General features: G+C 52.6%; 1 long non-coding RNA gene across 1 annotated transcript; it reads left to right on the top strand.

Annotated features, from left to right (window-relative positions):
* The first annotated feature begins 8,623 nt into the window (after positions 1 to 8,623).
* On the top strand, positions 8,624 to 41,538 carry LOC131514273 (uncharacterized). Its single transcript, XR_009263003.1, has 3 exons — positions 8,624 to 8,773; positions 40,521 to 40,578; positions 41,193 to 41,538. It is a non-coding gene; the product is annotated as an uncharacterized LOC131514273 (long non-coding RNA).
* Positions 41,539 to 68,628: the final 27,090 nt, after the last annotated feature.

Here is a 68,628-nt window from a genome sequence, read left to right as displayed (position 1 = left end):
TGGCCAAGCCCTCTCGGTGTGTCTCCTTGATCCCAAACCTCGACCTCCACCTTTCCCAGATTTACTCCTACTTTCCCTTCTGCCTCCCCCCTCCACCTCCGCCCCCTTCCCTGCTAGAGCCTTGTCAGCCCTTCCAGGCCTCTCTTTGTTACTCTGCATCTCCCTGGAGTGTGCCCACGAGCTGGGTGCCTGCACGGAGCCTGGCGGGGGGTGTCCCTGAGGCTCCTCATTAGACCCCAGCCCTGCAGCACCTGCTGGCCCTGAGGAGGGGCCGGTGGGGCCTCTGGACCTCACATCCCGTGGGGTCACGCCCCTTCCTGAGGTCGAACAGGGTGAGCCATGGTCACGCTCTAGGGCCCAGCAGGGCTGGTGATCTGGGCCCTGGCAGCTGGCCTGGCATGTGCCCGAGGTGACCAGCCTGGAGGTACGTGCGTGTCCTGCTAGAAGCTGCTGGGTTATCAGAGGGGAGTGAATGGGCCGGGACAGCCCGTCTCCTAGGACGTGCAGGGACTCATGCCACCTGGGTGTGTCTGTGCGCGTATGCATGTGCCAGCTGTGCGGGTCCCTGTTGCGGGCCCGGTCCCAGAGGCCAGGTGGTGGGAGTTCCGGGGTCAGCACTGGACTCCCCTGCCGCTAACAGATTCGGCACAGTGTCTGGGACCCAGCGGGAGTCTGACTCTTCCGCACTATTATTTTTATAGCTAGGAGCCCTCTTCTCCCCTGGGCAAAGCCTGTCTCCCACATGGGAACCCCAGCTGGCAGAGGGCCGGCAGTGGGTGCGTGAAGGGAGCGCTGGGCCGGAAGCGCAGCTGTGCAGGCTGTGTCCTGAGGCCACCCCTCTCCCAGCTGCAAAGACATGCCCCCTCGGAGTCTCAGCTGCTGCCAGTGAGCAGGACCAACACCACCCAGGATGGTTGCTTGGGGTCTGAAAGGAATACTGGGGTGTGCAAACCGTAAGTGCCACAGCGCAACATGAACACGGGGGTGTGTTGCCAGCCAGGATCTTTTATTTCCACTTAGCACTGTGCTTGGCCCAGGAAGGGTGATCGACAGATACCACCCCCGCAACGACCTTGAAAACAATTTGCCTCGGCCCCTGAAGTGTGGAAGATGATTGGGTGAGGAGCATTGCGTGAATGAATGAGTGAACGGATCCGTGAAGGGACATCCATCTCTGCAGGTGTTGAGACAGAAGGCTATCCCACAACTGCAAGGTCACGGGGTGTGGGGGGTGGGGGCTGAACCAGAACCGGATGCCTTTTGAGGTGATTTCCCACTGCAGGTCCTTTCCAGGTTCTGTGACTGCAGCTGAGTTTGTCCCCTTTCTTTCTTTCCTTCTTTCTTTCTTCTTTTTTTAAATTTTTTTAACGTTTATTTATTTTTGAGAGAGAGAGAGTGAGAATGGGAGAGGAGCAGAGAGAGAGAGGGAGACACAGAATCTGAAGCAAGCACCAAGCTCTGAGCTGTCAGCACAGAGCCCGATGTGGGGCTCGAACCCATGAATAGTGAGATCATGACCTGAGCCGAAGTCAGACACTCAACCGACTGAGCACCCAGGGGCCCCAAGTTTGGCCCCTTTCTAAGAGACTCTTGTTCCCCAGTCTCCCTGCTGCTGGTGCTGGGCTGGGCACAGTACCTTGTGCCCACACAGTCCTGCCCTCAGGGGTTCTTGGGAGAACCTAGAGCTAGCAGAACGGGGGCCTATGTAGGACCTCTGTGATGGGCCAGGGGAAGTCAAGGGAGGGGAAAACATCCTTTGGGAGGTCAAGGCTGAGTGTGTGCGTGTTGGCACCACCAGCCCTTTGTGGAACAGCCTGGAAGGCTTCCTGGAGGATAAGTTTTGAATCTCAATGAGGGAGCCAGTGGGCTGGCCCCTGGTCCCAGCCATCATGGCCTGTGGACTGGTATGTACCTGACCCCTGCTTGCTCAGCCATGCCCAGCCCATGACCCCGATGGCAGGGGGGAGGGGTGCCCAGCTTGGGGGCAGAGGGACTCTGGCCCAGGTAAGTGTGGGAGCAGGTTTTGGTTCTTGCTGGCTCACTTGGGTAGTCTCTTGGGAAGCTGGAGCTTCTGGGTGTGGTTCTGATGCTACGTGACTTGGCTGGTTCTAATCTCTTAGACCCCATTTCTTCCCTCACAAATGCCCGGTTAGCAAAGGTGATCACCCAGGCCCCCTGGGACTCTGGGTGGGGGTCTGTTGGGAGCTACCTGGCCAGCCCAGCCCAAGACCTTGTGCCCTGGGGTGATCTGGGGGTGGTGGGGATTTCTCTTTGTAGCTGCCACCATTCGGGGGCTGGCAAGAACCTCCAGCAAAGTTTATTCCCTGGAATCTGCTCCCTCCACCCCCTCCCCCTTCTGCCCCATTTTGTCCCCTCACTGTTAGATTCCACAGAAGAAAGCGATCCTTCACTCAAGGCCTGAGGATTATGGGCCAGAGAGAAGCCTGTGTTGCCCTGGGAACACTCACGTAGCCCTTTCCCACCAGTACCCTCCTCCTCCTCCTCCTCCTCCTCCCACCAAAGGCTGGGGTTGGGAGTTGATCCTGGCACACCCCAGCCCGAAGGAGCAGCAGGGCATTTGGGGTTCGGGGGCTGGTCAGTCTTTTCCTGTCTCCCTTGGGGTCAGCGACCCAGGGTGGGGTGAACTGGGTTGAGCTTCTAGTGGGCCTTCCCAGGAGGTGGCTAGGGGCTAGGTCCTGGGGTCTCCACGTGCCTGGGCTCCCCTGCCCCCTCACTTCTGCTCTGACCCCCTCCCCTCCCAGGCTGAAGCCCCCCTATCCCTACTAAGCTGGGGATTTCCGCAGGCTGAGCCAACCACCTGACCCTAATTATGGCGCCTTCATCCTGTTGGGGTTAAGCTCTCAGTGGCCTTCCCTGCCCCCATCACAGTGGCCAGGCCTGGGGTCAGAGATTCAGGAGGCTCAAGCCTGCTGGGCCCCCTCTGGGAAGAGCTGAGGGACAGTATTCCCCCCTGGGGCCACAGAAGGGTGAGGAGGCAGCTTGCCCTGGGGGTCTGGGTGGACACGTTAAGACGTCCAGAGAACACTGGGGAAGGAAGGCGTGGTTTCTCTGGAGAGCCCTCAGGACAGGGGAAGCCCTGGGGAGCTGACCTCTGGAGGGCAGGGAGGTCTAAAGATGGAAAACTCCCAGAGGCCACAATCTCAACCCTAACTTCATTTAGAATCACCTAGAAAGATTTTTAAAAATACCCATACCTCAGCCCCACATGTACTGACACTGATTTCATCAGCCAGGGCTGGGGCAATCATTGGTATTTAAAAAATTCTCCGGGGCACCCGGGTGGCTCCGTCAGTTGAGTGTCTGACTTCAGCTCAGGTCATGATCTCATGGTTCGTGGGTTTGAGCCCCGCGTCGGGCTCTGTGCTGACAGCTCAGAGCTTGGAGCCTGCTTCAGATTCTGTCTCTGGCTCTCTCTGCCCCTCCCCCACTTGTGCTCTGTCTCTCTTGTCTCTAAAATAAATAAACATTAATTTTTTTTTTAATTCTCCCCAGATAATTCTCATGGAGGGAGGGCCAGTTTGAGAATCACTGCTCTATCCAACACCCCACTGCCCTCGAGCCAGCAGAAGGCCCTTGAGGGAGGTCACTCCACTAGTTGGGCAAGGCTGGGTTGGAACTTGGTGTTTCTAACCCTCTGGCAGGCCACTTCCTCTTGGCCTCCTCTGTCACCTGGAGGCTTACCAGGTGTCCCATTCATTTCATCATTTAGATCCTTAGGAGCTGTGTGACCCTGAGCAAGTTGCTTAACTTTGCTGTACCTGCTTTCCCTGCTGTGATAATAGGCCCTAGTGATAAGAATTGAATGAGATGATGCCTATAAGGCCCTGAATGCACATGGGGGAAGAGTAACCTTCATCTTTCTGCTTTCTGCCTAGGGCCAGGGCAGGGTCTGGGCAGAGGCCTCCTTGATCATCACACCCCTCAGGCAGGTACGAGTGTCAGAGCTCTCTCAGGTGGAGTGAGGGGTGGTTTTCTAGAGGTTCCTTGGGCCCTGGAAGGGAGGTGTGAAGTGGAAGTAAAGTGCTGGAAAGAATGGCTCCCTCTCCCACCAGACCTCTTGCCTTTCTTATTGTGGTGTCATTGGTATGGGTCCTGCAGCTACAGGAATGGCCGTCAGGTGTCACCCTCAGCTCATGCTTGAAGTGAAGGCAGCACAGGAAGAGGAAAAGGAGCTGGCTGGAGAAAGGGAGGAGGACCCATCCCTCCCCTCCCACACCCCCTCTGGGAGTGGGTGAGCTTGGAGAGGGCCTGGGATGGTGGGATGGCTGTTAATTTCTGCAGGAAGGTGTTGTACAAAGCCTCATTTGTCTGCCTTCAGAATTCTCCCTCCCATGCTGATAGCAAATCCCAATTCAACAGGTTCTTTATGGGGCACCTGCTGCACACATAGGGTAATTTTACTGAACACCTACTATGTGCAGACTCTGTACACACAGTTGGCCATTCAGTATTGACAACAACCCTCTGGGTTAGTACGATTATTAGTCCCATGTTATAGACAAGGAAACCGAGGCTCATACTGGTTATGTGTTGGGCCTGAGGTTACCCAGCGGGACAAGGATTGAGGGCTTTCTGGAGCCTAAATTCTTTCTCCTACACCATATTTACTTCCAGAGAGTCCTAGGATGGGTAACTTGCAGCAGGCTTCCCATTGGGTTTGGAGTGGATGTGGCCGGTGGCCCTGCTGTCTGGCTAGAGAGGAGCTCAGACAGGTCATGCTGCCAGCAGGCAGAGGAAGGAACCACTTCCACATCCACTGGGGTGGCTGGGAGTGGAGTCTGGATTCGTTGTGGGTATTGGACATGCGCAGGCTGCACACACAGCAGCAATGAGACGTACTCTGTCTGCCCATGTGCTTCTCTGAGCAAACTCCCCCACCCAGAGTTATTTCAATTTCTTTACCTGTCAATTCCAGGGGCAGACTTTGTTCATCCAATACACTGTCCCGGCTTCCTGCCTCCTGCTGGCCTCTGTACTGACCACTTCTCAAGGACAGATACTAAGAGGGACAAGACAAGCCACCCCCCCCCCCCCACCTGCAGTCACAAGTCTAGACTTGAAGTCTAGACCAGTGGTCTCCAAAGAGTGTTTGGCCATGCTCCCTAACAATAAAAAAACATTATTGAGAGACACTAGTAATATAAGCATATTTTTATGTTTACCTTATAAACCACACTCAACCTAAGTGAAAAGAGGAGATTAAAAAAAAAATAGATGCCCTACTATTTTCCTCCTGTACCTCTGTACTCATATACACACAATACTTTAGCCCCAACTGTTCTAGGAGATGAGAGGAGAGTGTTGGTCCAACTCTGCTCAAGATGAATGTGTGGTCAGCGTTCCAGAACACCCTTGCCCACCCCTTCCAGGCCCTAGCAATGGAAGGGAGAAACTTCAGGGACAGCAGGTGGGAGTGTGGGCAGACAGGAAGCAGAAGAAGCAGGGCCATGTCTGAGGAGAGATCCAGATAATCCAGACAAGAGGGAGGTTTTAATTTTCGATCCTGATGCTGAAAATTTTGTGATTGCTTTTTACACTGTCTCAGGACATACAGGACCAGGGCACTGTGCCCCAGGTAGTACCTGATTTCATGTACTTCAGGTAGTTCTGTTCCATTTCCAACAGTTTAAACCATGCCATTCCCCCCTTCCCAGAGGTTGGGGAACATTCCACCTACTACAGGAAGGAGAGAGCCCATCTGGGGAAGCACTTAGGTGCCCCCTTCTCTGGGGCTGCCACCTCCACTGTCCCTCCTGGGTTAGAGGCCCCTGTGTCCCCCTCAGCCGGGTAGATCCTCATGTAGGGCCCAGCACTTGGGGGACCTCCATGAATATGGGTTGTGGGAGAAGAAGGGCATGAGGCCGCATTTGGGGTACAGAAGGGAGCCCCTCTATGAGGCTTAAGAGAAGCCTTAGGAGAGAAGTGTTAAGAGAAGTCTTAAAAGAAGCCCCTTCCCCCCAACCCTGTCTGGGTGCTGGAGAAGAACCAAACGGCCTGTGAAGGCATCTGTCTGCCCTTGAGGGTAGCTGCCAAGACGGCAGCCATTATGGCTGGCCTGGTGTGGGTGCCTTTGTGAGCAGAGGCTGGGTGTCTGTTTCTGTAGTCACTGGGCGCTTGTTCTGTGGGGTGAGGGGTGTGGGGGTGGGGGCACGTACGTGAGGCTGGGCACGAACAGCCTCACCTACCAACCGTACTCCTGCCAGGTACAACCAGCTACTGCGGCTGCCCGCCGTCCGCCTCCTCCCTTCCCTGGGCATGGCCAAGCCGGGGGGCAAATGACTTGGCGGGTACCTCCCCTTGCTTGGACCCACTGGTGCAGGGCGGGCTCACCTAGGGCACAGGCAGGACTCCCAGCTAGGTGGGTGCTCTGCCAACACCGCTCCCCGGCTCCCGGCTCCCGGCCAGGAGGATGGGGGAAATGAGGCATGGGAGGGGGCTCAGGGCAGAGATAATGCCCCCCCCCCCCCCCACCTCCTCTCACAGGCTGTATGCGTAGAGCAGGGCAGAGGGGTCTGAAAAGAAGGGGGAGTTGCTCTGTTTAGGGCCAGGAAATGATTTCCATGCAAATTAGATGCAAACTCCTTAATGAGTTTGCAATTAGGAGAGGAGGCTGCCAGGCCCGGGCAATGCCTGCGGGTTTTATGAATGGGCCTGCGTGGGGTGGGGGTGGCGGCGCGCCGGCCCGCCCCCACATTTCCCTGCCGCTGCGGCCGCGACATGCCGCGCCGCACGTTGCTGCCTCCCGGCCCCGCCGCGACCTGGCCCGCCACCAGCGGGTCAGCTGCTTCAGACGGGGCTCCGGAGGCTGTCGCCCAGAGTCCCCGCCACGCCGTCCCGGCCTCCCTCCTGCCGCCGACGACGCGTCGGGCCCGACGACACGCCCCCCTGGGGCCCGGCAGGGACTCTCCCCTCTGGCGCCCCTTTCCCGGGTTATTGGTTATTGGAATGGCTTCCCGAAGCAGGAGGCAGTGAGGTTAGCCTTCAGGCCCTGCTGCCCTTAGGGTGGGCAGCTCTGGGAGGTCACTGACCATAGGAGGGGGGTGGGCCCCCAACTTGGGAGGGCAATGACCTTGGGAGGGATGGAAGTATAGGTGAGAGGAGAGGAACCAGTTCCAATTCCCGATTGCACCTCCCCAATCATGCCAGTTCCCCCCTGCCTAACCTCAAAAGGCCTGTTCCCACCACCCCAAGGCACCTGCTTTTTTTCTGCAGCTCCACTGCAGGTCTGCTCTGGGCCTTGCTCTGACCTGGGGCCAAAGAGTGGGTCTCCTGGGTGGGTGGTCAGCTCTATTCAGAAAGAGACTCAGCAGAGTTTGAGCCCTATTAGGACACAGACCCATCCCCTCCCCCTACTGCTTTCAGAGTAAATTAACTAATTACCTCCAATTAAAGCGCCGTGCTGTCTGTTCCCTCCTGGGCCTCAATCCCCGCCCCTGGGAGTCCCCTTCACCCAGGCTAGGTCTGGAAGGAGGCCTGGCCATTAGGGTGGAAGTCTGGGAATCAGTGAGTGGAGCAGGGGAGGAGAGAAACCCACAGAACCATTTACTTTTGCGGAGTGGTCTGGGTAGCCAGAGCCTCCGCCTTTCTTGGGGTCTGGGGTACATAGACCCATGTGGGGCCTGATGGTTGAAAGCAGTGGGCCACCTTTGGAGGTTAAGACCTGGCCCAAGGGCCTGTGCAGATACTGAGGCCCTGAGGGTGACCCTCCTTAGAAAAAGCAACTTCAGGGACAGATTCTAGGAGCTGCCAGTTCTTGGTGGCACCTGTTGCCTCCCTTACCCGACATACCAGGAGGCACTCCAGATGCCCAGGCGTCCATCCAGTCTCTCCTCCCTCTAACCCAAACTCCTCCAGCTACAGCAGTGAGAAGCCCTTCATTCTTTTTCTCCTGCCCATTTGTGGCCCTGAAGCACAGGCCCTAGCACTAACATGGCCCACACTACCCTGACACTGCCCTGACACCCCCCTGGCCCCACGTGTGAGACGTGACGAGGAGGATGTCTGGCGGCCAGAGGCAGAGTGATGGGTTGTTGACCTGGCCTTTCCCGAGACAGGGCAGTACCACACCAGGCTGTGACTCAGGCCCCTACCCTACCTTGAGCCCCACCATGCCACAGACCTGGGCTTGGGCCATCCTTGTGTTTGGGGGGTGGGGATGGACACAGAGATTTGTCAGTTGCGGACTTCTTTTGGGGGCCACTTCTCCCAGTCCTGGCGGGGCACCACACACATCAGTGGGTGTGTGAGCCATTTAGGGCAGGGGCAGGGTTCCACACACAGAAAAGGCTGCTTCTGGTATGTCCTGAGCCCCCATCTGCCAGCGTGGCTTCCCCTCCTCTGTCTACTGAAAGCCAGCTTAAAACTCCCCACCTCCAGAAAGGCTTCAGCATGCCTCTCTTATCTGTGGTCAGTATGCCACTCTCAGCTGGCTCCTGGTTTTCACTTGTTTCTGTGACTCTTGTCCCCTTCTCCAGACCCTCCGACAGTTCATCTGCAGAAGTCTGCTCTTTCCTGCACTTCCCAGTGGCCAGCAGAGGGCGCCCCCCAAAGACTGAGGCACCAGGGAAGGAACAGACAATCCGCTTCCCTGGATCCAGCTCTGTACAAAGTCCAGGCTCATGGGTCCGTTTGTGTAAAATGAAACTGACCCAAGACGCCTTACTTCCTGAGGATCTGGACTTAACTTGTCAGCAGAGTGCCAGAGGTTAGACTGCAGGCTGAACCTAGGTGGCTGTCTTGGAGATGAACCCAGGTGGGCCCCCCTGGGGCCAGGAAGGAAAGGATGAGGGAGCTGCCCCCTCCCAGCAGCCCTAATGGGGAAGGGGCACTGGACAATGGCACGTTTCCTCCCCTGTCCCTGGGAGAAGGGTTGGGAGGTGCCACAGAAAATAGCTGTTATCCCACCCGGTGGGAGGGGCTGCTGTGGATATCTGGGCCACATTTGGATTCCTGGCAGGAGGCAGAGCTGGTCAATTTGGGATCCACCAGGGATCTAAGATCCATCCCTTGGTGGCCTCTCACCATTACATTTCTGGAGAGTTCTCTACAAACAGGTGTCTAGGGCACAAACTGGTAATACAGGTGAATTCATGCCAGTCTAGGAGGGGCCCTGACACTCATTTCTGTGAATGTGGCCCTAGGGCCCTGGGCAGCAGCCTGCTCTTCTGGGCCATCAGACCTTTCTGCCATCCTGTCAGGGTGTGCATGGTGAGATTCTGGCCTTCCCATTTTGGAAATACTGGGAAATAGGCTCTGTATTCATCCTGAACATTCCACTTCCTCCAGGGACATAATAGAGAGGAGAAGGGGAGTGGGGCTACAGTATCTTTTAGGTACCCCACCCTATGAAAGGTGGGGAAAGGCTTACTGTTGGGTCATCTCACACAAAAGCCTGGGAATGTTACTGGGACTGCGACGGGGCGGCGGGGGGGGGGGGGGGCGCGAGGGGGGGAAGGGCGACGGGACACCAGGAGTGTTTCTTTCTTGGGTTTGGGGTTTGGGGAGGGGACAACACGGAGAAAAACCCGATCGGCTAGGTTCCAGGACGCCCAAGCTGGGAACAGGGGGATGGCCATAATGGTCTAGCAGCAGCGGACGATGGCAAAGGAGGGAGGTGAAAGGGGTTAGCGATGTGCCCACCCGGGCTCTCCCCCAGCCCCTCTCCGCCAGCCCCTCTCCCCCAGCTCTCCCCAGCCTGGCCCGCCGCGGCCCCTCCTCCAGACCTGGGCGCCGCCTCCCCCTCCCCTCCTCCTCCCCCTCCCACCCGGCGCTGCAGCTGCTGCCGACGGACCATTCTGCACGTAGCGAATGGAGGAGACGCACAAGGGAGGCCTCAAGTGCGCGCGCGCGGGAGCCGGAGCCGCGCGGGCGGGGGAGCGGCTGCGAGCGCGCGTGCGCGTGCGGCGCGGGCCCTGAGCGCGCGCGCGCCGGGCTCCGGAGCGAGCGGCTCCTCTGTGTGCCGAGGTTGAGGATGCTCAGGGAGTAGGGCCTCCGCTGCTCCAGGCCTTCCCACCGCCCTCCGTCCCCACTCCAGCGAACCTCACCTCTACCCAGTCCCCTTTTCATCTTCCACCCCAATAGCACGGTCCTTTGCTCATAGTAGGCGCTTCGCGATTAGTGGGTGCTGGAATGAATTGATTTGCTTGCCCTCCTCACCCTCGGGGTCACTGCTCTACAGTCAGCAGGTTCCTAGGCTGGGGCAGGGGGTTGTGGAGGGCTGAAAACTCTGGTTCCTTGGGGACTAGATTCAGGAGCCTATAGCCCTGCCTTTGCCCCAGTAGCTTTCAGCCTGGAGGCCCTCACCCTCCCACTTCTCTGTACCTGAATCCAGGGCAGGCCGGTAAGGCCTCTAGAGGGCCTTCAAAACCGGCTGTCAAGGAAAAATGCTTTGACCTCTATCTTTTCTGAGATGGGGAACTCCCAAGGGTGTGCCTTTCCCTGTCACCTCCTCCCACTGTCTGTCACCTGCAGACTCCCACTCCCTGGGGTGTCCTGCATGGGACTGGGCTCAGCCCACACCGCTGGCAGAGGTGTGGTATGGTGAACACAGAGTCTATGCCTTGACATAACCAGTGAGTGCCGGGAGGCCACGCCAGGCTGTGGCAGGCGGTGCTGGTCTTGGAAGTGTGTGCCAAGTCCCAGGAGCACCCTCCTGGGACTTCCTGAGTCCCTGATCTCAAGGGGCTGGTAAGTGGGTGGCTTGGGAGCTGTCCCTTTCTTCCTTACTTAGTATCCTCACTCCACCCTCCCCATGGCTGAGACATGGGATGAGGCCTCTTTAAGCTGTGCAGGCTTTGGGTAAGGCAGGGACCGGCTTTGTGAAGGGGTGTGTGGATAGGATTGGTTCCCTTTTGGACCTCCTGTAGTGGTAGTGGGAATGAGTAGAAGGGGGCTGGTGAGCGGCATGTGGGTGACGGTGGCTGAGGGTTCTTTGTCACACACATTAACTTGAACTTGCCCAAGTTTGAGCTCTCTGAGCTACATTTTCCTGTCTAATGGGAATATGGCATTCATCTCGGGGGGCTGTTGGGAATTAAAATGTAGTCTGCATCTCACATGCCTCACGTGTTGGGAGACAGATGCTCAGTAAGAGCTAAATCTTTTTGTATTATTGTGTGTAAACTGGCTGAGAGGCTGGGGACGTTTCCCTCAGCTGCATCTCCACGGATGGAATAAATTCAAATCCCAGAGCTGGCAGCTCCCTGGAATTTAGAGGTGGGTTTTGAGAAAACTGTAGTGGAACCAGTAACATTGTCATACTTCTGTCATCATCCAAGAATGAACCATTGCACATTAGTTTTCCAAACATTAATATCTGAGCCCTTAAAAAGGTATTTTGGAATGGAAATCACTAGTGGGTATTACACACTTTCCTGCCTTCTTAATCAGAGGTTACAGACCATGTGAGTCTTTATGACTCAGAGTTGTGGTTACAAGTGGCCATCACTATCCTGGTTGTAATATAGTCTTGTTGGGCCCCCCACTAAAGGCCCATTCCATGATGGCTACGTTTCACGGTTCTTGTGTCTCCTTTTTCTATTCCCTTCACTTCATCAACTCTCTCCCGATCAGCGGTCGCTTGCCCTATCAATCACCGTCACTTTGCCTGCAGACCACAACCCCACCTCATTCTTCACTGGTTTCTCTTCTGCTCTGGGTTGAGAAATTAGAAAATCACATCTGTTCATGGATGTGAAAAACAGCAAGATCTTTTGAACTTGACAAATTATATTAAAGTTCATCTGGAAAAGTAAACATACAAAAGGAGCTCGGAAAATTCTGAAAAACAGGCATTATGAGGGGCGGCCAGTGCTACTAAAATGTTGTATAAAGCTCCAGTAATAAAACAGTTGGGTACTGGCACGAGAACAGACAGACAGATCAAAGGAACAGAATAGAGTCCAGACACACACTCATGAACAAATGGAAATTGAATATGTGATAAAGGAACATGTTAGAGAAAAAAAAATGAATTATAATCAAATTAGACAACTTGCTAGCTGTTTAGGAAAAAAAAAGCCCAGTTTTCTATTCATTATTTTGAAATAAATCCCAGATGGACCAAATATTTAAATGTAAAAAGGAAATCATAAAATTACTAGAAGAAAATGTTAACATGATTAAAAAATACATATTTTTGGATTGGGGAAAGTATGACATAAAACATAGGAGTCACAAAAGGAAAGACTTAAAAAAATGGGCTGCATAAAAATGTAATATCTTGGTGCACCTGGGTGGCTCAGTTGGTTAAGCATCTGACTTTGGTTCAGATCATGGTCTCGTGGTTCTTGACTTTGAGCCCCGCGTAGGGTGAGCTCAAGCCCTGCTTCGGCTGAACCCCTCTTCTCTCTCTCTTCCCCCCACTCTCTCTCCCTCTCTCTTTTTGCCCCTTGTGGGATTCTCTCCCTCTCTCTCTCTGCCCCTTGCTCACTTGCTCTGTCTCTCTCTCTCTCTCTCTCAAAAAGTAGTATCTTAAAGTCTAAAGGCAAATAAACCAGAAAAAAGTACTTTCAATATATATGACAGATGAGTTCATACAGTCAACAAGGAAAAGAAAAGCAAATAGAAAATTGGGCAAAACACATGAACAGAAAAGGGAGTACTAATTGCCAATAAACAGGTGCAAATGCCCACCCTCCATCACAATACAAGAAATCAAAATTAAGAAACAGTAAGATTTTTTTTCCCCAATCTGACTGTGGATACAGGCATCCTCTGAGTTGGTGGGAAGGCAACAGCACCTGTGAAGGAGGTTGGCCATACACATGAGAAGAATTAATTCACAAACCATTGGCTTAGGGGTTCCACATCTAGGAATTTATCAGATACACTGTCACAAAAGTCACAAGTGTTCAAAGTATATGTATAACTGTGTTCACTGCAATTTTATTTCCAGATCTAAAAAAACAGGAAGCAATGTCAAGCCCATCCATAAGGCACTGATTAGCTATGTTATAGGGCATTCAAAGACCAGAGTAGTATGCGGTGGTTAAAATGAATGAGCTCCAGGGGTGCCTGGCTGGCTCAGCCAGAAGAACATATGACTCTTGATCTCAGGGTTGTCAGTTCGAGCTCCACATTGGGTGTAGAGATTACTTAAAGATCAAATCTTTTTTTAAAAAAGAATGAGGTTCAGCTTTCAGTGTCAGTATTCACTAAGTGTAAAAGCAAGTGACAGGACACTGCTTAGATGGTGGAAGTCAGCGAAGTGTACCCCCTTGGGCTGCACCAGCATTCCGCAGACCCCAAATCTTGGGTGGCCTCAGAACAACTAGGTCAGGAACCCTGGGGCTGGGGCACAGAGGTCTGTTTTAGCACACGCTCAAGGGGATTCTGATGAATTTTGCATTTGAGAAGTACCGGCGAGGAGTGTGTCACTATTTGTGTGAAAAACGCTATTTGTGTATAAATCTATCTGCCCTCTGCTTCAAAAACTTCAGGGGTTTGCTCTGAGCAGATTGGGGTGAACTTTCCCTCCCTTCCCCCCCCCCCCCTTTTTTTTTTTTTTTGCTTCTGAACTCTTCAGACATTTTCTTCTGAGAATATAGTGGCTTAACTTTCTAAAAAAGTAGTTAATTGGGGCGCCTGGGTGGCTCAGTTGGTTAAGCATCTGACTTTGGCTCAGGTCATGATCTCGCAGTTCATTAGTTCAAGCCCCGCTTCGGGTTCTGTGCTGACAGCTCGGAGCCTGGAGCCTGTTTTTGATTCTGTCTGTCTGTCTGTCTCTCTCTCTCTGCTCCTCCCCCACTCATGTGCTGTCTCTCTCTCTCTCTCAAAAATGAATAAACATTAAAAAAATTTAAAAAGATAAAAAAGTAGTTAATAAACAGGCTACCCAAGAGGAGAGACAAAATGTGGTCTATACGTACAATAGAATATTATTCAGCCTTAAAAAGGAAGGAAATTCTGACCCACGCTACTAACAAGAACAAACCTTGAAGACATGATGCGAAGTGAAATCAGCCAGCCACAAAAGGACAAATACCGTATGACTCCACTTTAATGAGGTACTAAACACATAGAAACAGAAAGTAGAATGATGGTTGCGGGGGCTGTGGGGAGGGAAGAATGAGGAGTTAGAGTTTAATGGGTAGAGTTTCGGTTGGGGAATGATAAAAAGACTTCTGGAGAAGGATGGCGGTAATGTTGCACAACAATGTGAATCACTTAATGCCACCGAACTTGCACTTTAGAATGGTAAAGAGGGTGAATGTTGTGTTCCCGTGTAATTTAAGAGATGTACAAAGAAGAAAGCTACCTGACCAAGAGGTTGGATAACGTAGGAATAGTGACTGAAGCCAGAAGGTTCTGTGAGAGCCTCCCTCTAGATTACAGTGTGAATTTGAGGGTTGGGCTTGACGACAACTCTTTCTGCTGCCGAGTCGGGTTGCAGCAAGTCTTGGCATCCGATAAGAGAGAGACCATGTCCTCGCCCACACAATGGGAAGTACACCTAGCGAACTTGCTGCCTTGAGAGCAGGCATAGGCTGAGAACAGGTAGAGATAGGAGAGCGGGCTGGGTGAAGACAGAGGCATGCTAGCTATTGGGGAAGCTGGGTCGTTTTTCCTTTCCTTCGGTCTCTGCTGAGACCCTTCTGTTGTTCCTTGGCTGTGGGGCGGGGCATGGCTGGCTCTCCACGTGGGTCAGGGCTCTGCAGAGAGTGTGGTGAGCACAGTGGCCCGGAGGGAGATGGCTCGCGTGGGGAAAGGAGGGAGGGAGGGCAGGATGTGCAGAAACTGGCAGGGCGGGGGATGGGTTTCTTGGGGACAAGCCTGTGCCCAGACATCCGGTTGCAGCAAGGCCTGTACTTGAAAGAGGGGTGATGCTAGGGGAAGGGGTGAGAGGACGGGACACTGGTCGAGCTGGACCTAGCACAGCCACCTGTCTGGGGCCCAGGGACAGAGGTTGGCACAACGGCTTCTGCCAGCCCTCCTGCCAGCATGGGGGAGAGGGTTCCTGCATCAGGCTCGGGAACTTCAGAGATGGTCCGTTCTGGCAGGTCTGCCTGTATACCCTCGACCCTCCCTCCCCAGGCACCAGGAACCTGGGGCTTCCAGGAACGGAGAAGGGGAACTTGTGGGCAAAGATGGGCCCAGAGATAAGGAGGCCTTGCAGCCAGCCTGGTCAGGTTGGGGGGCAATACAAAGTGAAGGAAAGGAGGAGAGGATCTGGAGAATCCTACGAGCTTCTGTGTGCTCTCTAGGACTAGGGCCGGAGACACCAATAAGGCAACCACAACACTGAGGTCGGAGGCTTCCTGCCTGAATCCCCCACTCCTACCCCAGGGCTGGCCCACATTTATCAAGCTCCTTTCAGGAAGCCGGAGACCAGTCCCTGACCTCAGGGAGCTCACAGCCTGACTGGGAGAGGGACCACCCTAACTTAGGCAGAGTGGCCGGCTCACTCCAGGGCTGGACCCACCCTGGCTCTGCCGTAGTCCCAGGACATCTGTACAGTGGGGTTGGCATCTTGGGGCAGTCTCAGCCACGGCAATGCCCAATTCTCAGTACCAGGTGGGGAGGCACAGACTCTCTGATCCCACCAGCCTGAAGGTGGGGTGGCCAGTGGGACAAGGAGGGCCAGAAGTTGTTGCTTCCTCTGGACCACGCCAACCCCAGCGCTGCGTGACCTCCTGGTTCATTTCCCTGAAAGAGATGTAGGAGGTAAGGAGTGGGATAGAAGATTGGGGCGAGCCTTGCTACGGGTATGGGAAGGTGACTAAGGGTCTCGAGAGAGATTCCAGGCCTGTCCGTCCTGCTTCCTGCTTCCTTCACTACTGAACGTACCCACTATAGGATGGGGTGGCCCTCTTGCAGTGACCCGCTGGGATAGGAGGCCTCTTCTCTCTGATCCAGGGGCCACCATGCTGGAAAAGGACTAGCTGAGGGGGCTGGGACCCACTTCTTGTGCTGATTTGGACTCATGGAAGCCGGAGCCTGCCCAGCCTGGCCTTCCCAGGCCACAGATACCCAGGCTTGTCTATTGCTCCCCAAGCTTGGCTTCGGGACTAAGGGGAGCTGGATCTACCCCCCTGCCACTGAGCCAGATATGAGACGGTGACCCCAGAGAGTGCCGGCTCTTTCATCAGGACTCCCACGTCCAGCTGGGCCCTGCACACACGTCCTCTGGGGCCACCCTACCCTGCAGATGATTTAGTGTGAGCTACTGGGGCTAGACTGCAGGAGGGACCACTCAGAAGGGTGGGTGGGTTGCTGGGAACAGGTTGCTCACTGAGGGAGCCCCTGCCAGCGAGGATAATTGTCATCCTTCAGGATGGGAGTTTGTTGGGAAGTTGATCCCTTCTACCTCCAACCGGCCTGAAAAACCCAAATGATATGGTTGGTCTATGCATCACCCGTTCTAAAGCTAAAAGAGATCCAGTTCCGATCCCGTTTGATGGGAAAGACACAGCCTTTGCCTTCATGGAAATCACAGCTGAGGGGGAGACACAGCACTGTCTTCAGGGAGACGTGGTCTGAGGGGGAGACACAGCCCTGCCCTCAGCAAACTCCAGTCTGACGGGGGAGACACAACCCTGCCCTCAGGGAGCCTCAGTCTGAGGGGGGAGACACAGCCCTGCCCTCAGGGAGCATCAGTCTGAGAGGGGAGACACAGCCTTGCCCTCAGAGACCCCAGTCTGAGGGGAGACACAGCCCTGTCCTCAGGGAGCCCCAGTCTGAGAGGGGGAGACACAGCCCTGCCCTCAGGGACCCCAGTCTGAGGGGAGAGACAGAGCCCTACCTCAGGGGCGCCAGTCTGAGGAGAGATACAGCCCTGTCCTCAGGGAACCCCAGTGTGTGAGGGGGGAATGCCATATGTTTCTTACTTTTCCCCTCCTTGGCATGTTATTTTCTCTCCCTGGCCCCATCCCCTGCTCTCACGGAGGTTTCCTTGCCTAGGAAAGGTTGGGTGAGGGGCATCAGGAGTTCCTGTCTGGCTCTGCCCCCTCCTTCCTGCTGACTCCAAGCCTGCTCACCGTCCCCGTGTAAAGCCCACGAAGCCTGAGTGTGAGGGTTCCAGGCGGGAGACTGAGTCATGGTGACTCAAGGGCGAACTGAACCCCCATCCCCATGGCAGCAGCGCTCATGTGAGAGGTGACACCGGGGCCAGGGGTAGGAAAAGAAGGGGCGCCTGCCGACTCCCAGCCCCAGGCACCCTCTCCTGGGAATGCCGGGGCTGCGCATGCGTGCGGGACAACATGTGCAGCTTGAAGCCCTTGCCTTCTGCATCTCGGCAGACATGTGAGGCTGGAGTGAATCATGGAGCAAGAGTGGATGTCTGGAAGCCAGATGTGGCCCAGCTGTTTGGGGCAGCGCGCCCGGCCACCCCCAGACCAGATGTGGCAGCACTTCTGTGTCCCTCCACCCTCTATCTTCCAGGCTCTCAGAGCATTTCTGGGGAAGATCCCCAACCCGGGGCTCAACCAAGGATCCTCCCTCCCTCCTGTGAGGAGTTACCCGCCTCCCCCCGCCCCCATCAGGAAGGCATCCCCTAGTAAGAACAGGGCCTCCACAGAGTCACGTGTACCCCACTCCCCTTCACTTCAGCCTGCGTGCTCGTGGGCACACATGCCCTCAGACAGAGAGCTCTCCCGGGGTGGGGGTCATGTCTCCCCCATCAGAGTAGGGGGTCTGAAGGAAGACAGGAAAGGTGCCAGCACCCAAATGCACAGCACTCACTCAAGCATGTGTTCCTGCAGACATGGATGCCTAAGCTGGGGCTTCTTGAGAGCAGAGCTCAGCCTCCTCTTCATAGGGTAATTTCCCTTAGGCAGACGTCAGTACAACTTCCTCATCGCATTGGAAGTTCCCTGAAGGCAGACCTCCTATCTCTTCTGGTCAGACTGGGCTCCCTGAGGGCAGGGCTGTGTCTCCCCCCTCAGACTGGGGCTCCCTGAGGGCAGGGCTGTGTCTCCCCCCTCAGACTGGGGCTCCCTGAGGGCAGGGCTGTGTCTCCCCCCTCAGACTGGGGCTCCCTGAGGGCAGGGCTGTGTCTCCCCCCTCAGACTGGGGTTTGCTGAGGGTAGGGCTGTGTCTCCCCCCCTCAGACTGCGGCTCCCTGAGGGCAGGGCTGTGTCTCCCCCCTCAGACTGGGTCTCCCTGAGGGCAGGGCTGTGTCTCCCCCCTCAGACTGGGGCTCCCTGAGGGCAGGGCTGTGTCTCCCCCCTCAGACTGGGGCTCCCTGAGGGCAGGGCTGTGTCTCCCCCCTCAGACTGGGGCTCCCTGAGGGCAGGGCTGTGTCTCCCCCCTCAGACTGGGGTTTGCTGAGGGTAGGGCTGTGTCTCCCCCCCTCAGACTGTGGCTCCCTGAGGGCAGGGCTGTGTCTCCCCCCTCAGACTGGGTCTCCCTGAGGGCAGGGCTGTGTCTCCCCCCTCAGACTGGGGCTCCCTGAGGGCAGGGCTGTGTCTCCCCCCTCAGACTGGGGTTTGCTGAGGGTAGGGCTGTGTCTCCCCCCCTCAGACTGCGGCTCCTTGAGGACAGGGCTGTGTCTCCCCCCTCAGACTGGGTCTCCCTGAGGGCAGGGCTGTGTCTCCCCCCTCAGACTGGGGCTCCTTGAGGACAGGGCTGTGTCTCCCCCCGCAGACTGGGGCTCCTTGAGGACAGGGCTGTGTCTCCCCCCTCAGACTGGGTCTCCCTGAGGGCAGGGCTGTGTCTCCCCCCGCAGACTGGGGCTCCTTGAGGACAGGGCTGTGTCTCCCCCATCAGACTGGGCTCCCTGAGGGCAGGCTGTGTCTCCCCCCTCAGACTGGGTCTTCCTGAGGGCAAGGCTGTATCTCCCCCCTCAGACTGGGGCTCCCTGAGGGCAGGGCTATGTTTTCCCCTCAGACTGGTGCTTCCATAGGCCAGGGCTGTATCTCCCCCCTCAGACTGGGGCTCCCTGAGGGCAGGGCTGTGTCTCCCTCAGATTAGGGCTCCCTGAGGGCAGGGCTGTGTCTCCGCCCTCAGACTGGGGCTCCCTGAGGGCAGGGCTGTGTCTCCCCCCTCAGACTGCGGCTCCCTGAGGGCAGGGCTGTGTCTCCCCCCTCAGTCTGGGGCTCCCTGAGGGCAGGGCTGTGTCTCCCTCCTCAGACTGGGGTTTGCTGAGGGTAGGGCTGTGTCTGCCCCCTCAGACTGTGGCTCCCTGAGGGCAGGGCTGTGTCTCCCCTCAGACTAGGGCTCCCTGAGGACAGGGCTGTGTCTCCCCCCTCAGACTGGGGCTCCCTGAGGGCAGGGCTGTGTCTCCCCCCTCAGATTGGGGTTTGCTGAGGGTAGGGCTGTGTCTGCCCCCTCAGACTGTGGCTCCCTGAGGGCAGGGCTGTGTCTCCCCCCCTCAGACTGCGGCTCCCTGAGGGCAGGGCTGTGTCTCCCCCCCTCAGACTGGGGCTCCCTGAGGGCAGGGCTGTGTCTCCCCTCAGACTAGGGCTCCCTGAGGACAGGGCTGTGTCTCCCCCCTCAGACTGGGGCTCCCTGAGGGCAGGGCTGTGTCTCCCCCCTCAGATTGGGGTTTGCTGAGGGTAGGGCTGTGTCTGCCCCCTCAGACTGTGGCTCCCTGAGGGCAGGGCTGTGTCTCCCCCCCTCAGACTGGGGCTCCCTGAGGGCAGGGCTGTGTCTCCCCCCTCAGACTGGGTCTCCCTGAGGACAGGGCTGTGTCTCCCCCATCAGACTGGGTCTCCCTGAGGACAGGGCTGTGTTTCCTCCCTCAGACTGGGCTCCCTGAGGACAGAGCTGTGTCTCCCCCCTCAGACTGGGGTCCCTGAGGGTGGGCTCTGTCTTCCCCTCAGACTGGGGCTCCCTGAGGGCAGGGCTGTGTCTCCCCCTCAGACTATGGCTCGCTGGGGCAGGGCTTTGTCTCCCCCTCAGACTGGGGCTCCCTGAGGGCAGGACTGTGTCTCCCCTCAGACTGGGGCTCCCTGAGGGCAGGGCTGTGTCTCCCCCCTCAGACTGGGGCTCCCTGAGGGCAGGACTGTGTCTCCCCTCAGACTATGGCTCGCTGGGGGCAGGGCTGTGTCTCCCCCTCAGACTGGGGCTCCCTGAGGGCAGGGCTGTGTCTCCCCCCTCAGACTAGGGCTCCCTGAGGGCAGGGCTGTGTCTCCCCCCTCAGACTAGGGCTCCCTGAGGGCAAGGCTGTGTCTCCCCCTCAGACTGGGGCTCCCTGAGGGCAGGGTTGTGTCTCCCCCCTCAGACTAGAGCTCCCTGAGGGCAAGGCTGTGTCTCCCCCTCAGACTGGGGCTCCCTGAGGGCAGGGGTGTGTCTCCTTCCTCAGACTAGGGCTCCCTGAGGGCAGGGTTGTGTCTCCCCCCTCAGACTGGGGCTTCCTGAGGGCAGGGCTGTGTCTCCCCCCTCAGACTGGGGCTCCCTGAGGGCAGGGTTGTGTCTCCCCCCTCAGACTATGGCTCCCTGAGGGCAGGGTTGTGTCTCCCCCTCAGACTGGGCTCCCTGAGGGCAGGGTTGTGTCTCCCCCCTCAGACTAGGGCTCCCTGAGGGCAGGGCTGTGTCTCCCCCCTCAGACTGGGGCTTCCTGAGGGCAGGGCTGTTTCTCCCCCCTCAGACTATGGCTCGCTGGGGGCAGGGCTGTGTCTCCTCCTCAGACTGGGGCTCCCTGAGGGCAGGGCTGTGTTTCCCCCCTCAGACTGGGTCTCCCTGAGGGCAGGGCTGTGTCTCCCCCCTCAGACTGGGGTTCCCTGAGGGCAGGGCTGTGTCTCCCTCCTCAGACTGGGGCTCCCTGAGGGCAGGGCTGTGTCTCTCCCCTCAGACTGTGGCTCCCAGAGGGAAGGGCTGTGTCTTCCCCTCAGAATGGGGCTCCCTGAGGGCAGGGCCATGTCTCCTCCTTCAGACTATGGCTTCCTGAGGGCCGGGCTGTGTCTCCCCCCTCAGACTGGGGCTCCCTGAGGGCAGGGCTCTGTCTCCCCCTCAGAATGGGCTCCCTGAGGGCAGGGCTGTGTCTCCCCCCTCAGACTGGGGCTCCCTGAGGGCAGGGCTCTGTCTCCCCCTCAGAATGGGCTCCCTGAGGGCAGGGCTGTGTGTCCCCATTAGTCTGAGATCCGTGTGAGGGCAGGGCTCAGTCTCGCTCCTCAAGCAGCTTCCTCCAGAGTGCCGGAAGAGAAGCCTTGCCACAGTTCCCTTCCTTGTGCTGTTCGGTCATCTCCTCATTCCTTGAGGCTTCCCTGTGTCTCCTGTGGTCCCTCCTGTGGTCACTTCACTCCCAGTGGCTAGGAATCTCCCAGCAGATTCCCAGCATCTTCCACACGGCTGGTGACTCAGCCCCCTCAAGCTTTCTTTCCCTGCGCGAGCAGCCTTAGGCCTCACATCACGATGGGGAAACCCCCTGCTTCCCTCTTTCTCTGACGTCTGTGCCTGTCTCCTGTGTCCTCCCAGTCAGGACGGCCCCCTCCCCCGCCCCCCTAATGGAGTCCTAATTCCCTAGCAGAGGTCATGAGGAGGGAGTGTCGCACATGGGGCTTCATTTGGTCTTCACAAGCCTGGGATGTGGTAGATAGGGAATGCGATCTCCATTTGACAAGTGAGGAAAGGGCTCAGAGAGGCTGAGGGACCTACTCAGGGTCACACAGCTCCTGGGTGGCAGACCGGAAATGGGAGCAGGGCCTGCTGATAAGTGTGCGCTCAGCCAGCTAGCCCGGATGACGTGGCTTGCTTAAGCCTCTGCTTTCAGGGAGCCCCAGCTCGGAGTGTCTGTGTCAAAGGGAGCACCTTTCCCCGTCTTCCTTTGGAGCCGCTGATCTGATGGGGGAGACACAGTGCCTGCCCTCAGCCCATCCTCCTCAGCTCAACCGCGGGTGCTCGCAGGCTCGCTGGGGAGAAGACAGGGCGAACCCAGTGCCCACGGTTAAATGACGGTGCTTGGGCTGAGGCAGCCGTGGCACAGGGGCTACGTGGCTGGGCGTGCTAGTGGCTTTCTTGCAGCAAAGCCCGAGTGCCAGGGGAGGCAACTGCTCTGTGGGCTTGGCCTGAGGGAGTGCAGGCTGGCATGGCGGCCTTCAACCAGCTAGAGGACGTTCTAGTCACTCGATGGAGGGACCCTGAGCTCTGCTAGGTGAAGGGGAGCGCACCTTCCATGAGTGAGGCACGCGCTGCGCACTTACCACCTCGCCGTGGGCCTTGTACAGCTGAGGAAGCATGGGCCCGGAGAGGGGCTTCACTTGGCCTGGAGCACACAGTTCCTGGCTTGAAGCCCACGTCTGTCAGACCCCAAAGCCATGGTTCCCGTGAGGTAGGAGGTTGAGCGTTGCCCACTCCCATCCCTGCTCCTGCCGCATTCGGTTGAGGAATGGTTTGGCTCTTGACTCAGCCTGCCTGGCTTTGAATTCTGACTCCGTCCCTACCTGCTGTTTGGTTGTGGTTAAGTTTACTCAACCTCTCTGTGCCTCTGTTTCCCCACGTATTCGATGGGTATAACGTGATGGTGCTTGTTATGTTGAAGCACGCCCCGTCTTTGTGAGCTGGGGGAGCCGGAGTACTCATGCGAAGATTTCCATCTCTCCTTTCTCCCCCACCCCCAACCCTCTCGGTCCAAGAGGAGAAGAGTAGTTAAGAGTTGGGAAACTGGGCAAGACGCGGCTAAGGTCTCTCTGGGGTTGGGACATTCCCCAAAGGGTACGCGGGGCCTGCTCCGGCCCCTCCTTGAGAGTGGCCGGGGGTGGTGGGGGGGACCAGGAAGCCTTACTCCCCATTGGTGCCATCCACCCTGACCTCCAGTCCCCTCTCCACTGCAGAGTGTAGGCACGTGGGCTTCTGGCACGTACCCGGTGATAAGGGCCACCCAGCAGGCAGGACGTGGGCTACGTGAGGGCCCAGTGGAGGCGGCAGCTGCCTGCCCAGCTCAAGGGGCCAAGGCCGGGAGGCTGGGCTGTGGGGTCCATTGTCTGGCCTCCCCCTTTCTGGCGAGCACAGGCTCGGCAGCAGCCGGCAGCGGGCTCTTGGCAGAAGCTCCATCCTGCTCCCCCCACGCAGGCACGCCCTGGCCTGCACGTCCTCGCCTGGGCCTCCAGCCACCATGGCACTACCCACTGCCCTGGCTACTGCCGCTGCTGGCCTCCAGGGGGCGCTGCTTGGGCGCCTGGGAAGACCTTGCAGGGTGAGGCAGGGCTTAGAGGCCTCATCGTGGGGTTGTCGGGGGCTCAGTCCACCGGGATGGGACAGACTGGGAAGTGGGCAGAGGAAAGGTGGTCCACTGGGCAGAGCGGTAGGGCGAGGTGGCCCCCTGGATAGAGCCTTGGAGAGTTATTGAAGTGTCAGGTTTGTGGATGGACGAGGGAGAAGGGAGCTAGCGCTAACTGGCAGCGTGGCTGGGCCTCCTCTCTCAGGTCTCAGCGTCCTCAGCTGAACAACGAAGGGACTGGAGAGGACCCACCTCTGGGTTCAATGTTCTGTGATTCATGGCGTCCTTGTTCTTCCTGGCTGAGCTCAACCCCAGTTGAGACTGTTGGAGACAATATGGGGCATGTCCTGAGCTGTGTCTCCCTTTTCCCTTCTCCATCAAAGTGGGGTGAGGCCTGGGGTGCCTGCAGCCCAGTGTCCTTGGGAATCATTGAGGTAAGGCCTGACAAGTCACTTTCCCCTCAGAGCCTCCAGCCCGGAGCTGGAGATATTGTCTCTGATCAACAGGTTAAAAATAACTCCCATGGGCTCTTCTCCCTCTACAGGAATGATGTTTGTGTTGGCATCTGTGGCCCCTCCGGGCCTGCCAACTTCCACAGCATGTGACGTTGTCAGGGGACTATAGGTGTGAGGAAGACGGTTGGGGGTGGGGCGGGATCCACACTGCCCTGACTTTAGGTGAAGGCATGGTGCGGGGGTCAGAGAAGGCTGGCGGGGCCACTGGGGCTGCCACGGGGCTGGGGGACACGTGATGGGCAGGGTGAAACCCACTCGTGGAAGCAAAATGATGCAGACTGCTGGTGGGGCCTCCAGGCCGGGGGTGTGCACAGCGGAGCCATCCGGTCGTGTCATACCCAATCCTTAGGTCCCAGAATCGGAATCAGGGAACCACAGGATTGTGGAGTCAAGGAGTTCTAGACTTGAAAAGAACTCAGAGAGAGACTTTCAGTCCGATTCCTGCCCAGACAGGAGAAAGATAGCAGCCTACTAGAGAATATTTATGGAGCTTGTCCTGAGGGCCAGGCTCTCAGCTGGCCTCCCCTGAATGGATCGTCCTGGTGGCTCAGTTTTGTTTTTGTTTTGTTTCAAACAGAAGAAGAAACAGAGGCACGCAATTAGATAACGTTGTCCAAAGCGGCTTCAGACTCCTCTGCGCACGATTTCCAAACCCACGCCCCAAATCATTACCTTGTCCGATTCTATAGAGCTTGGAGCAGAGGCTCAGAAGTTCAGCTGCTGGTTGGAGGTTGCTCTTAGAATTCCAAGACCCTTTTATTCATCACTCCGTCCAACAGCTCCCTGCCCTACACAGTTCATGCCGCGGGGCCGTCAGAATTCTCCTTTAGGCCACCTGGAATCACAGCGACTTTCATGTAAGGTTATTTTTTCCTCATTTCCTCATTCGCTGCTCCAAGGAGCTAGGACAACCCTCATTTCCCCTCGTAAAATCCCCTCTGCCCCCCTTTTTCAGTTTATTTATTGATTTTGAGACAGAGAGGGAGCGAGGGAGCGAGCAGGGGAGGGGCAGAGAGAGGGAGAGACAGAATCCCATGCAGGCTCTGTTCTGTCCTCACAGAGCCCAACGTGGGCCTCGAGGTCACAAACCGTGAGATCATGACCTGAGCTGAAATCAAGGGTCCGCTGCTTAGCTGACTGAGCCCCCCGGGTACCCCCCTGGGGAGTTTTAGAAAGGGCAGCCCTGTGCCTTATCTTACTTAACCCCTGAAACTCACACTGAGGGCAGACCTGTGCCTTCCTAGGCAGGACCATGCAGGATCCTGATGGGGTGGAAGGTGTGGCTCTCCCACAGCGTTTACATTACATGATCTTTAGGGTCCTAAAGGGCTGGGGTTGGTTGTTCCGGGGCGAGGGCCCCACGTCTCTTTCCCTAAGCTCACACCACGGGTTTGGTGGCCCCTCTTTGTTCCCTACACCAGGGCAGGATTTCAACAGCAGCAATAGTGAGTGCTGGGCAGTTCCCCTGTGCACTTGCCAAGGCACCAGACACAGTGAGAAGCACTTTGCAGGAATCGCCCCACTGAATCCGCATGACAGCCAGCTGAAGGGAGTTCTGCTATTATCCCCACTTTACAGGTGAGGAATCCCAGGAACATCAGAGAGGGGGTGCCTGCTAAGGGCTGTATTGACATAATACCACACTGATTCTGTGTGTTTTGAAAAAATCACTTCACACTTGTCTTGAGTTGTGAGGCCAACATAAGGCCCATTCCTAAATACAGATAGGAAAACAGAGTTGGACATGGGTAGTGGGTCAGGTTGGCCATGCTGCTATTCCCATACCGCGAAGCCTGGCTGGCTGGCTGTCACCTGAAGCATTTTTCTGGGGTATTTTTTCCTTCTGGGTATCTTTTCTCATTTCACCCACTTACTCGACTCCTCCCTCCTTTCTTTCTTTTCCTTCTTTTCTTTCTTTCTTTCTTTCTTTCTTTCTTTCTTTCTTTCTTTCTTTCTTTCTTTCTTTCTTTCTTTCTCTTTCTTTTTTCTTTTCATTCACCCATCCATCCATCCCCAGATCCTCCTGGAGCTAAGTCCTCCCAACAGGACTTCTCTTGACCATGGAGGGCATGCAGGAGGGAATGCTCTTCCTCCCCTGGGGTGCCTCTGTGGCTCAGTCAATTAAGTGTCCGACTTTGGCTCAGGTCGTGATCTCACGGTTTGTGGGTTCGAGCCCTGCGTCGGGCTCTAGGCTGACAGCTCAGAGCCTGGAGCCTGCTTCGGATTCTGTGTCTCCCTCTCTCTCTGCCCCTCCCCTGCTCACACTCTGTCTCTCTCTCAAAAATAAAGAAACATTAAAAAAAAAAAAAAAGGGAGTGTTCCTCATGGGGGGATGTCACATCCTGGGCAACTGTTCTTTATAACACCTAGCCACACGTGAATCTTGAGGTGATTCTACCAGAGGAGGGGTCTATATCAGAGTTAAGTTCCGTTTAAACAAGATAGAGATGAACTTTTTTGCTCCTTGTACTTGAAGTCTGCAAGTAAACATCCCCAGGCTGGTTTGACAACCACAGGCCGTCAGAGTCTCAGCTCCTTCTCTCTTATTGATCTGCTGGGTGTAGTTTCCATTTCCAAGGTCACTTCATTGTTCAAGATGGTTGCTGGAGCTCTAGCCAGTAGAAAGGAGGGAGAAAGGCTGGAGAAAGGCGTACCCTTTCCCTGGACCCTTCCTGGAAATTGAACAGACACTGCTCATAACCCACTGGCCAGAGCGTGATCACCCATCCACACCGAGCTGCAAGGGAAGCTGGGCACTAGGGCCTTATCCATCATGGGGGTCTGGCTGAAAACCGGGGAGGAGAAAGGAACAGTGGATGTTGGGAGACCGTGTCTGCCACAGGGCCCTTGTTTCCTTTAGTCTGCCATTGGCAGAGAGGAGGTGGGGCCTTCCCAACTCCCTTCTTCAAGCAACTCTGATTCTCTCCCTTCTCTGAAGCCTCAGTTCTTCCTGATACTTAGTACAGGCGTCCCCCACCCCCTTACCCACAGTTTCGCTTTCTGCGGTTTCAGTTACCTGCCAACTGCAATTTGGAAGCCGACGATCTTCTTTCTGATACAGAATCACAAGGTCAATAGTAGCATAAGGCTACACTGTAATGCCTTTGTAATTTCCCTCACCCCATCTCATCACCTGGGAATGTTCTCATCCCACCTCATCACAAGAACAGTAAGCATGGTACAGATATTTTGAGAGAGACAGAGAGAGAGACTACATTCACGTAACTGTTATTACATTGTATTGTGATAATTGTTCTATTTTGTTATTAGTTATTATTGTTAATCTCTTACTGCGCTTAACTGATAAATTAAACTTTAGCACAGGGATATATGTATGGGAGCAACATAGCATATGTGGAGTTCTATACTATCTGTGGATGCAGGCACCCACTAAAGGTCTTGCCAGCACCCCCCACAGATAAGGGGGGACTACTACGTTTACCGCCTGGAGCTGTTAACGGCAGCAGTGAAATTCCAAGAGTGGCTGCCTTCGGCTGTTATTCACCCACTGCAGATCCAGGCCAAGAAGTAGCTAGTCTTAGTCCCATTTTACAGTTGAAGAAATTGAGGCCCGGGGGTGCCTGGGTGGCTCAGTCAGTTACGTGTCCGACTTCGGCTCCGGTCATGATCCCGCAGTTTGTGGGTTCAAGCTCCGCGTCGGGCTCTGTGCTGACAGCTCAGAGCCCGGAGCCTGCTTTAGATTCTGTGTCTCCCTCTCTCTCCCTCTGTCTCTGTCTCTCTCTCAAAAATAAACATTAAAAAAAAAAAAAAAAAGAAATTAAGGCCCAGAGAAATTGGGTAACTTCCCTAAAAGCACCCAGCTGGGGTCCTAGCCCAGCTCTTGTGTGTTCCTTTCTTCCCCATTGAGTGTTTCCTGTAGGAGTAAATGCCTTGGGCCCTCTCATGGTCTGACAGGAGGAACTAGAATGGTCTGGGCCCCAGGAGGGGCCTGTCTGGGAGGAGAGGGCAGGCAGGGATGTGACCTCAGTCCGCAGGTGTCTCCTCAGCACTTACTCAGTGCCATGGTCAGGGAACGTGTCTGAACAGGGCCTATGGACAGGCTCGGGGATTTCTGCTGGTTGCGGGAGCTGGCCACTATGGCCACATTCCTCTATACAACTTTCCCCAGCATGTGAGCATCCTGGACCCAGTGGTGGGGAAAGGCAGGCATAGGGCAGCTCCGACCATTTTCTCTTTCTCCTGTGCCCACCCTGGTGGGGGAGGAGGCAGCAGGGGACTAGCCCCTACCCTAGCTGGCTGTTTTGGGGAGAGGGGGGGCCAGGATGTGCAACCAGTTCTGAGGGAAAAGGGCCAGATTCTGGGCTTCTCAGGCAGTCCAGACCCATCAAGGCCAACCCCTGCCTCTGGGGGAATAGTTCTATCCTTGCTTGCTGACCCCCAAGGGTGAGATCACTGCTCTGGCCTGGGGTTGGGGAAGGAACAGTGAACGTAAGCGTGGTCACAGCCACGATACGAGGTTAGTAATGTTACTGTAATAACTGCTCCCTGATCCCTAGTCAAGAGGAAAGGCTCATGAGCCATGAGTCACAGTTGACAGTGAGGCAGGCATGTGCAGCTCCAATGAGGTTGTGCTGGCGGTGGCCCTGAGACCCAGACATGACCTCTGCCCTCTGGGAGTTCCCGCCGGAAACAGGTGATGAGCAGGGAAAACAGATGTGAGACTAGGCGCCTCCACTCCCTGCCCACCTCCACCAGGAAGCCTTCCTTGATTAACTGCTTTGGCATTGCTCTGAGGTTGACCTTGAGTTACCAGCTCTGGCAAGATGGGCTCCTCGTCCCACCACGTCTGAGCACGGGGCACCTATAGGGGCAAGGGCGTGGACAGGAACGTGGCACTCGCGTTCAAGTCATTCATCATTCAACAAATGCACCAGGTGCTCGGGATATTCTGGTGACCCCCGCGCACGCAGGCTCTCACGGAGCCAGGAGAGAGGCTGAAAGCAAATAATCACACTAGTAAAAAGGAATCACAAACCAGGCCCAGGGGAGGCAGGGCTTGGGGACAGGGGGTGGGGTGGCAGTAAGGGGGCTTCCTGAGTCTGGGCCGCTCAGCGTGGGGGCCGATCCCCCTGCCAGCCCCTCCTCCGCTGACAAAGGTTCTGCGGGGAGATGGCTGGCCGACACAGTGGCACAGTGCCCGCCAATGGGGGCCGTGCCAAGCGTGATGTGATGTGTGCTGATCCCTCTCCACTCCTTACTGAAGACCAGCGTCTGCTGCCCCCGCAGCACAGGGAGCCTGGGGCGGCTCTCTCATCATGTCCGGGGGTGTTTGGGGGAGATGTCAGAGTGGGGAGAGGGATATCCTTGTGCTACGAGAGGAGGGGCTGGTCTAAAAGGAGCTCCCCACCGCAGAGCTGGTCACCCCCAGCTGACGGGGCCCCTGGTGCTGTCTGGCGCGTCAGTCCCCTCTGTGTTCCACTTGTGCCCCTGCCATGGACAGAGGAGCTGGCCCCATCGACCTTGTTGCTCCTCGCACCCCATGCTTTGGACCTCCCACTCCAAGACGTGTTGGAGACATGTTTTCTTGCCCTCTTTTGGCCCCCTCTGCCTGTTTGGGCCTCGGTTCTAAGAGAGAGTGAGGGATCCTGGGGATGAAAGGGGGCACAGAGGCAGGGGTGATGCTTCTATCCCCCAGAAATAACCAGTGCAGGCTGACTGGGCTCCGTCTCCCTTTTTCTTCTGCATCCTGTCCGCCTATCATCTGAGAGGGGGCCCACACTGGGTGGGAGGAGGTCCAAAGCCAGGGGCAGCTATCGTATTTAAATATAGGCTCTTGGGTTCTACTTACCAGGACTGGAATTTTCTAGGTCTGGAAGAGTCTTAGTTTAAAAGTCCCTCAGTATTTGTGACATCAGTAGCTGTTTTTGAGGAAAGAGCTCAGATTCTGGAGGCCGGAAGTCTTGGGTCCCGACCCCAGCCCCTCCTCTTGCTGTCTGGGTGATTTTAGACACTTATTCTCGAGGCCTTGGTTTCACATCTATAGAATGGGACAGCAAAATCTACCACGAACTAAGTGAGCAAGTGCGGATAAAACTCCAGCGTCCGGCCTGGCACACAGCAGGTGCTCGGTCAACAGTGTTCATTCTCCACGCTTTTCCAGGCTGTCTTTGGGATTTGGCTGGCTCGTTCACTTTCTGGTTAGGGTTGGAGCCCCTTGTCTCTGCTGTCACTTGGGGATCCTGGTGGGGTGAGAGAGGAGACTCAGAGGATATGCAAGGAGATGCTCCCCAGAGGCTGCTGTTGCTGGCTACAGGGGAGGGTGAGAACGCGCCCCCCCCCGCCCCCCCCCCCCCCCCGCTGCCGCCCAGTTCATCAACACAGGGTCTGTCACCTAAATATAATCACCTGAACCAAATACATAGTGCTGTGTGCCAGGTGCCGTTCTGAGCCTACTAACGAGGCAATTCTCATGGGGAAATGTTATTTCATTTTACAGACGGGGAAATCAAGGCACAGAGGGGCTACAGGTCACACAGGCCTGTGATGGGCAGGGCTGGGGCTTGAACCCAGGCAGCTGGGCTCTTAACTACTCCCTCTCTCTGGCGTCGGGCTCCCTGGAGAGAGGGATGGACTTGCCTTTCCTACACATGTCTCTGTGTGAGGGGCTGGGGCTGGGCGGTGTGCCTGGGGCTGTGTGCCTCTGGTGGGAAGAGGCAGGCCCCGGTTACCCCTCTGGGATCTCCCGGCCTCCAGTAGCTCCTGCCCATCCTACCCTGGGTGTCCCTGCTTCTCTGTGGTTGCCCCTTCCACCCTGCTGTTGCCCGCCCCTCCCAGGTCAGTGTTCACTTTCTCCAGCTGTGAGCATCTGGACCCCCCCCAGGAGCTGTCGCTGCACTCTGCTGCCGCGGGCTGCCTCAGCTTAGAGTCCAGTGATCAGGGAGAGGTGACGAGTGTCCCGTCCCGTCTGAACTCCAGCCTGACCCCACGGCCCAAGACCAGTGGCCACTGGCCACTGGCCACTGCTTGCTCAATCCTCAGGGGCTGTGGGCATGAGGGCACGGACCCTCCCTTGAGCTGCTGTTTATGACCCGGTAAATCACTCATTGTCCCCACCCTCGGCCTTAACGAGGGCCAGAGCCTACTACGACACCCCAATTAACCACACCATCTGTTTCCCTTTAAGTGGAAAGAGTGTGGCTGGTGAGCAGGAGCCCAGAGCAAGGATGCTGTGCGGTGGGCTCAGGGATGGTTTTCCTCCCCGGAAAATGACTTACCACTCTCCCCACCATCTCTACTGTGCCTAGAGGGTGGCTCTCCTCCCTCAAACGAGAGAGCCTGGGGGCCCCCCCCGAAGGACACAATTTCTATTCCACCGCAGCTGGCTTCTGCAGCAGGCTGGATTTAGGTTCAACAGTGACTCAGATGGGATGCAAGGGGGTGGGGGCCCACTGCGTGCAAGTTTCCTGGAGATTTGGGAGGCCAGATGTCAATGTCAACAAAGGTATTTGAGTGCGGGAAAGGGCAAGAGGCAAGAATGGGAAAGGGAAGCCAGTGGTTGGTGAGATCATTCCTGGGCAATCTGTGTGTATTCTTTCACTGATCCATGGGTTTTTCGAGCACTTCCCAAGTGCCCAGCCCTGATTGGGCACAGAGACGTGTGAAGGAGGGCCTTCGGGGAGCCTGGAGGTGAAGGCTCTCCCTGGAGGAGGTGTGGACTTAAGAATTAGTCCATTTCAGCTCCAGCTCTTTCCTGGGTTCAACTCCCCAGGGTAGCGTGACAGCTAGTGTGAACATTGGAGCGATGGCTTGGGGATGTAAGCTGGAGACAGGAGTCAGGAAGCATCGGGAATAGTCGGTGCAATGCATCAATGAACAAATGTTTAGGTGGGGAAATCAGAGGTCGTGTCAGAAAGCTGGGTGGCGGCATTCAGGCTGGGTAGCTGCCTGGGGAGTGTGTGGCTGAATGGACCCCCTGTCTGAGTTGGGCAGAAAGCACCTTCATTCACTTCTCCCTCAAATATGGGAGCAATCACACAGCCTGCCCACTGTCAGCATCCACTTCCGCACCACGGCAGCCATACTAGCTGGTTAGAGCCCTCCGTCCTTCCGAGTCCAGAACCAGCCTCATGCTTTTTACCTCACACACCGGTCCAGGCCCTCGCATCAGAACTGACACGAAATGAAAATCTACCTACCGTTCTGGATGGGGATTCAGACATGCACAAGGGTCTAAGGAAACTCCTAGAAGAAAACCCTCCAGAGGGAAGAGACAGTTGGGAGACAGTCTTGGCCAAGTGACAGTGCTTCGCTGTCAGAAGGCAAGCAAGGGCAGTTCTTAACAGGGCAGGCGATTGTCACCAGGATGTGCTCTGGTCTGGTTTTCTGGTAGACCCGCGTCCACATCTCAGAGACAGAGCAGGAGACGGAGCTGGGAATAAAATACGAAGCCCAGGGCGTCAGGTCTCTGTTGCGGGGAACAGGATCCATTGTGGTGAGTTTAAATGGAAGAGATTTATTCCAGAGTACGAAACTCTGCAGAACTACTGGAAGGCCAAAGACAGAGACTCAAGGTTGAACTTACAGGAACAATTCTCAATGCCCACAGATCTGGGCCCCTAAAGAGGCTGCTGTGTCTTTGGCAATCGTGAGGTCACCAGCTCCAGAACCACATGCAGTGCCATGATAGGAAGCTGCTTCTGTTGCTAGGTCCACACTGCACCTGCTGTGATCCATAGTAGTAGGTGGGCGGCATCTTTGGCCTCACCTTCTTTTTAATTTTTTTAAAATGTTATTTTAATTCCAGTGCAGTTAATATACAGTGGCATATTAGTTTCAGGTGTAGCGATTCAGCCATTCTGTATATGACTCAGTGCTCATCAGGATAAGTGTATTTTTAACTCCCTTCACCTATTTCACCCCTCCCCATCATCCACTTGCCCTCTGATGACCATATATTTGTTCTCTATAATTAAGAGTCTGAAAAAAACAAACAAACAAAAAAAGAGTCCGTTTTCTTGGTTTTGTTTTGGTTTGGTTTATCTTTCTTTTTTTACCCTTGGTTTTCTTTCTTAAATTCCACATATGAGTGAAATCAAATGGTGTTTGTCTTTCTCTGGCTTCTTTTGCTTAGCATTATACTCTCGAATTCCATCCATGTTGCTGCAGATGGCAGGATTTCATTCTTTTTTATGCTGAATAATATTCCATTGTGTATATACACCATATCTGCTTTATCCATTGATCAGTCGATGGACACCTGGGTTGCTTCCATAATTTGGCTATCGTAAATAATGCCACAGTAAACATAGGGGAGCACGTATCTCTTCAAATTAGTGTTTTCATATTCTTTGGGTAAATACCTAGTAGTATGATTTCTGGATCATAGGGCAATTCAGTTTTTTAATGTTTATTTATTATTTTGGAGAGAGAGAGACAGAAGATCTGAAGCAGGATCTGCACTGACAGCAGAGAGTCCCATATGGGACTTGAACTCACGAACCATGAGATCATGACCTGAGCCCAAGTCAGACGCTTAACAGACTGAGCCACCCGTACTCTCCAGGGTAATTCTATTTTTAATTTTTTGAGGAACCTCCGCACTGTTTTCCAAGTGGCTGCACAAGGTGGCATTCTCACCAACAGTGTAGGAGGGTTCCTTTTTCTCCACATCCTTGCCAACACCTGTTGTTTCCTGTGTTGTTGATATTAGCCATTGTGACAGGTGTGAGGTGATATCTCATTGTGGTTTCCATTTGCATTTCCCTGATGATGAGTGATGTTGAGCATCTTTTCATGTGTCTGTTGGCAATCTGGATGTCTTTGGAGAAATGTCTGTTCATGTCTTCTGCCCTTCTTTTAATTGAATTATTTGATTTTTTGGTGTTGAATTGTATACGTTCTCTATATATGTTGGATACTAACCCTTTATTGGATATGTCATTTGCAAATATCTTCTCCCATTCAGTAGGTTGTCTTTTAGTTTTGTTGGTTGTTTCCTTTGTTGTGCAGAAGCTTTTTATTTTGATGGAGTCCCAATCATTCACTTTTGTTTTTGTTTCCCTTGCCTCAGGAGACATATAGAAAGATGTTGTTATAGCCAGTGTCAGAGAAAATTACTGCCTATGCTCTCCTCTAGGATTTTTATGGTTTCAGGTTTCACATTTAGATCCTTAATCCATTTTGAGTTTATTTTTGTTCATGGTGTAAGAAGATGGTCCAGTTTCATTCTTTTGCATGAAGCTGCCCAGTTTCTCCAACACCATTTGTTGAAGAGACTGTCTTTTTCTCATTGTATATTCTTTCCTGCTTTGTCGAATATAAATTGACCATATAATTGTGGGTTTATTTTTGGAATTTCTATTCTGTTCCATTGAGCTGGGTGCTTTATTTTTGTGTGAGCACCATACTGTTTTGATTACTACAGCTTTGTAATATAACTTGAAATCTGGAATTGTGATACTTCAGCTTTATTTTTCTTTTTCAAGATTGTTTTGGCTATTTGGGGTCTTTTGTGGTTCCAGACAAATTTTAAGATTGTTTGTTTTAGGTCTGTGAAAAATGCAGTTGGCATTTTGATAAGGATTGCATTAAATATGTGGATTGTTTTGGGTAGTGTGGACATTTTAATATTTGTTCTTCCAATCCATGAACATAGAATATCTTTTCATTTGTTCGTGTTGTCTTCAATTTCTCTCATCAGTGTTTTGTAGTTATCTGAGTATAGGTCTGTCACTTCCTTGGTTAAGTTTATTCCTAGGTATTTTACTATTTTGGGTGCAATCATAAATGGGATTATTTTCTCAATTTCTCTTTCTGCTGCTTCATTATCAGTGTATAGAAATGCAATGGATTTCTGTATATTGATTTTGTAGCCTGCAGCCTTACTGAATTCCTTTGTCAGTTCTGGTAGTTTTTTGGTGGAGTTGTTAGGGTTTTCTATATATAGTATTATGTCATCTGCAAATAGTGAAAGTTTTATTTCTTTCTTACCAATTTGGATGCCTTTTATTCCTTTTTCTTGTCTGATTGCTGTGGCCAGGACTTCCAGTACTATGTTGAGTAAAAGTGGTGAGAGTGGACATCCTTGTCCTGTTCCTGACCTTAGGGGAAAAGCTCTCACTTTTTCCCCATTAAGGAGATGTTAGCTGTGGGTTTTTCATAGATGGGCTTTATTGTGTTCAGGTATATTCCCTGTAAACCTACTTTGCTGAGAGTTTTTATCATGAATGAATGCTGTACTTTTATCATGAATGGATGTTGTCAAATACTTTTTCTGCATCTACTGAAATGATCATATGGTTTGTACCCTTTCTCTTATTGATGTAATGTATCATGTTGATTGATGCAAATATTGAACCACCCTTGCATCTCAGGAATAAATCCCACTTTACTATGGCGAATAATTTTTTTAAATGTATTGTCGGATTCAGATTGCTAATATTTTGTTGAGGATTCTTGCATCCATGCTCACTAGAGATATTGGACTGTAGTTCTCTTTTTTTGTGGTGTCTTTTTTTAAATGTTTATTTATTTATTTTGACAAGAGAGACAGAGAGCACCAGTGGGGGAGGGGCAGAGAGAGAACAAATCCCAAGCAGGCTTTGCACTGTCAGAACAGAGTCCGAACCTGGGGCTTGATCTCAGAAACCGTGAGATCATGACCTGAGTTGAAAACAAAAGTTGGACCCTTAACCTGACTGAGCCATCTAGGCACCCCTTTTGTGGTGTCTTTGTCTGGTTTAAGTATCAGAGTAATGCTGGCTTCATAGAATGAATTTGGCAATTTTCCTTCCTCTTCTATTTTTTTTTTAATTTTTTTTAAACGTTTTATTTATTTTTGAGACAGGGAGAGACAGAGCATGAACGGGGGAGGGTCAGAGAGAGGGACGCACAGAATCTGAAACAAGCTCCAGGCTCTGAGCTGTCAGCACAGAGCCCGACGCGGGGCTCGAACTCACAGACCGCGAGATCATGACCTGAGCCAAAGTCGGCCGCTTAACCGACTGAGCCACCCAGGCGCCCCATCCTTCCTCTTCTATTTTTTTGGAAAAGTTTGAGAAGAATAGGTATTAACTCTTCTTTAAATGTTTGGTAGAGTTTACCTGTGAAACTGTCTGGTCCTAGACTTTTGTTTGTTGGGAGTGTTTTGATTTACTGAGTCAATTTCATTGCTGGTGATAGGTCTGTTCCCATATTCAATTTCTCCCTGCTTCACTTTAGGAAACACTTTAGCAAGTGTTTCTAGGAGTGTATCCATTTTTCTAGTTTGTCCAATTCGTTCACATATAATTTTTCATAACATTCTCTTACAATCCTTTGTATTTCTGTGGTGTTGGTTGTTATTTCTCTCTGCCATTTCTGATTTTGTTTATTTGAGTTCCACCCCCCCACCCCCCTCTTTTGTGTTATGAGTCTGGCTAGAGGCTTATCAATTTTGTTGATCTCTTCAAAGAACCAGCTCCTGGTTTAGTGATCTGTTCTAGCTTTTTGTTGTTTTCTTATCTCATTTATTTCTGCTCTAATCTATTATTTTCTCCCTTCTTCTGATTTGGGGTTTTGTTTGTTCTTCTTTATCTCCTTTAGGTGAAGTTTAGGTTGTTTATTTGAGATTTTTCTGGCTTTTTTTTTTTAAATTTTTAAAAATGTTTATTTATTTTTGACACACACACACACACACACACACACACACAGAATGCAAGCGGGGGAGAGGCAGAGAGAGAGATGGAGACACAGAATGTGAAACAGGTTCATGTGAGATCATGACCTGAGCCGAAGTCAGATGCTTAACTGACCGAGCCACCCAGGTGCCCCTGGGCCTCACCTTCTTGACCCTCTTGGCCAGCACTGCCTCAAAACAACAACAGCAAAAAGAAAAAACACCCCTGCCCCTGTCCCTGCCCCTTTTCCCAGAAAGCAGCAGCAACACCTGCAGAAGTGCAGCCTTTTAAATCTTATGCAATTGCATCCAATTGGCTGACTCTGAATTATATCCTGAATCTTGACAGCAAGGGATACTGACAAATGTAGTGTTTTGTTTATTTATTATTATAATTGTTATTATTTACTTTTCTTGTTTCTTCAGTCTAGGTGGGGCACCTAGCAGAAGGTAGAATGGATTAAGATCCAGTCTATAATGTCCCCTGCACACTGTCTCCTAGACTTCTGTAAGATGCTAGGTGCAGGCAGCTCTGTTCTTGGATTCTGCCCCAGGGAAAGGCAGAGGGCGATGCATTCTCCCACCGTAACACAGACCACTATACAGCTTTGGCACCTTGAGGGCTCAGGCACATCAACCGTGCCCTTTGTGGGTGGTCCTGGGGCGAGGTTTGGCACCAGGTCATTGCATCGGATGAGAAAACTCCTAGGCCTGTCCAGGAATGGTTGGTGGGATTTTGGAAGCAGCTGGGACCAGCAAATATTGATTATTGGGGTCTGAGTGATTTTGTTTAACTCCTAGCCAGATCTATCTTTGGAAACACTACCATGAACACCTAGGACGTGCCAGGCACTGCGTCGGGGGTTGGGAATACAGACAGGAATGGAATACGGTCCCCGCTGCCCTCTTTGTGGCTCCTTTTCCAGCCTGAGAAGAGATGTGGAAAGCAGATAAAAGGATGCCCATGGCATTGAGGGTGCACAAAGGAGAACAGGGGAGCTTCCCAGGAGAAGTGACATTTGAGATGAGTCCTGAAAGGCCAAGGATGCTGGGAGGAGGTGTGGGTAAGGGACAAGGGCACAAGTGAGAATGACAGCGGAGTCTCAGAGAGCCGGGCGTGAAGAGATGTGGGGCAGGAGACCACGTTTGGGAAACCAGACTGGGGGTTTCTCAAGGGGCGAGTCTCAGCCTCCGCATCCAGACCGGGCTGGCGTTCCTGTGCTGGGCACCTGTGTCTGGCCAGTGCTGCAGTCTGTTCCCTGCTCTCCTCAGGCTGCAGGATGGGGTTTGCTGCCTCTGCTCGCATAGACTGCTGGGAATGACTCACGGTTGAGGAGGAGCCGGGGAAGCCACGGGGCCTCTGCCCAGGCTGGAGGCTATGTGGAGGCCTCTCCCCCAGGGGTGGTGGCAGCGGAAGAAACTAGCCCATGTGGACAGGGTGGCCCCTGTCACTCTGCTCTGGGCCTCAGAGGGAGTTAATGGAACCCCTGCCCCTGGCTCCCTCCCCCAGTCCTCCTTGGGCTCTGCGTCCCTCCAAGGCAGGGCTACCCCTCCCTCCCTGCATCCCACTCCATCCTGACGGCCAGCCTCCCTGGCTTGGGTGGTTAAGGGTACCGGTGGTGGGGTCATTACAGGACACCGCTGCCCGAGGGTCAGAATAGAGGAGGCCCAGCTGTCAGCTGGAACCCATCAGAAGCCCAACCAAGTCCTGGCAGCAGGCGGCAGCGGGGAGGGCAGCTAATGGGAAAGGTGTCCCTGTAGCTGCAGTTTCTTAACCCTTGCCACCCCCACCCCCGTCACCAGGGTGTGTCCTGAGATTTTCCCACGGTGACAGGTGACTCCAGGTCCCTCATTCCTCAACCCAGGTTGTTGGGAGGGGGCTGGCTTAATTTGATGGAGAGACCCTGCCCCTGCCTTAGGGAAGGGAATGAAACAACGTAGCTCTTGTTTTCAGGGAGACCTTAGTCTTTTGGAAAAAATGTAGTTCAGAGCTAGTCTGAAGGGGGAGACACAGCCCTGCCCCCAGGGAGCCCCAGTCTGAGGGGAGACACAGCCTTGCCCTCAGGGAGCCCCAGGCTGAGGGGGGAGACACACAGCCCTGCCCTCAATTTGCTCAGCGTCAGAGATGGGAGAGGTTTTGTCTTCTTATGAAACTAAGACATCCATATAATAGCACAACTTTTGACTTTCTTTGAGATTTTGTGAAGAACCAGCAACTCGAACACACATCCACGTCCTCTCAAAATCTGGGAACGAGGCGTCTGCAGATCCAGATTGCCGTCACTAGGGGACAGGTTTGCCCTGGTTGCCCTCTGAGGGCCAGCTGCCCTCCTCAGCCACCTGCTTTTCTAAGACCTCTCCTCCTCCCGAAAACCACTCAGCGAGTGGGTTATTTTCAGGAGCTCATTCAACTCCTTCTTTGGTATCCACGTAACTTATGTAACTCATGGCTTTCAATTAACAATTGAAGTGGGCGAGCAAGAGCACAAAAGGAAACATGTCTACGTGCAACTGGCCTTTCTTCAACTGCGTGGTTTAGATGTCCGTGATTTATTTTCCACAATTAGCGGCTGGCCTTCTCCCAGCTTCTCTCTCAGTTCTGATGGTAGGACCCGCCGCTGGCTGGGCACGGCAGCCTGGTGAAGCTGTCTGAGGGCACCCTTTCCTCTGCTGGGATCACCCAAGCGTTCGGGCCTCTTGGTTACTGGACTGCCCAGGGTAATTATAAAGCTCTCCAGGGAGAGAGGTGGGGTCCGGGCTGGCAGGCAGGCCGAGGAGGAAAGGCTCAGAAGTGCCGGTGCTTTTGCGGGACTTTGCTGTACTCTTCGGCTTTAGGCAAGTTATTCCACCTCTGGGGCCTCAATTTTCTCATCTGTTAAATGGGAGCGAGCAATGGGGTTAGGTGGTCCCTAGAGTCCCCTGTGCCTGGACTTTGATGCTCTTGCCTGCTTCCTTTCCCACCCCCACTCTGGGCTCTCCCAACACCCTGTCACGGTGACGGTGGGTGCGTTAGTCACAACCTTGGTCGGCAATCGATGCAATCAACAAGCGTACCACCAGGCAGCCTTGTGCGGTGGCCGAAGGGCTGCTGCCCGCATTTTTTTCCCAGCCTTAGGCTGGCACTCTGATGCCTGAGGATGGTGTGGGTCCACAGCCCAGGGAGGCTGTTGGGTCACATTTCCTGGAACCCTGAGCTGGCTTCTGGACTCCACCCTAAAGGAGCCCCCCCGGCACAGTGAGCTGAGCACGTACAGGGGGCTGGAGACACGTGAATGCCACGACCATCAGATATGTACTGAGCCATGTCCTGGGTTGGGCAGGGGGATGACTTAGATGAGCGGGTGGATGTGGCTCAGTTCTTCGTGATTTTTAGAGGCATGTACGTGGGCTCTGATGTCAGTCTCCGGGTTCAAATCTTGGTCTCATGCTGCCTTGGGCAAGATACGGGGCATATATCTTGGTTCGTCCACCTGGAAAATGGGAATGCTAATAGACGTACACCAACAGGTAAGGATTGGATGAGTCGGTCAATATGAAGTGTTTAGAGCCCAGGGTGTGATTATGACAACTTTTGTTTCCTGAGCACCAACTCTGTGCCAGGAAGTGTCATGACATGTGGTGTAAACCAAATCCCTTACAGGGCAGGAGAGAGATCGGTTCTGGCTTGGCTGAGGAAAGAGGCCTCAGGCAAGTGTTGGTACCACAGTTCGGTCTTGAAAGATAGAGCTAAATACAGAGATGGCACTGGGCAAGGGCATTCCGCGAGGAGGGGACAGCATGAACAAAAGCATGGAGGCAGGCAGGCAAAAACTGTGTTGAGGGCAATCCGAGAGGGCTGGAGAGATTACAGTATAAGGGACATAAAATTGGAAAGTGGACTTTAGCCAGGGGAACCCCTAGAGCATGGAATGAGGCCTTTCTCCTGTAGGCAAAGGGGACCCCAGATGGTTGTTGGGCGAGGGGATCCTGTGGGGGAGGTGAGGCTGTTGTATTTTTTTTTTAATGTTTATTTATTTTTGAGAGGGGGCGGGTAGGGGCAGAGAGAGAGGGAGACACAGAATCCCAGCCATCAGCACAGAGCCTGATGAGGGGGCTGGAAGGTACGGAACCAGAAGATAGTGAGCAGCTGAGCCAAAGTCAGTCGGATGCTTAACCGACTGAGCCCCCCAGGCGGCCCCGAAGCTGCTGTATGTTAATGAGACAGCAGGACCAGTTTCCCTGGACGTTTGAGATCAGCGATAAGAATGACAATAGGAAAACTCTCTTTTTGCAGATTACAAAGCCCATGGGGAGTGCTTTCAAGGCCACACCTTGGCTGACAACCAGGAGAGGTGAGTTAAGCAGGGGTCATCACCTTCACTTTATAGATTGGAGGATGAGGGCTCCTTCAAAGTCACCCAGCGTAGCCCAGCAGGGGCCAGGAGGGCTCTAGGTCCCCTTCGGAGGCTTCCGCCCTGTCTTTAGGGCTTCGAAGGCCTCTAAGTGTGTGTGCGTTGTGGGGGGCATGAGAGTGCCTGCGCCATGAGCCACACCCCCCCTGCCCCTGCTCCCCTGTCAAGCCAGCGCTGGGTCTGCTGCACTTCTGGCTCACTGTGGTGGGTGGGGGAGGGGGAGACCTGTCCTGAGCACACGGTAGGTGGGCATCTAAACCCCTGCAGATAGGTACTGAGAACACTGGTGAGTTGAGTGGGGCTGACTGAGCCACTGCCAGGAGGTGTGGGAGGGGGACAGGCAGGTCGCCAGGGGGTCAGGTGTGTGCATACATAGCCCTGCCCTGACAATAAGCCCTTTGCTTCCCTAGAAGCCCCAGCTAAGCAGCAGCCAAGGAAGATGGGTAGAATGGGTGGAAGCTTCCATTTGCTTTCCTGCCAGACTTCTCTGGGCTCCTGCCGCAGGGCCAGGAGTCTGGCTTCTGATGTCTGATCTTAGCTCTTTCCTCTCTTAGGATCCCACCTGCTTGGCTGACATGCCCTCCCCTTCCACGCTGGGGGCTTCCTGCTCTGATGTTCATTTTCCAGGTCCTGGAGTTCCCCAGCAGAGCCTGGGGGTGAGGAAGGAAATCGTAGAGCCCTGGCTTCCTGAGCCCTGCCCATGCCCCCCTGACCAGACCAAGTTCATCTACCTTTCTAGGGGATCCAGCCCAGGGCACGCCGCTTGGCACAGCCTAGGTAGCATATGTTGGCTCCGTCTGCCAGGGCCTCACTGTTCAGGGGAGTCTAGGAGCCCTCAGGGGACCAATAGCGAAGGCACTGAAACAGGCACATCATAATATAAATCCAAGAGCAGCCCCAGCAGAGAGCTTTTCAGGGGTTTGGACCAGGTGAGTGGAGGCAGTCAGGGGACTTCCTGAGGCGGGGTCCCTGATTGGAGCTGAGCTTTAAAGGGTGTGGGGCTTGGAGAGGGGAGGGGTGATTCTTCCCAGAGATAGGGAGCCGGCCTTCATAAGCTGCACACGGCAATGGTTGAGGGGAAGAGGGGAGGGGTGTGGGCATGCATGCCCCAGCCAGCCCTGGAAGATGTGTGCATCATGGCCCTAAAGGCTGGGCAGATATGGACTGTTTATTCATTCACTCATTCATTATTCATTTGCATTTACCTAGTACCTCCTCTATGCCAGGTACTGTGCTTGGGACTGAGCACTTAATGACAAGCAGGATAGATGTGTCTTTTCCCTCCTGGAGCTCCTGGCTCAGATGGAAGGCTGATGAACAAACAGGCCACCCCAACATACCGATCAGTGCCAGGAGGGGAGAGATAGGGGGCCCCAGGAGAGCAAAGAGGGGGCGGGGCAAAGACCCGCAGGCTGATGAGTGAGCTGGGAAGGGGGGCCTGGAAGGAGAGGAGGCATCCTGGGATGCGTGTGGGGAAGGGCCTCTCTGTGGGGCAAGATCCGTGGCCTGAGGGGGGGGGGCAGCGGAGGTGAGGTATAGTGGCAGCAGGGACCAGGTCTCACGAGTTGTGCTACATTGAAGAATTGTCCGGAGGGCACTGGGAAATCTTTGACAGGCTTTGGGCGAGGGCTGGACGGGATTTGACTTGTGTTTTGGAAAAATCCCTTTGGCTCAGATGACAATCAGGTTGGAGGGCGCCAGAAGGAAGCCCTGTACCGTGTTTAGCTCCAGAACAAGGAGGAGCGCCTCTTGGACACAAGCCCCATGAAGGCAGGATGGTGGCCTTCTTGTTGGCCCACAGGGCCCCGGGGAGTGTTGCCCAAGTCCCAAAAGGGAGGCCATGTGGGGTCCCGGGTGATGGCTGGTCTTCTCGTCCACGGGGTCCCTTCCTCCGGCTGAGGTGTAGCCACTGCAATCGTGGCCCAACTCTCTGGCACCATGGGGGAGAGTGGGCCCCATTCTGGGTGGAGGCTGCCAGAAGCGGGTGGGAGACCTCTTGGATGAGGCAGGGAAGAGCCAGTTGTCAGAGAAGGAGATGCTTTGCATTAATCCATTAATACCTGCATCCCCGTTCCCCCCCACCCCCCACCCCTACCAGGTGATTAGTTTGGCCATTAAGAGTAAAACCAGGTAGTTCCCATTGCTTGGGAGATGGGGATGTTGGGAGGGAGAGTAGCTTACCCCAGAGTAAGCCCAGCTTGTGAAGAGGGCTGATGGAACCCCAGGGATGGGAGAGGAAATGAATGTCATGGTCAAGGGGTGTGTGGAAGGATGAGCTGGACTTCTAAGGCTTCCTGCCCTGGGAAAGATGGCGGCCTCTGGGGCGATCCTCTGCACCTGAGCTCCTCTGTAGGCCGCCTGTGTGGGCTAGGGGATAGGATGGATGTCAGTGATTCAGGAATCTTCCTTCTCCTCTGCTTCCCCACACAACCCTCTCTTCCAAGGGGAGAGGGGAATGGGAGGGCACAGGAGGTCTGTTTGGCCGGGCCCCCAGTTCAGCCAGGCCTGGGAACCCTGCCCAAGGCACCCGAGACAATGCCGGGAATGGAGGCTGGCCTGGCCAGAGGCAGGCCCCGGGAGGGGGCAGGAGCAGTGTCCACTCCATTCACAGCCCTGGCCCTGTCATGGCATGGTGGCTCTCAGCACCACCCCCGACTCTTGGGCTCCCTGCCCGGTCCCAGTCTTCTGCCCACCCACCCCTTGGCAGCTAGTAGCCATGCCATTCTCCCAGAAGGCCCCTCTCCTGCCCAGCCTGGTCCTAACCCCTGGGGGATGGGTGCGTATGTGGGTGCATGTGTATATGCCTGTGTGAGTGTGCCCCAGGGTGTGTGTGTGTGTGTGTGTGTGTGTGTGAGTGTATAACAGTAGATGAGTGAGTGCATGTGTGTATGAGTGTTGGTGCTCATGTGTCTATGGGTGTGTGAATGTGTATATGAATGTGCGTGAGTGCATGTGTGTAAGTGGTGCGGAAGCCATGACTCGAGAAGCTCTGCCCTCTCTCCCTAGCCTCCCCGTCCCCCAGCCATTCCCTAGGGATGCAGTCCAGCATTTCTCAGGACAGCCTTCCTTCAAATGGTTCACCCCCTGCCCCACCGGTGCCATTTACTTTTCCCACCCACACAGCCTTGTATTCAGTGTGGAAAAAGCATCCCCATCTCTGGGAGCCTCCTTCTTCTCTAGAACTTGGGAAGGACCCTGCGTTTCCTCCACCTGGCCAGCCAGAGTTCCGGGGGAGACGGGCCCCGCTTCTGGGACTCTAGGCTTGGTGGGGTGGTGATGGAGATAGGCTTCCCAGTTCCCAGCCCCGAGCCTGGCCTGGATTTCCCTGGAAGGGACACAGAGGGGGAGCTCTGGCTCACAGGAGAACTGGGATTTGGTTATTAAACCAAGTTGCAAGTTCAGTCTGCTTTCCGGCCAAATTTTCTTCCCGCCTCCCTTTCTCCTCAAGATAATAGAAATATCCGGGAGAGGTTCCTTTCCTCCCTGGCCCTGCTATTGGCCAGGCCCTTGTCATGGCAGGCACACCCCCTGGGCCTCGGCCAACTCCACCTCACCCCCACCCCACAAGAGGGAGCAGTTATATCAGCAGCTCTCTCCAGCTCCAGTCCTCTCTGGGAAAGGCCTCTGATCCATTCCCTGAAAGGACTGTCTCATCCTGAAGGAAAGATGTCATCCCTGGCCTGGCCTCATGACCTCTGACTGTCCCTGACCCTGCTAGCAGCAGGGATTGGTTCCGGTAACATTATGTCTGGACTTCAATCCTGGTTTAGCCACTTTCCAGCTGTATGATGTTGGGCAAGTCACTTAACCCTTTCTGGGTCTCAGTTTCCCAATCTGTAACTGGGGATGACAATAGCACTGCCTTTATAGGTTTGTTCTGGGGATGCAATTAGTTAATTCAATTAGTTAATATTCATACGGGACTTGTGCTTTATCTTGCACTATATAAATATTGGTCAGCTAAATAACCACTTCCCTAAATGATGGCTAAGGAATAGGTGGATGGATGGGTCACTGACCCTCTGACTCCCAGCTTCCTGCCTCAGCTCTTACTCTTTCAAGAAATTTGTGTTTTTAATGTTTATTTTTGAGAGAGATAGACAGAGACAGAGCATGAGCGGGGGAGGGGGAGAGAGAGAGAAGGAGACACAGAATCCGAAGCAGGCTCCAGGCTCTGAGCTGTCAGCACAGAGCCCGACCCGGGGCTCGAACTCATGAACCGTGAGATCATGATCTGGGCTGAGTTTGGATGCTTCACCGACTGAGCCACCCAGGCGCTTCACTCTTTTTTTTTTTTTTTTTTTTTTTTTTTTTTTTTTTTAAGTAGGCTTCACCCCCAGCACAGAGCCCAATGCAGGGCTTGAAATCATGACCCTGAGATCAGGACCTGAGCTGAGATCAAGAGTCCGATGCTTAACCGACTGAGCCACCCTGGAGCCCCAATGCTTATTCTTATCCTGGCAATTAGCCATTACCCCACATGGACCCCAGGAGTCTCCGCCTTCTGCCCCCTTCTTCAGGGTCGAAACCCACCCTACCATTTAGCCCTGACAATGGCACTTGATCTCCTGGGACAGGGATATCACAGCAGAACATGGAGTCCGGTGGGGGGGGGGGGGCTTGGGGTGCTCAGAAGAAAGTCTCTTACCCTGGCCTGTCTCCCCACTGCTCTGTGGCCACAGCAACCCTCCCCCGAAGGTGGCCTGAAGGAGAAAGAGGTGCCATGTGGCAGGTGTCTCTGCAGTGTCTTCTAGGTCTTTGCTGCTCTGGGGAGAGAGAGCGGCAGCTTTGCTTACTGGCTGGAGAATCTAGGTTTTGGTGTGAAGACAGGAAAGATTCACTCGTGGAAACTCACCCACCTTCCTGAAACAATGATCCTCATCCATGACCAGCAGCTTACGCCGGGATGGGGCAGTAGTTGGGGGTGGGGGTGGGGCTGTGCTCTACCTGGCAGGGGTGGTAGAGGGCTTCTCTGTCCTCCTGACCCCCCCCGCCCCCCGGCTTCTCCCGCCTCCCCAGTCCCTGATCCCACTGGAGGGAGAGATCTCAGCCTTACCTGGTTTCCTCTACACCCCTCCTTCTCAAAGGCCACGTGGAGTCTTGGCCAGCCAAGAGCCCCAGGTACCCCACACTGCCCTTGGCCTCCACCTGGCTCCACAGCAGTCTCTCTCTCCACCCCACTCTTGTGCTCACTGTGGGTGGGGAGACTGAGGCAGCTTTTCCCCTGAGCCTGATGGGGCCTGCCTGACCCATGGCTTCTCGGTGCTCCGGGTCCTTGGGTTCAATTCAGACTTTTCAACTTTGTCAACAAGGAACCACTCTGTGCTCTCCTGTGCTTGGTACTGGGGGCACAGGGATGGAAAAGGCCCAGATGGTCCCAGTTACCAGGAAGTTCCTCAGCCAAAGAACATCCCTCAGAGAGAAGCCGAGGGCCTCGAGATTCCTTCTTTCCCCCTTTCTCTCTTCTTCCCTCCCTCCTTCAAACATGTACCGAGCCCCTCCATTGTAGCAAGTGTGTACTAGGCCCTGCCCTGAGGTTCAGGGGGAACCTGGCTGCAGGACCCACACAGAGATTTTCTGGGTTCCACAGCCCTGCTCGCTGGGGGCGCCCTGGGGGAGAGGCTGAGGTGTCTCCCCCTCACAGGGTCTTCGGCATTCTTTGATTCATTGATTCATAGTTGCTCAGGGGGTGCCTGCTAGGTGTGTGTTCTTGCCCTCTAAACTGGGTCCCTGTGGACCAGGAGCAGCTGCTTTGGGGAAGAGGGTTCCTGCAAAGCCAGGAGCCCAAGTGCGGTTGGAGGCTGGCCCCAGGCTGAGGCAGGATGGGCCTCTGCAGTTGCTGTGACTCACGGGGAAAGCAGGGCCCCGGAGCCATGGAGAAAGGAGGCTCTGAGGATTTCACTGCTGCGGCAGGAGAGAAGGCCCAGGAGAGTGTCAAGTATCTTGCCCAAAGGAAGACAGGAATTCAAAATTTGCGGAATCCCTGACTCATCGCTGGGGGTGGAGAGAGGTGGGAAAAGGCTGGGCTGCCAGGGCCTTCCAGGGGGACCCTGAGCTCCCGCCTCACAGAGTCCTGTCACTGCTAGCCTCCTCGCCCTCCCTGCCATCAAGTTCTCCCTGCCATCCAATCGTGGTCTCTCCTGCTGTGTTTTTGGGTGTCCTTGGTGGAGATGGGCCGCACTGGGCCCCGGCGCAGGGCCTAGCCCTATCCCTTACCTGGTACTGTCGCAACCCACCTGGGACCGGGGTTAGTTCCCGGAGACAGCTTCATCCTTAGCTCCCAGCTAAGCCTCCACCTTTATTTCTAGGGTTGTCTGAGTCTTAGAGGGCAGGGGGAAGGGATTTTTCTGCAAATGGAAGGCCCTGTGTTTTAGGAAAAACATGCAGCTGCTCTGTGTCCCCGGGGTCTGACGGCCCGGGGCCTCACGTGAGGTCTGTCAGACTGAGGCGTGGACACACACGGGTGGGGCCCTGCAGAACTTCATCCAGAAGGAGGGGGGTCAGGAACTTTCCTGATGCTGGGCCCAGTACGGGTGACTGAGGGCACTGGGGTAGAGAAAAGGGGACCCCTTCCTGCACGGTGGGTGTGGAAGACACCTCCTGCCCCCGACTGGAGCTGCAGGACCCCACAGGGTTTTCCTCTCACTGTCTCTATCTCCTTTTGTTCACTCTCCCCACCCCCCTTTTCTGTGTCTGTCCCTTTCTTCTTTCTCTTGCCCTATCTTTTAGCCACTGGCACTTCTGTCAGCCTCTCCTGTGTTTCTGTGTCTGTTTCTCTCCAGGCCCCATGCCTGGGCCTCTTTGTGCTATCTGGTGCAAGGAGAACCCCCTTTCTCCACCGGCATTTCCATCCTCCTGGACGCTGGGTGACCCCTGTCTGCCTGAGTGTGTGTGTGTGTGTGTGTGTGTGTGTGTGTGTGCACGTGTGTGTGTGAAGGTGGCTGTTGGAAAAGTCGAGGCCGGGCAGGCTGGGGAGGGTCTGGCTCAAGGTGGAGGGGCTGGGGGCTGGGGCTGGGCTGCTGTCCCACTGGGTGGTGGGTGGGCCGAGTCAGGCTGTCTAGGCAGAGGCAGCCGCAGCCCTGCACCAGGGTCTCTGCTCGTTCTGGGAAAATGACAAGAGCCAAGGGCCCACAAAGCATGTTGTCTGCTCCCCAGGTCTTTGCCCCTGTCCCTGCTGCAAGCTGGCAGCCGCACTCTCTGAGGCCAGTCCTGTCTACCTGGTTTGGTAGGGGTCCCTTCTTTGATTATCTGTTGTCCCCAGGCGGGCGGCAGGGACAGGGGCCACTCTGGGTCAGCGGCACACATGCTGGGCCTGCTGACCCTCAGGAATGTCACCCACACCTCCCCTTGCCAGCTACCTACCCATCTTTTCCCACTGCAGGTGCTGGCCAGGCTGGTTGGCCCTGTATCCCCACCCCGGCTTGTTCTTTTCTACAAGTCTTTGCAGAAGTTGGGTCTCCTGTGTGGGCAGCTTGCCCTTCCTTCACTCCATTTCTTAGGCTTCAGCTTCCAGGATGCAATTCACCTCCTCTGGGAAGCCTTCTCTGATTGTCTGTCCCCTTTGCCTCTCAGCCCATTCCTCCTAGGCCCTGCCACCCACGGTGGACACGCTGTGTGACTGAGATCCAAGTTTCCTGGCCGAGTGCTGGTCCAGGGAACAGGCTGGGACAGGGGAAAGTGGGGCGACAGTGTCGACCACAGCCAGCTTCTGCACTTCCTGTGCAATGGTCACTTCCCTCACACAGCTGCCCTTTCAGGTAGAGTTCATTATTCCCATTTGACAGATGAGAAACCTGAGGCTCTGAGAGATTAACCAGTTTACCTGAGGTCACACAGCAACGCCCCCCAAACAAGACGTTCTCAAAATTATGTGGGAATGGCAGGGTCTTCTGGTGTAGAGGGAAGCAGCCCACATTCCATGCCCAGGACTCAGTGCATCTCAGCGCCTGGAAAGTTTAGGTGTTGCTACTGGAGTTTGGGACAGAGGCAGGAGAATGAATGAAATGACCCCCTGAGTGCTTACCTTGGTTTAGTCTACTCTCTTTGCCTTCCCTGTGAGATGTCCCAGCACCAACTGCCCTCAGAGGGCTCGCCTCTCTTGCCCCCGTCATGAGGGCAAACACTTAGCATCTCCCAGGCCCTGCCCAGTTCACCCTGGACCCCACCTCTGGCTCTCTTCCTCAGGGCTGGCTCTCAGATGCCTGAGGAGGCCTGGTTTGCAGGTTCTCTGCTCCAGCAGGCCCCTTCCCCTGCTCCCCTATTCCCTGGTTCCCTCCCAGACCACTTTGGCTAGGATTCACTTAGGATCTCCATCCAAGGCCCTTCTCTGGCTTCAGGAATGGCCTGGATTCAAATTCTCCATCCCTGTAACTATACACAAGGCCCATCCCTCCTTTTCCCCACTGTGTCTCTGTTTTTCTTCCTCTCTTCCTTCATTCTCTCTAACTTTGGGGCATATACTGTGCGTAAAGCACTGTGCTCATGTTTGACCCAGGGCCTGAATCCATGGTAAGTGGGTTCATCAACAGCCAACCAGACAAAAACATGAACTAATGTAACAGGTGTCCAGGCAAAGCATTGTGGGAGCTCAGGGAGAAATGATGAATGCGGGTGGGCGCCATCTTGGAAACTGTCCTGCAGAGATGCATGGGATTGAGCCTCCAAGGGCTCTGACAGGGAGAGAAGGGGGCATGTGTGTGCTGGCCCTGTGGAGGGGAGGGCCTCTAGACCACTCTGCAGTATGGAAGGGTTGGAAGAGTTTTCTGTATTGAACTGTGAGCTTCTGGGAGGACCTGTGTCCTCTGAAGCCGTGCTTCTCAGACAGGCTGGGGGAAGGAGGACCAGTTTTTTCTTTTTTAATTCTAATTTGTCACAGACCAATAATAATATAAAATATAATACAGAGGAGTTATTTGAAAAATTAAATAAGACACACAAAGTACAAGCCCTAATAGTTTATTGTTGGATTCAACAGACATGAAATTGCTGTTCTATTGTTATACAAGAGTCTAAATGCCTGCCCGTGGCCTCTCTTCCAACCCTGTCCCAGGCTGGTCAGGAGCAACCGTGGACGGGCCTGGTGGGTGGATCACTCCTTGAAGTGTTACTGCCCTGGAGCAGGGTTTTCACGCTGCAGGTCCGGACCTGTTAGATGGGTTGGAAATTAATCCAATAGGTTGGGATCAGCGTTTTAAAAACACGGACTAGGACAGAATGGAGAAGAGAGGGCCTTGTGTGTAGGAAGGGAAGCATGGTTTTGTGAACATTTATTTCATGTGTATGTGCACATAGGTGTGCTGGTACTGGATTGGGAGGTGGGACATGTGACCGCGGGCTGTGGCCCGTGTCCCTCTCTACAGCGTGGAACGGACAGAACCTGCTCTCTGATGCTGCTACGGCCACTGGACCTCCTTGTTTCCTCCATCTGGACTCTACTTGTTTTTTTTTTCCTTTTATTTTTTTAAGCTTATTTATTTATTTTGAGAGAGGCAGAGAGAGTCTGAGTAGAAAGGAGGCAGAAGGAGAGGAAGAATCTCAAGCAGGTTCTATGCTGCCAGCACAGAGTCGACACAGGGCTCAAACCCACGAAATCGTGAGATCATGACCTGAGCCGAAATCAAAAGTCAGACGCTCAACGCTGAGCCACCCAGGAGCCCCCTGGACTCTATATTTCTTTGTCTCCTCCACTGGCCATCTCTGTGCCTCTCCTGGTCCCAGGGCAGGTCCCTGCTCCAGCAACATTGGCCCTGCCACTTGCCTGTTTCTTTTTGCCTGGAGAATCCTCTTTCTCCCTCACTTTCCCCTGTTGCTGCCTTCCTCCTGGGCCCCCGGTAATCAGTCCCCAAATGCTGTGCTGGGCTCAGGGCAGCCCCCAGACACAGAACAGTGGGGCTCTGCCCTTAAGAAGGCAGAGCTGTGCTGGGGGGCCAGAGCTGTGCTGGGGATCAGGGAATGGAATGCGTAATATAAAGGAATACGTGATAGGAGCTGACCTGGAACCAGCGTAGAGGCCCTCCCCTCAGGCTGGGCTGGGGGAAGACCTTGTTTCCCTCAGTGACCCATGATGGGGGAACCACGTGACCCCATTCAGGGGCTTTCCTTAGTTGTGGCCTCCTTTTTCAGGCTCTGTTGATACGCTGCTCCCTCTCTCGGGAGGTACTAATTCTCCATAAGTGAACCTCTGGGTTGTTTCTACTTTTTTTCAGAATTGGAAACAATGCCACGGGGAGCATCTTCCTACATCTCTCTCACCACGTCCGAGCTGCTGACTCCCAGAGGCCCCTCACCACCTCCCATTTTTAAGTCTTTATCCACACATGGTCTACATTCTCCCTGCTTCTCAGCCCCTGGCTGGCTGCGTCTCATGTCATGGGGCTAAACATGAGCCAGAGGTTTGGAAAATGTGATCTCCTTCCTCCTCGGGCCACACACCCTTCTTTCTCACAACGACTCATTTGGTTTTTTTTAACCAGGTTTCCCAAACACCCAGCTGTATCATAAGGACCCTTTGACTTGCAAGTAAGTAACAGAACATCCAACTCAAAATGGTTTAGACAATACAGGAAGTTTTTATTTCAAAAGAAAAATAAATTCCTGAGGTAGGGAGGCTCCAGGGCAGGTAAGTGAAGGGCTTTACCACATTATCAAGCACCCAGATGCATTCTGTCTTTCTGCTTTGCCCTCCTCCGGAGTTGGCTTGCTTCCCTCATGATTGCAAGATGGCTGCTGCAGTTCCAGACATCACAGCCAGACATGATATGTCTGGAGGTTGAAGAGAAGATATCTCTTTCTGTAGGTTTATTTTTTAAGATCAAAAAAAATTTTCCTTGAAGTGACCCAGCAAACTTAATCTCAGATCTCATAGGCCAAGGTTAGAGCACACGCTGATTCCTTTGTTAATTCTAGGTAGGAAGAATGAGGCTTCATTGAGTGGCAAGACATAGGGCGGCGTGAAAGGGTGGGTTGGGTTTTAAAGGAGAAAAGGAGTATAGGGACAGAGAAGAGTGGACAACCCACAGTGTTTACCATGCAGGCTGGCAGAGAAAATTTCTCGGGTGAGGAAGACTCCATTTCTGTTTCTCAACCAGCTGGGCCTGTGGCTCTGTCCGGGAGGCCATAGCTTGATTCTGATTCAATTAGAAAACATTTGTTGAGGGAATGAGATAGTTTCACCCCTGAGGGAATCTGCTGTAATGCAGGAGAGGAGAGAACAGGGCCAGACGAGGCGGAGGAAAGGAGGCCGAATCCTCTGAAACTGGAAACGGGAAGGACTCTAGCTAGCCCTTATCTCTGAGAGGAGTTAATGAGGAGTCCCTGTTCTCGCTGGATTGGATGCCGGGGGCTGATTGACTGAGATGCCCCCGCACGGGGCTTCCCCTAGCACTGGGGTCAACTCTGTGTCAGGAATGGGGAGGCCAAGGTGCAGGAGGAACAGAGGTTAAGAGGGGGCACTTGTACCAAGCCAGGATCTCCTTTCTCCTGGCCTTCAGGTGAGTCTTGTCCTCACGCTTGTGTCACAGAAGGACAAGAAGGAAAGGGGGAAGGTGGGGGTGGGGGGGTGCAGTGAGTTAGGAGCCTACCTGAGGAAAAAGAAAAACACAGGAAGTGACTCAAGGCCTAAAGGGCAGGCAGGTGGCCTGCGGTGCCCCCAGGACAAACCCTGGGGGAGTTGCCTGAGGGGGAGGGTCCCCTCCCCGGAGACTGCTGCCGGTGCACACCATCCCGGCTATTTCTGCCAACCATGTTTCCCACAAACCCTTCCCCTCCTTACCACAGCAGGCTGCCTGCCCACTCACCCACAGACCCAGCCACCAATTGTTGCAATTCCTGGCCCAGGTCCACCCCCTGCATCCGGGAGGGCTCTTCACCTCTGACCCCAGAAGGTAGGTCAGACCCTTTCCCTGCCTCTCCAACGTCCATCCCCGCTCTGCCCTCATAACCACAAGGGAGAGATGCCAGAGCCCCTGGAGGGTGAGGTCTTCTGAGGAAAGCGGGTGCTTCTGTGCGGCCACGTACAACGGGGCGGTACTCCGGGGCAAGAATGTGGCCTCGGGTCGAGTGAGGGGTACAAAGGTAGGGGAACGCAAGCCTCTTGAACCTCTGGGTCCGCTGCTGTGCGTAAGGCACAGGGGCCTTTGTTCAGCTCACTGGAGTTCAGGCCCCAGCTGGTAAATAAAATGACATTTTCCTCCCTTTACCACTGTTTGTAGGCATTAAGCTTCCCAAGGGACCTCTGAAGGGGGAAGAGTGGCTAGGCCAAGGCATGAAGAAAGCATATTGTTTTAAATTTTATTTTACAAATGTAAACTATATTATATGTAAATTTTTTTTTTTTTAATTTTTTTTTCAACGTTTTTTATTTATTTTTGGGACAGAGAGAGACAGAGCATGAACGGGGGAGGGGCAGAGAGAGAGGGAGACACAGAATCGGAAACAGGCTCCAGGCTCCGAGCCATCAGCCCAGAGCCTGACGCGGGGCTCGAACTCACGGACCGCGAGATCGTGACCTGGCTGAAGTCGGACGCTTAACCGACTGCGCCACCCAGGCGCCCCTATTATATGTAAATTTAACACTAGCTTTTTTTTCTCTTATCTTAGACATCTTTCCTTAATCGTAAGTATAGAAAGCTTCCTTCTTCTTCTTTCTTTTTTTTTTTTTAAGTAGGCTTTACGCCCGTGGGGCTCAAACTCACAACCCTGAGATCAAGAGTCACATGCTCCACCAGCTGAGCCAGCCAGGCGGCCCTGAAAGCTTCCTTATTTCTTTTAACAGCTGCATAGTATTTCACTCTATGGATGTACTATAATTTATTTAACCAGTCCCCCCCTAATGAACCTCTGTGTTGTTCCCCCCACACATCTTTTTTTTTTTTTATTAAGAAAGAATTTCTACTTTATTTTTTTTTAAGTTTATTTATTTATTTTTGAGAAAGAGAGAGAGAGAGGGAGTGAGGGGGGCAGAGAGAAAGGGAGAGAGAATCCCAAGCAGGCCCTGCACTACCAGCATGGCGCCTGGCGCAGGGCTTGATCCCACGAACTGTGGGATCATGACCTGAGCTGAAATCAAGAGTCAGATGCTTAACCGACTGAGCCACCCCGATGCCCCCTTTCCTTCAACTTTTCAAGAAATTATAAACAATGCTGCAGTGAACATCTTTGTCCATTTATCTTTGGGCATTCACATAAATACTTTGGCAGGATAAAATCCTGAATATTAAACTGCCAGGTCAAAGAGTATGAACATTTAAAATTTAATAGATCTGCCTAATTGCTCTCCAGAATGTACTAATTTTCCTTCCACTGGCATTGTATGAGACGGCGTGTGTAATCATAACTTCCACAACACTGTGTTATGAATCTTCTCAGCACTGCCAATCTGATAAGTAAAAAAATTATATCTTGTTTCCATTTGCACTTGAAACTGTGAGTGAGATGGAATGTTTTGTGTAGTCTTATTAGCTAGTTGTGTTTTTTGGTGAATGAACTGTTTATGTTCTTTGCCTATTTTCCCATTGGACTGTTGTCTTTTTCTTACTGTTTTGTAGAGTATGTCTTTTTTTTTTTTATTTTAGAGAGAGATAGTGGGGGAGGGGCAGAGAGAGAGAGAGAGAGAGAGAGAGAGAGAGAATATTAAGCAGTCTCCACACGCAGCATGGAGCCTGACTGGTGGCTCGATCTCATGACTGCCATCATGACTTGAGCTGAAATCAAGAGTTAAACACTCACTGAACTGAGCCACCTAGGTGACCCAAATATGTCTTTTTTTTAAATATTGGGAGACCAAGCATTTTGTCACACATCTTGCAAGAATTATTCTTATTTTGGCCTTTGATTTTGTTTATGAGGTTTTTTCTTTTAAAACCTCTTTCTTTCCCATGTAGATACATTTGTTCATCTTCTCTGTTATGACTTCTGTTTGGTTCCGTGATTAGAAGCCTTTGCTAGCCCCAGGGTCGTAAAAACACTTACACATATTTTCTTCTGACACTTTAATGGCTTTATTTTTCAAATGTTTTTTTCTTTAAATCTTTGATGCAGTTGGAATTTATTTTGGTATTAGGAGTGAGATAGGCAATACAGATTTATTTATTTTTGTCCCGAATGTGTGGCTAGTGTCTCAATTCATTGAATTGAATTCTCATGTTTACTTGGGTCAATTTCAAATTTCTGTATTCTTTACTACTGATCTGTCTGTACCAGCCCCATACTACTTTAATTATTGTAGCTGCATAAGATTTTTAAAAGTGTTTTAAAAGGCTACAACTCCTTTGGTATTTTAGTTTTCTCCATCCAGGAAATTTCTGGGGATTCTTCCACATTTATTTTTCCAGATGAATTTATAACCATTTTGTCAAGTTACCTCAAATAAATTCCACTGAATGTATAGGTTCCCTATGGGGACACTGACATGCTTACAATATTATTAACTTTTTATCCAAGATCAGTGTCTCTCTTTCTCCATTTGGCCAAGTCTATGTTTATTGGGGTTTTACAACTCTTTCTATGGATACCTGGACAGTTTTTTCTATGTTCCATGTTATGATTTTGTGGCCTTCAAGAACAGGACCTCATTTCTTATGTTTAGGAGATCTTGTTTGTTTTTTATTTTATTTTTTAGGTTTTTTAAAAGTTTTCATTTTAATTTTTTGAAAATGTCCATTTATTTTTGAGAGACAGGCACAGAGTATGAGCAGGGGAGGGTCAGAGAGAGAGGGAGACACAGAATCTGAAGCAAGCTCCAGGCTCCCAGCTGTCAGCACAGGGCCTGACTCAGGGCTTGAACCCATGAGCCATGAGACCATGACCTGAGCTGAAGTCAGACGCTTAACCGACTGAGCCACCCAGGCGCCCCTAAAGTTTTCATTTTAATACCAGTGCAATTAATATACAGTATTATGTTAGTTTCAGGTGTACAACATAGTGACTGAACACTTCCGTTCATGACCCAGTGCTCATCACAAGTACACTCCTTAGTCCCCATCACCTATCTCACCCATCCCCCTCCCCACCTCCCATCTGATAACCATCTGCTTGTTCTCTGTAGTTAAGTCTGTTTCTTGCTTTATCTCACTCTCTTTTTGCTTTGGTCATCTGTTTTCTTAAATTCTTCATATGAGTGAAATCCTATGGTATTTGTCTTTCTCTGACCGGCTTATTCGCTTAGCATTATACTCTCTAGCTCTATCCACATTGTTGCAAATGGCGCGATTTCATTCTTTTTCATGGCCGAGTAATACTCCATGTATACATATCACCTCTTCTTTATTTGTTCATCAGCCAGTGGGCACTTGGGCTGCTTCCGTATCTTGACTACTGTAAATAATGCCACTATAAAAGTCAAGGTGCATGTATCCCTTTGAATTAGTGTCTTTGTACTCCTTGGGTAAATACCTAGTAGTGCAATTGCTGGATCGTAGGATAGTTCTATTTTTAACTTTTTGAGGAAACTCCATACTGTTTTCCACAGTGGCCATACCCGTTTGTACCAGTTTGCACCAACAGTACAACAGGGTTTTCCTTTCTCCACATCCTCACCAACATCTGTTGTTTCTTGTGGGAGATTTTGTTTTTAAACTAGCCACTTTGCTAAACTTTATTAAAGTTCTTTAGCGGATTTTCTTAGACCATCCATAGAATAATATCACCCAATATAGGATAATAGCACCCAATGATAATAACTATGCTTTCTCCTTGTGATCATTGTATCTCTTATTTAACTCTTTTTATCTAATTGCCTTGTCAAGCAATTCCAGAACAATGTCAAACAGTAGTGGTGATAGTTTATTTACGGTGACAGCTGACATCTGTCGTTAACACGGAACCACTTCTGGAGTCTCTCCATTCAGCATGTTGGAGAAACGTTAATCTCTTGATTTTATATATTAAGATCGTGGGTTATGTTGTGTTTCCCAGTATTTGGCCGTCTTGCTTTCCTGGAAGGAACTACACTTAGCCTTAATGTATTCCGCTTTTATTGGCACAACTTTAATCCATACACCCTTCTTTACCTCGGAACTTCCTCTCTTGGAAGTAGAGGCATGAAAACAGGGTGAAGGTATGAGAGGGAGTGTGGCCATAGGCAAGAGCTGAAGCTCAGCGTGTGGGCTCTCGGCTGCCTGTCCCCAAAGGAATGGGGATCCACGAGAGGCACCCCAAACCCCAGACTGAGAGAGGAAACAGAGCTGAGCAGGGGGTGAGGAGGGCCAGGGGAGGGAGGAAGTCTACTGAGGACTAAGGGACAGGGTGATGGGGCTTTGGAAGAAAATCAGATACCCTTCTGCTTATCCCTGAAGATTTCTTGCCCCTCTGTCACCCTCATGACTCTCTCAAGCCCTGGTCTTTTGAGGGAGACGTGGTTTTGAACCTTCAGCTTCTTTCAGATTGATGGAATCAACATAGGTACAGGTGGACATTCTTATGCTAGGGAGGTGAGGCAGGCTAGAAGAGTCCTCTGAAGCTGTTAAGAGATCAAGGAAGATGTCCAGCCTGGTTTGGCCACTTCTCAACACTTGGACTTTACTCAGCAGCTTCTGAGAGCAATAACGCTTATCCCTTCCCCTCATGTCTGAAGGGTCCCGAGGGCTGTTCTTTTGTACTAGACATATAGCCTTGTTCCACCTTCCCTCCATTTCCTGATGCAGTTGTGGGGTCCTCTGGCCATGACCCTTTATCAGGAACCTGGCTGGCTTCATCATCACCCTTGGGTGAACATTGTTGTGCCCAGGGTTGGGGGAGAGGGGAGGGAAAGGGGACTTTCTAGTATGGGCCATGACAGGTACAGGGCATTGAGGGGGCTGAGGACACCTATGTAGATGATGGGCTAAAGCCAGGTAGCCAGAAAGAAACAAGAGGGCCCTCCAGATGTCTTCTCTGAGCTAGTGTCCTTCTCCCTACTATGATGAAAAGAATTTGGTCACAAAAAGAACAAGTCCTTGACCCAGAATCTCTACATCCTCCAAGCCCACAAGCTTCCTCTGGCCCTAAATTAACCCATTTAAGAGGAAAGGGGACTGTGCTTATTTTACTGGGGTGGCTATAGACACATCCCCACTCTTTCCTCATGACAGAAGATCAAGAGAATACAGACAGGTGTGGGGGTAAACAGAGTTTCAGGTAAAGTGAGGAAGAGCATGGCCACCCATTGATAGGAGGCCAGTAAGAATGAACGGTGGGCACCCAGCCCAGAGGCAGGGGATTGAGTGCAATGACCTCTGGATGCTGAGGATTAAAGGATGCTACTTTGGGTGTATCCTGCCGGGGGCAGCTGGGACTAACCCCATTTCTCAGCCATGGGAAGTTGGTCAGCAGGAAGGGGGTCCTGCCATCAGACTGGAGCTCAGGATGGAAATCCAGCTTCTGGCACGATGGCAAGAGTAAGTCAGACCCTAGCCTTGGGGGGGCTCAGAACCCCTGTGGGCACTTGAGGTGGAGGCTTGGACAGAAAGAGGCAAGATCGGCCCTGGATTTGGGGCCTGGGCTTCCGGAATGAGGAGGGGTGCAGGCAGAATGAGGAATGTTCAGGGCAGTTGAGTTGGCCACTACCAGCCACAACCCAAAAGGGCTTTTCTTGGAATGATCTTGCAAAATCATGATAGATTCTTGACTGTTGTGGCTTCCTGTGGAAAAGTAGGTGCCACTGGAAGGTCCCGGTAAGGGCCCTGGCTCGAGACTTACTCATTTCCAGTCTTCTCAACGTTTGCACCAGGCCCAGGCCCTGGGGTGGTGTGGGGGCTGGGGAGCTGCTAGTAAACCCATCACAGATGTTTTGTGTGTTGTGGGAGCCGGAGCCAAGGTAGCGACACGACTGCTTGTTGGAATAACGACGCAATTTCCTCAGAAAAGCCTTCTCTTTCGGGCAGACAACCACCTGGCGTTAATAGCCTAGAGAGACCAGAAGAAGTTGCTGGCAATTCCGTACCATCCCCGCCTCCCCCCCAGCCCTGCCCCGCCCTCAATGCTTTCCTCTGCCCAGCAGGGGCTGGAAGCCAGGAAACTAGAATCCCCACCAGGCAGTGAGAGGCACGTCCATGAGATCTGGCAGGTGGAAGAGACACATAAATCACGGCATTTTTCTTCTGGCAGCCGTGGGCAGGTGTGTGGGCTTCAGCAGACAGCTTTTGGAAAAAGCTTCCGGCATTATCTCCACTTTGGTGCTGGAAGTTCAGGGGTCCTGCGGTTTCAGCAACTTCCAGATGCCCGAAAAGCTAGCAATGAACTTGATAGCCAGCAGTTCCACAGCTTTGTGAACACCTAATTCTCTGTACTAAATCTCTTTCTGCTCGAAATACCTAGAGTGGTTTCCACATTTCTAGCTAACTGATACAGCGGTCTTGCTGGCCATAACAACCCGCTTATTTGCACCTAATAATAGACCACAAAAATAAATTGGTCTACAGGTCATTCCATATTTTTAAAATATTTTTTAAAATATGGGTTTCTATGGCTGCATGCTAGCTCATCATCCAGATATGTCATAGTTTATTTAACCAGCTCTCTGTTATTCAACATTTGGTTTGTTTCCTGTTTCTGACTTTTAATTTTTTTAAGTTTTAAAAAAATGTTTATTTATTTTGAGAGAGCGAGAGTGAGAGAGAGAGAGAGTGTACGCGCGTGAGCAAGCAGGGGAGGGGCAGAGACACAGGGAGACAGAGAATCCCAAACAGGTTCTGAAGCGGTCAGTGCAGAATCTGATGTGGGGCTCAAACTCACAAACTGTGAGACTGTGACCTGAGCCCGAACCAAGAGTCGGACGCTTAACTGACTAGCCACCCAGGCACCCCTGTTTTTTAACTTGTATAAAGCCACACTGTCAAGTACATCCTTGGCTATGAATCTTTGTACACAGCCAAGAGTATTTACTTATACTGTTGAGGGGCACCTGGGTGGCTCAGTCTGTTAAGCGTTCGACTTTGGCTCAGGTCATGATCTTTCAGTTTGTGAGTTCGAGACCCGCATTGGGTTCCGTGCTGACCGTGTGGAGTCTTACTTGGGATTCTCTCTCTCCCTCCTTCTCCTGTCCCTCTTGCACTCTCCCTCTCTCTCAAAAATGAATGAATGAATGAATGAATGAATGAATAAGAAGGTTAAAAAAAAGAATATACTGTTGAAGTGCAATTTTTAGTTAAAGGGCATTAATTTTTGGAAACTTTTATGCATATTTCCAGATAATTCATTAGTGTTTTATTCCCATGGCCTTTAGGATACCTCACTCCCCTGGTTCTCTCCCCACCTCTCTAGCTGTGCCTTCTGTCTCCTTGGCTGGTTCTTTCTTACCTCTCTGACCTCTAACCAGTGGAGAGCCCCCCCCCCCCCCCGCCCCAGTCCTGGCACATCTCTTTTTTATCTGTGTTTATTATCTTGACAAATTAATTCACTCTTGTTGCTTTAAGTACGATTTGTATGCGGATAACTCCTTCGTTTACACCTTAGGCCACATGCCTTCCCCTGCACTCTGGATTTGTAGAGTCAAATTGACTGCTTAACATCTCTGTTTGGATGTCCAATGGGAATAACAAAGTCAGTATGTCCAAAACTGGGCCCCTGATCTTGCCTCCCTCCCAGATCTGCTTTCCCCACCATCTGCCCCATCACGGTGACACTCCTTCCTCGAAGTTCTCCAGACCAAAGAAGCTGGTAGTCATCCCTGATGTCCCTCTTGAACCCTTTGTGTAGTCCTTGAGAAATCCTATGAGCTCTAACTTCAGAATACCTCCACAATCCCATCACTCCTCACCAGCTCCACCTTTACTACCCATTCCAAGCTGGCATCTTGTCTCAGCTGGGTCATTGCCTCCCAACCGGTCTCCCTGCCTCCCCCCAAGCTCAGTCTATTCTCAACAGCAGCCACAGCGATTGTGTTAAAACATAAACCAGATCACACCGCCCCTCTTCTCAGAACCCTCTGGTGGGTGGTCTCTCCCTCGGTAAAAGCCAACATCCTTATGGTAGCCCTCAAAACCTTAACTGACCCCCGCCATTGCCTGTCTGGCCCTTTCTCCCCACTCTGCCTGCTCAACCTACTCTGACCACTCAAGCCTTCTGGCTGTTTCTCGAACATTTTACGCAAGCGCCCATCTTGAGCCGTTGCTCCTGCTGTCCCTTGTGCCTGGAACACTTTCCCCAGGTGTCCACATGACGAGCTCCATTGCCTCCTCAGGCCTCAGGTCAAATCCTCAGTGGAACCTTCTCTGACCACCCCATCCCCCCCCCCCCCGCCACACCAGGTAAAATGACAACCCCTAGCCACCTTGACGCTGCCGCGTCCACTTTACTTTTCTCCATAGCTCCCATCACCATCTATCAAATATATAGAAATATAAGCCTCATTTATTTTGTTTACTATCTGCTCCCATTAAAATAGGAACTCTTCGAGGGTGGGAAATTTTGCCTGCATGGTTCACCGATGTATCCCCTAAGGGAGCACTGGATAAATATTTGTTGGAAGACCCAGTGGATTCGGTATTTTTCTTTTACGCTACAGTCCGGAGCCAGCCCATAAGGCTCCAATGTGGACGTTTGTGAAGCACGTCGCAGCTTACAATGTGGATCTTACTTCATCCCAAAGACTGACGGGTAGGGACGGTACCGGGCCAAAGGGCATCACCTCACCGTTAACCCTCTGTACCATAGTTTTCCCATCTGCAATAATAACCATCTCATGGGACTATTACCAAACTAAATAAGATAATGCAGGAAAATAATTTGCATAGTGGCTGGCACCTGTTAACCACCAAATGCTTCTAAGCTCATTAATTCCCGCGTTACAGTAGAGGAATCGAAGGCTTGAAGAATTTGGGAATTTGCTCAAGGTTACACAGTAAGGGGAAGAGTGAGGTTTGATTAAGACTTTTTTTTTTTTTAATTTTTTTTTTCAACGTTTTTAATTTATTTTTGGGACAGAGAGAGACAGAGCATGAACGGGGGAGGGGCAGAGAGAGAGGGAGACACAGAATCGGAAACAGGCTCCAGGCTCCGAGCCATCAGCCCAGAGCCTGACGCGGGGCTCGAACTCACGGACCGCGAGATCGTGACCTGGCTGAAGTCGGACGCTCAACCGACTGCGCCACCCAGGCGCCCCTGATTAAGACTTTTGATTCGCGGTACTTTTTGCCTTAAACCAAACTCCTATAATAACCTAATTAAGGGTGTGGGACTCCCCCCAAGCCCTAAGGCTAGAGAGAGCTGAGGATCTCTTGATTTCTTTCCGGTATCTGAATCCCCTCCATGATGTTTTGGCCAAGTAATAATTTAACTTCTGCTTGACTATCTCTGGGCCTGGGGGCTCACTGTTCCCAGAGTGAGGTATTCAGTCACCCACTGCAGTTTTTCATGCTGATGGGCCAGGTGGCAGTGCCCACCAAACACCTAACTTCCCCGCCCTCCTAATACAATTCCAGCTCTCTTCAGGGCAGCAATGTGTCCGGCAGAAGCTAGACTCTCCAGGCCTCTTCACAACTAGTGTAGGCCTGGGACGTGGTTGTGGTCAACAAGACGTTAAGTGGAGATTGGCTGGTTTTTCCCAATTGAAAGAGAGGCAATTTTTAGCAGGCAGCATTTGCTACCCTTCCCTCTTTCCGCTTTTCCTGCCTGGAATGTGGATGTGATGCCTGGAGGTCCAGCAGCCATCTTCTGAGCATGAGGGGAAAGCCACACACTCAGACTGGAGGGAAGGGAGCCTGGGTTACGGAGGTCAGCATGGATGTATCACATCAGTCTTGTGTGAAGAAAATAGGCACTGTGTGGTTAAACCTGTGAAGTCAGGTTTCTGATACTTGCAGCCTAATGCAATCCTAGCCAATACAATGACCTAAGCGTTCTGCAAACAAGCAGAGTTTGGGTGGTCGCTGAAGGCAGCCCCTGAGGAACAGCCGTCCCACTCTATGTGGCTTGGTACCCATAAGAGTTAACGTGATGGCAGGAGTCCCATAGGTCAGGCCCTGCTCTAAGGCTTTATTTACCTGGATCGATTCACTCAGTCCTCACTGTTAGCTGTGAGCCCCACCTGCATTTCACAGAGGGGCCGACTTCCACTGAGCTGCAGAGAGACTAAGTGGCCCCGCCCAGGTCCTGTACCTGGCCAGGGGCAGTGTGGAAACGCAATCCCCGGCAGCCTGGTGCCAGAATCGGGGGCTGAGGCCCTGTGCCCTGTAGTGTGGGAGTTACGTATCTAGGTACCTCCTTTGTGCAAAGGGGCCATTCCAGAAATTTGAAAGGAAGAAGACACGGGTCAAAATACAAAAGAGACAAACATATTGAAGGCAGGAGGCTTCTTCCACACTGCCTTTCCCAGATCAATCTTGGGATGGGTGCTGTTCTCACCCTTGTCCCCTTCGACTCTGGCCTTGTCCTCTCCTCCTCGTCCTTCTGAAAACCTTCTCCTTGTCCCCAAAGAACCTAAGCTCTCTTTAACGTTATTGTATTATGGCCCAGGACCCGCTTGCCTGGGGCAGACGTCTCGCAGGTGAGGCAGAGGCAACGGAGACAGATGGCAACCGGAGGAAGATTCGATTACCTGCTTCTTCCCAAAGTCAATCCGCCCTGTAACTGTGTTATGGCCCATTACTGATAGGCTTCCTCTTGGCTGCTGCTTGAAATTTGGTTTGTCTGTGACTTGTTGCATCCGCTGAAGTTTAGAGATGGATGAGTCAGGGCCCAGCCTGGAAGTCTAAGGAGGAGAGGGGAGGGAGGCAGCAGAAGAGGAGTGCCGTGGGGACAGGCTGGGGAGCCGGAGGTCAGCCAAGGCCAAGGAAGCACAGGGCAAAGGGGAGAATGTGGGTTTGGAAGACGGGGTGTAGGGGCCTCTAATGCCAGGCTGAGAGGGCTGGGTTATATGTGGTCAGTAATAGGGAGCTATGGCAGGCTCTTGAGCAAGGGAAGTGACAGGTGAATATGGTTTGGGAGAAAAGGAGCAAGAATCAGGTGGACTGGGATGCTTGGGACCCTTTGTCTGTCCCTCTGAGGAGGGCAGGGGATGGAACCAGGGGTCTGGACGCACTGAGTTCAGACAGAGGCAGAGGGGAAACAGGACAGACATGTCAGACACCGTGCTAGACCCACACCCGGGTTTAATCTCACTCAGTCCTTGAAGCAGGCCTCCAGGGCATCTTGTATATCAACGTGGAAGTGGCAGCCTTGTGAGGATGAGTCATTGCCGGCTCACACGGTGGAGCAGAGGTCCAGTTTGGCCCATTTCACGCCACTGAACCACGCTCTCCCCACTGAACCACGGGGCCTTTCAGGGTCAAGAGTCAGGGGCAAGAAACACCCATTCTTCCCCACTCTTGCTGGCACTCAGAGCTCCTAACAGCCGTGGCAATAGATTAGCCACTGCTTACTGAACACCACATGTTACGTACAGCTCTGTGATTGTGGTCAGGCTGGATGATCCTCATTTGACAAGTGAGGAAGCGGAGCTCGGAGAGGTCAATGGCCTGCCCAGACCGCACAGTGTGTGCATGTAAGCAGCCGAGCAGGAGTGTCAACGAAGCCTGCCTGCTTCCCTTCACCACACTGCGTCCCATTCCCAGACTCCAGCTTCTGTCTTCCCGGACTCTTTTCGCTCTAATCCTGGGATTAGTGAGGAAGGGGAGTTGGCAGAACAGCTCAGAACAAGCTATTCAGCATGGAAACTTTCTCTGAGCATCCCCAGGCCTGCCTCCTCTCCACCTGGTCTCCCTTTATGTCCCAGGCCACTATCTCTCCAGGCCTGAGGCCCAGGGGCCTGGGGAAGAGACACCGTGGGCAGGGCTGGGGAGGGCCTGGGGCCCATGGGCACAAGGTGCCAGGCTATGGGCCCGGGGCTCCCCATTCCTGGTTGTACCAAAGATGGGGTATGGTGAGTCCCATGGGGGAGGGAAGGGGACCCTGGTAAGTGGAGAGCATGTCCCTGCAGGAAGCCAAGAGTCTCGGAAGAGGACCAAGAATAACTGGGCATCAGCCCAGCCCTAATCCCTCTGCACACACTCCCTTCCCTAAGGATTTTCCCTCGGAAAAATCTATTTAATTTTCCCAGCTTGGAGACAATGAATAGAGGATTTGGGTTGGGGAAGGATGGGGGGGAGGTTGTGGAGCTTGCCCTGTGAAAAGACGAACAAATGGAAAACCCGTTTTTGACATGTCCTCTCCCCTAGGAAGAAGCCAAAAACACAGGTTGTCTGATAATATGACCGGTATAACCCCTGGCCGGCCATATGATCAAAAGGCTTAGGCTGGCTATCTTTGTTGGTGTATTTTGTTGTTTGCACGTTCTCAGAATAGGAGACCCTGAAGACAGAAACTGCATGTGTCCGGCACAGGAAATCTCGTACTGGTGAGCATAATTATTGTGGTGGGGCGGTCGTGGTGGTGGAGGCCGTGGTGGGCGTGATGACGGTGGCAGTGTGGTGATGACGGGGGTGGTTCATGTCATGGACACCCTGAAATCACGATGTGGTGGGGAGAGGCGGGCTGAGGGGTGGGCTTAGTAACCTGGCACACCGGGCCCATCCTAGGCCCGTCTCTCTCTAGCAGTCGCATGGACAAGCCAGCTTCTCTGGGTCTCCCTTTCCTCATCTGGAAAATGGGAGTAGTGAGACCGATGGGTGGAGGTCTGGGCTTGCGGAGGTGGGGGGGAGGGTGAGGACTCCCCCAGTTCTGCTCCACGTCTGGGGACTCTTTGGTCCCTCCATCTGCCCTGCTCCTTCCCTTCTGCCCACAGACTTCCTCCAGTAGTTCCTACCGGCCCTTCCCTTAATCACCAGCACGGTTCCTTCCTTCAGAGCCCCACACATTCTAAAACAGAAGTTTACACACGCTGCCTCTGCTTCCTGGCCTCCCACTCGATCCCTAACCCCTTCCCAGTAGCCTCTGGGTTCCTGACATTCTACAGAAACTGCTCTCAAAGTCAGCAGAAGCCTCCCCCCACATCTCAGCCTCAACCTTTCTGGGAAAATTAGGCCTACAGCCCCCAAAGCGTTGAGAGAGCTTCTTCCCAGGGCCTTCAGGACCCACAGGGTTTACCTCCCCACTCCCTGGAATTCATTCTGCCTCTCTCTGCCCCCAAAGGTCAGTGCCGTGCTGGCATCTGCCTCTCTCTGTACACTCTCAGGCTCATTTAGCTTCCTGTTTCCCAGTCCAGTCTGTGCATCGGATCTCCCAAGTCCATTTCTCTGCTCTATCAGATCACCCAGCTAGAACCCCTCTGCTGGCCACCGACTGGCCTTTTCCACTGGGCTCTCTTTGGCACGTTAAAGGAAGGCCCTTCACTGCTGAACTCATAATGCTTTTCCCAGAGCTACCTGCTCTCTCCCCAGTCTGTTACCCCAGATTAAGCTTTTGACTTTCCATCCCTTCGTATGAATGTCCACCCACCCGCAAGTGCTGTCCCTTCCCGGCGGCTCTTTAAAAATGAACACAGGATCAAATTTTATTGCCAAAATATGAAGCCAGCTCATCATTTAACTTTGTTTGCTCTTGATTAAACCTCTTTGGTATTAAAGCCAATAAATTATATAAATCTTGGGTCTTTTTTTTTTTTTAACTGGGAAAAATAAACTCTGTTATGACAATCCGTAACATGCTGATCTGTTCGTATAAACTGTTGGCTTAAAAAGAAAAAAACCACACCTTTTTTAACACTGTTGCAAATGTCTTAGAAACTTCCCACACACTTGCTTTCAGAAATAGCAGACTAGGTCATATGGATTAACCTTCCTGCTGATGGCAACTAGGAAAGCTGTGTATTGGAGCACCTGGGCGGCTCAGTCGGTTAAGCATCTGACTCTTGATTTCAGCTCTGGTTGTGATCTCAAGATTTCGTGAGTTTGAGCCCCGCGTTGGGCTCTGTGCTGATAGTGCAGAGCCTGCTTGGGATTCTCTTTCTCTCTCCCACTCTCTCTGGCCCTCCTCTGCTTGTATTCTCTCTCTCAAAATAAATAAATAAACTTTAAAAAAAAGGAAAGAAAAGCTATGTATTAAAAAACAAAAACAAAAAAACAAAAATGAAAACCAAACAACAGGGGCGCCTGGGTGGCACAGTCGGTTAAGCATCCGACTTCAGCTCGGGTCATGATCTCGTGGTCCGTGAGTTTGAGCCCCGTGTCGGGCTCTGTGCTGACAGCTCAGAGCCTGGAACCTGTTTCCGATTCTGTGTCTCCCTCTCTCTCTGTCCCTCCCCCGCTCGTGTTCTGTCTCTCTCAAAAATAAATAAATATTTTAAAAAATAATAAAAAAAAAGAAAATAAAAAAGAAAACCAAACAACAAACTGAGGCATCTGAGCACTGATAATATAAATAAGGTAGTGGGGAATTGTCAGGCTAGGATGTGGAGGGGACTGAGGCTAGGGAGGTGAGCCTGGCTTCCGAAGTGCTTTTCCTTTGGGAATGGGGGAAGCAACTGAGAGGCAGAAAGAATGATCAGGACTTTTGAGGGTCTCCTGGGAATGAGAGATAAGGCCTACTAAGAGGAGTGTTTGCTGAACCCTCTTGCTTTGGGTTAGGACCCCAGAGGGTTGCACCTGAAGAGTCTGGATGAACCAGAAGTAGACAGGTTCTCACAGGGGCTACAGATCTGCTTTGACTCATCGCAGTTCCTGAAATTGGATTAAAGTGATCCAGTGTTGCCAGTGCCCTCAGGCTACTGTAAATCCTCTCCGGAAGAAGATAGCATCCTGGTGTTGTCAGATCATTTCTACAAATGATTTTGCAACTACTGTGTCCAGGGGATACCCATAAAAATAGCAAAACCCCACAAAAAACAAACATTAAAAACAGAATTGAGACCCCCAAATCAGACACATGATGAAAATATACTAAACATGAAAAACACGAGAAAATATATTTAAAAAGATACACGCACACACACACACACACACACACACACATATATACACACACACATATATATACATATATACATATATATATACATATATACATATGTGTATATGTGTGTGTGTGTGTGTGTGTGTGTGTGTGTGTGTATTTCTCAAACATTCTATCTAGATGTTGAAGTTATGCGTACAGATTTAAATTTTTTTTTTGGAGGGGCGCCTGGGTGGCTTGGTCGCTTAAGCGTCCGACTTCGGCTCAGGTCATGATCTCACGGTCCGTGGGTTCGAGCCCCGCGTCAGGCTCTGCGCTGACAGCTCAGAGCCTGGAGCCTGTTTCGGATTCTGTGTCTCCCTCTCTCTCTGCCCCTCCCCTGTTCATGCTCTGTCTCTCTCTGTCTCAAAAATAAATAAACGTTAAAAAAAATTAAAAAAAATTTTTTTTTTTGGAAATACAACACTTAGCATGACCAAGGAGATAAAAGACTTGATTAAGAATTTGGGCAGGGAATTGAAACTGGCTTTTTTCTAAATGGAAATTCTAGAATTGAAAATTAAAATACCTGACACTGAGAATTCAAAGGATAGGTTCAGCAGCATATTAGACAAAATTGAACAAAGATTTAGTAATTAGCTCTAAAAAAAAAAGAATTAGTTAATTAGAAGCTAGATGAGAAAAAAAAAATCCAGAATGAAGCATGGAAAGGTAATAGGATGGAAAATACAGAAGACAGCCTAAGAGACCCCAGGAAATGGTGAGAAAGTTGAAAAGAATGGCACAGAAGCAACATATGACAGGATGATGCTGAGATCTTTCAAAAACGGATGAAAGATATCAATCCATATGTTCAATAAGCCCTAGGAATCTAAATCAGAGTAGGTCAAAAGGAATCTACATCTGATAGAGTAAGACTAAAAAGTACCTCTTTTCCAATAGAGTAGAACTAAACACTGAAAATCAAAGATAATGAGAAGATTTTAAAAACAGGCAAAAACATAGATTATCTTCCAAGGGGCAACAATTAGATAAATAGCTGATTGCTCAATGAGAACAATGGAAGCCAGAAGTCAATAGAATTCTTCAGAGGGCTGAAAGAAAACAGCAGTCATCTTATTATTCAATGCCCCTCTGGATTATTCAAGAGCAAAGATGAAATATATACATTTTCAGACTAATAGAAACCAG

The sequence above is a fragment of the Neofelis nebulosa genome, chromosome 6, assembly GCF_028018385.1.
Source record: "Neofelis nebulosa isolate mNeoNeb1 chromosome 6, mNeoNeb1.pri, whole genome shotgun sequence".
Taxonomy (NCBI): Eukaryota; Metazoa; Chordata; class Mammalia; order Carnivora; family Felidae; genus Neofelis; species Neofelis nebulosa.
This window is presented reverse-complemented; position numbering and strand designations above follow the sequence as displayed.